A 72,089-nucleotide genomic window follows, 5' to 3' on the forward strand; every position below is an offset into this window, starting at 1 on the left:
TTATGCAGCAGGGGATCGGGTGTGGTTATCCACCAAGAACATCCGCTTCCGCTACCGTAGCGTCTTTCATCCCAGGTTCATTGGGCCTTTTGAGGTCATACGTCCGGTAGGAACTGTGGCTTACAAATAAGTTGCCGGCTTCCCTGCGTATTCATCCGGTGTTTCACTGCAGTTTGTTGAAGCCTGCGGGCCGGGCCAGGAGAGTGGCAGTGCCACCGGTGGATCGCGACGGTCAGCTGGAGTATGAGGTGCGGAAGGTGTTGGACTCCAGGTTCCGTCGTGGGAGGTTGTGGTATCTCATCGCCTGGAAGGGCTACTCGGCGGAGGACGATTCCTGGGAGCCCTCGGCGAACGTTCATGCTCCCAAGGCTGTACGGGAATTCCACGCCCGTCACCCGGAGAAGCCTGGTTCTAGGAGGCGCTTGGGGGGTGGGCGTACTGTCAGGAGTTGAACTAATACGCCTACACAATATTCGTTATATGAGGACTACATCTCCCAGCAGGCTTAGGAACTTAGGGGAGGAGCTGAACTTACTTAGGTCAGCGAGTGTGCACAGGAAGTGCGAGTAATCCTGTCTCTTCTTGCTGTCATGCTGTTTGGCGGTTCATAGCCTGCACCATCCGGGATCTTTTGGTCCCTGGGATTTTCCGTTTTGGATTCGGTGCCTTGCTGGGAGAGGCGCTGCTCTTCCTCGTAGCTGCCCGGCTGGGCAGTCTGTTCTGCAGCGCCATTCGTGTTGGATCAGGTGTAATCTTCCCGCGTTGACGTAAACGCAGGGAAGCACTTTGGACATAACTGCGCCTTGTAGAGCGCAAGGAAAACTTAATCCTCCCGCGCTGACGTAAGCGCTGGGGAGCACCCGAACTTTAATTATCGTTCGCGCTGGATAGCGCAAGGGGAACTTATTGGCTATCAACGCTGATGTAAGCGCTGGAGAGCCCCAGTACTTTTTTGTATATTGATCGCGCTGAAAAGCGCAAGGGGAACATTTTCGCTTTTAGCGCTGACGTAAGCGCTTGGGAGATCCTGCTTCTGTTTGGATACCGCGCTGAGGTAAGCGCTGGCATTGTGGAAGTCAGTTGACTTGTATGTACTCCAAGGAAGCCGCCTTCCTATTGACTTTGGGTTTATTATTTTTTTGTGCTCTCATTTGACTTCCAGTACTCATTCCTGTTTGGCCAATAGGAGGGTTGGTTCCTTCCTTCCATGGATCTGATTTGACTGCTGTCATATCCTGCTGGGTGGTGTGGCTTCCTAAGTAGTGTGGAATTACGGGTGGCCAGAGGGTACCCGGTTGTGGGTACGTATGAATGCCTTTCATGAGATTGTTGCTGTTGGTGTGTAGGGAAGAGTGGTTAATCTTTCATGTTCTTTGATTGTAGAGACATCGTGTAATTGGAGAGAAGTATCTCTGTAGATGACCACAAGTTGAATTCCTGGGGAGCCAATTGTCCAGCAGCTAGATTCCAGGTATTAGTTCCGCTCTAGTGAGACCTTACGAGAGTAGAAGGATTAGTGTGTTGTATTTACACTGTGTTCTTTTTTGTTACAGGTCTCCCTCTCCCCGCGGACCCCTCCCTACACCTTTTTTTCCTCACCTGATTGCCTCATTACTCTGTGTTACGTCCAGAGTTGGGGACGTCGGGAGGTGGACCCCTTTAAGTGCATCATACCGAATCGAGGAAGCAAATGTGGATCTGACATTACCAGCCAGGGCAGAAAGTGTGGGTGTTGGAGCCAGTGGCCCCAGCAGCTCTCCAAGACAAGTGGAGTGGACCCCATACTATTGTTGAACAGAAGGGAGAGGTAACCTATTTGGTTGATCTTGGAACTCCCAGGAGCCCCCACAGGGTGCTTCATGTCAACAGACTGAAACCATATGTTGACAGGGCTGACATGGGCTTGCTCATAGCTACTGATGAAGGACAGGAGGAAGAGAGTGACCCTCTCCCAGACCTGCTCTCTCAGAACCCTGATGATGGATCAGTTGAGGGTGTAGCCTTGGCAGGCAGCCTCACTGATCAGCAGCAGAGGGACTGCAGATAAGTTCTGCAGGCCTACAGAGATATGTTTTCACTGCCTCCAAGTCAGACTACCTGGGGCACTCATGAAGTGGACACTGGGGACAGCCTGCCTGTTAAAAGTAAGATTTACAGGCAACCTGATCATGTCAGGGACTGTATCAGGACAGAGGTCCAAACGATGTTGGAAGTGTGAGTCATTGAACCCTCAGAGAGCCCTTGGGCCAGTCGAGTAGTCCTGGTGCCTAAACCTCATACCCAAGATGGTAAGAGAGAGATGAGGTTTTGCGTGGTTTACAGAGGTCTCAATGCTGTCACTAGGACAGATGCCCACCCAATACCCAGGGCAGATGAACTCATAGACAGATTGGCATCTGCCAAGTTTCTGAGTACATTTGACCTGACAGCTGGCTACTGGCAGATTAGACTAGCTGAATCTGCAAAGCCAAAGACAGCATTTTCAACCCTGGTGGACATTATCAATTTGTGGTAATGCCCTTTGGTCTGAAAAATGCACCTGCCACATTTCAAAGGTTGGTGAACCAAGTCCTCACAGGCCTGGGTGATTACTGTGCAGCTTATCTTGATGACATTGCTGTCTTTAGCTCCACCTGGGAAGATCACCTGATCCACCTGAAAAATGTTTTGGAGGCCCTGCAAAAGGCAGGCCTAACTATCAAAGCTACCAAGTGCCAGATAGGGCAGAGTCAGGTTGTATACCTGGGCCACCTTGTAGGTGGAGGCCAGGTTCAACCATTGGAGAGCAAGATCCAGACCATAAAGGACTGGACTGCTCCCACCACCCAGACACAGGTCAGAGCTTTCTTGGGCCTGACTGGGTATTACAAGAAATTTGTCAAGGGGTATGGGTCCATAGTGACAGCCCTTAATGACTTAACTTCCAAGAAAATGCCAAAGAAAGTTCAGTGGACAGTAAGCTGTCAAAAGGCATTAGATGACCTGAAGCAGGCCATGTGTTCTGCACCTATTCTGCAAAGTCCAGGCTACTCCAAAGAATTCATTGTTCAAACAGATGCTTCTGAGTTGGGAGTGGGGGCTGTGCTTTCACAAATGAATAAAGATGGCCAAGACCAGCCAGTAGCTTTTATTAGCAGAAGGCTGGCCCCTAGAGAGAAACGTTGGTCAGCTATTGAGAGGGAGGCCTTTGCTGTGGTTTGGGCACTGAAGAAGCTGAGGCTATACTTATTTGGTACTCACTTCAAGATTCAGACAGACCATAAGCCCCTCTTGTGGCTAAATCAGATGAAGGGTGAACATCCCAAATACTCAGGAGGTCCATTTCCTTTCCCTACAGGGGATGGACTTTACAGTGGAACATAGACCTGGGACTGACCATGCCAATGAAGATGGACTCTCCAGATCTTTCCACTTAGAACATGAAGACTCAACTGGTCAAGGTTAGTTTAATGTCCCTGCGTTTGAGGGGGGGGGGGGGTGTAGGAGAGTAGGGCCTGCTTCCTATGGTCACCCCCCCCTTTTTGATGTGATTCTCTGGTTTTTCGACTTTAGACTGGCTGTGGCCCTGCTAATCAGGACCACAGCTTAGCTGTTCTCTCTCTAAATTTATACCATGTACTTTAGGTACATACCAGATTGCGTATTAAGTCACCTTTGTGAGTTCCTGTACAGTGTGTCTGGAAAATATTGAATAGTTTGATATCCCTGTGCAAAATCCTCATATGACATTGATATAGCAGTACTTTTATATATTGAGCGTATCAACATTGTTTCTAACATTGAATTCACAAAACCTTATTTATTTTGACTAGGGAATCCTGTATACATACACATCACAAGATAATCATGGTGATCTTAATCTACCATTATTACATTCAAGTAAATAGGATATGAACTGTATTCCATACATGTCTTTTCATTTAACATTTTATTGCATCCATTTCCTATACTCGATCGTTAGATTCATTTTCCATCGGGCACACACATCACGTGACCCGGATTGAAGCCGAGCTCTCACATCCCCTGATCTCTCAAGGCTTCCCATAAACCGTACGTCACAGACTCTAGTATTTCCCACAATTCCACACCAGGAAGTGTAGAATGGTACGACGCATGAGAACGCTTTAATCGTAAGTAGAACGAACACCCGTTAGATTATAATACGCAGCATAACCTCGTAGCGTTTCTAACTTTAAGCAACAGTATGAGTCATGTATAGAAGCTAATATAACAACCCGAGTCTTTTTTAGAAGTTAAGATATTCGCTCCACATTGACACCCATTCGGCTAACGCGATAAACAATAATTCTTAGAGCATGTAACACCGAGATAGGATACCGGTCAGCCACGATGCGTTCACCATAATAACAGGAGCCTTTCACGTTAAAATGCACGCATTCACGCCCATACAGTCATTAACCTGGTCAACCGTATAATCGTTAAAATAAATTGAAGTCCATTTGAATCAGATAAGAGTACGCTACATACTCACAATGTCATCAATATGATGCCATATCGACACAGCATGCATTTGCATATGATATTAACAGAAGTAACTTTGTGTTATTGGTTCTTGTAAACAGAAAAGTATGTTTTGGTTTTTCTAATGAAATAAGACTGAATTGGTCCTGTATTTTTCCTTTATAGACCACTGAAGAAGGGTCACTCCTTTGACCCGAAATGCATTGGGTGTTACAAAAAGCATTTGTTGATCTGAATAATGAAGTGAAAACTTTCAAATTAAATAAATCATGAAGCAATGAAAAAAGATGAATACATGAATAAAGACAATTTGATGGAAATTCAATCATGTGAAGAATTTATTACAATACGCGGATAAAAGTGTGAAGAAACAATTGTGTTTCAAGTAAATAGTGCGCAAGTCTTTGAGGCTGGTGAGTCCAGTCACACACAGTTTCTCCCTGTACAGTGTCCCAGAGGTACCCAGGGCATAGGTGCATCCAAGGCCTACCAGGGGCTGTAGCATGTATTATGCCACCCCTGGCTGGCCCTCCAAACTGACACCACAGGTCTGTTTACACAGCCTGGGTAAAGTGGTGTAATCACCCCTTACTTATATATAGTATACCTATATCTACCTTATATATAGACACATGATAAACTATACGTCACTCCTATGGCAGGCCTTAACAATCCTGGAGGCAGAGTGCTTGGTTTTATGTGAGAGGGGGCCCTAGCATGAGCTGAGCCCCTCTGCAGCTTTTGGAACCATCTTCTTATAGCTGTTCTATGATATAGCCATACCATATACTCTTAAGTGCATTATAATCGTCGTGGTTAATGCTAACTTTGGTTTGGCTTTATCAAAACATGTTGTGTAAGGTGTCAAACACTTTGGAATACTACCCTCCCTCCCCGCCAGTCCTGGCAGCGGGGATAGCATTCCACCCTTCTAGAGGGAGAAGAAATGTAGTTACTGGTAAACCCGGTTAAAGTTAAACAGAGCCTCAGAATCACAAAATGCATGTTGCTGTTACTGACATGAGTCTGATCTCCTGCTGCTGGACAAAACTCCAGCAGGGGAGGCCTGGACAATAGGTTTCCTGTCAAGGGAGGTGCTAGCACCTCCCCAGACAGGCTGTAGTGTATTGGGGCAGGGAGGGCTGCATTCAGCAAATGCTTTTCCAGACTCTGCCTGGGGCACACAAGGTGCTCCATGCATAGCCCGGTTCAAACCAGTTGCTGGGCACTCCAGCCCAGCTCTGGCACGAAACTGGACAAAGGGAAAGAGGTGTAACCACCCCCTTCTCAGGTCCAACCATAGGAGGGACCTTCCAGGTAGTCCAACCCCTAAACTTAGTATAAGTATAGGAGCTGTGTCCCTAGGACTTTAGATTACCCTGGACGAATCTTTGAAAGACATATCCTGGACCTTCGACGTTCCATTTCGACTGGAAGATGGAAGACATCTCCCTTGTGGTCAAGGAGTGACCACCCTGTGCAAACAGGCACCACCAGTAACTTGCTGGTCTGCATTGTCTAGGCTCCCGCCGGAACTCGAAGACTCTGCGACACAGGACACAGACTTCCAGATACCTCTGACCCTGCTCGATGATCCCAGCTAAGCTGAGACCCGTGGCGGACACGAGAGACGTTGGACCGGAACTCCTGGACATCCTGCATTTGTTAACTGCATCGACTCCCGAGGTACCTCACAGTTGTGCATTGGGGTACGAGAAGCCCCTGACCCGTGCACCATTTGCACTGAAGCTCAGCCCTCCACACTCTACGAGTGTCCCGTGGGGCCCGCTCCTGCATTTCAGCTTGACACATCTTCCCGGCTCCTAGTCCGTTGGCTAGTGAGCCCCCTGAAAACTTCCTTTTCAATCTAACTCACTTTCCTGGTTGCTCCAGACTTGCTCCAGCTTCCCTAGAAAGGAGAAGCCCCCAGACCTTGCTGGTCTGCACAGAAGCCTATTTTCATCTCCTGCGTGGATTGCGTTTGCCAAGGTTTGTTGGGTCCCATCCGGATACTGACACCGCAGTCAATTAGATCCTTTGTGGAACAGCTCGAATCCAGCTCCTAGTTGTCATCAACACCTCCTGGACCTTGTGGCTGCAGAGACAAGTGTCACCTCTTCACCTGAGATCAACGCGACATCGCCTGGTTCCTTCCTGGTCACTGGCTAGTGACCCATACTCTGTCCCTTCTGCTTTCAGGTTTTTCAGATCTTCGATCCACCCTTGGACCCACCCGGACACTTTTCCTCTGGTCGCCTGCAGCACTTCTTTGCAGATCTCCATTGAAAACGATGACGAAACCCGACACCAAAAGGCATCTATGCACCCGGCTTCCTTGGGTAAGGTAACACAAGTACTCCGGTGCTCCCGTGGGTCTTGACTCTCGAAGCGTCCTAGTCTAAAGGGGATTTGTCGTAGTCCATCCGGAAGTGCCTTTAAACAGTAACTTTGTAACTTCTTCGTTTCCCATAGAAAGTGAATGGTAACTCGCGGCTGTGTCTAGACACTGCACGCGTCTCCCGTGGGCCTCCTACTTCCTAACCTTTGGTTGTTTAGTGTAGCCCCAGCGATTCCCTATGCCCTAGGCCTACTTTCTATTCCAGACGTGGTTCTTATACCACTATTTTAGTATATGGTTTGTGAGGCCCCTAGGGCAAAACGTATACTGTGCAACTTATCGTATGCTAATTGAGTAACTTGTAGTGTGCTTTTACCTCTGACCTCATAAATAGTGCAGAGGGGTTATGTGTAGAATAAATACATATATATTGATATATACCTTGTGTGTTGTCCTTTCATTTGGTATTCAAGGGATCATAATTGGTAAAACAACTTGCTTAACATCGCCTTTGAAGTCTTAGCCTGATTACTGTTGGTCCATGATACCACTAGGATAGCTTTCTATAAGGTTGAATTTACAACCACCACCAATAAGGGTCGATTAGACTGGTGCAAGGTGCCCACTAGAACTAGTGGACATCATATGCCAGGCTAACGTCTCACATGCCTCAGTGAGGTGACACCCATTGGACCCCACAACTGAGTGGAGACATGCTTTGGTCCCCACAGCTTGGTGCGGGGGTGGCCTTCACAGTACCTGCCTCAGTCAACGTAGTCTCACATTATCATCTTTCAGTGAGTAAACAGCATTTGGATTCCATACCTTCTTGAGGAGATAGACTTACCACAGCACGTTTTATTGAGAAGGTCTTAATTGTCGTGCCACACCCAGATGATAGGATTAGTAAGCCACGCCCTAGACAGGAGAGGGTCTTTGAGATCCACACTTCCATGAGGAAGCAACCATGAGACCCATGGCTCATTGAGGTCATCGCCAGAGGACCCACACCTCAGTGTCTTTAGGGCATCACACAATTGAGGGCACATCTTTAGGACCAGCTGAATCAGTGACAAGAGTATTACCCGACTACATGCCTCTGTGAAGGAATGCTGTTGGGACCCCTTATTTCAGAAATGAGATTATACTGGAACTTCTAGCTCTATGAGGTAACTAGGCCTCAGTGAATGAATGGCTACATAAACCAATGAGTGAGCGGATGGCTTAGATTCCTAATCCATAGAATTAACCCATTTGTCTAAACTCCAGTAAGGAACGACATTTGGACTCCACACGGCAGTGAAGAGATTGGCATAAAATGCCATGTGTGTGTACCTCCCGCCTTTGTGAGAAGGTGCCTCACAATGTATTGATGCACTGGTAATCTCATGCCTCTGTGAGAAGATGACCGCTGGATCTCACGGTTCAGTGAGGCAATGGACCGTACTGTCATGAAGAGGCTTCCTAAGACCCCTTACTACAGTACATAGATTGCCATGGGACTCTTTACCTCATTGCAGAAATGCATTGGGGCATCTCATGATTCAGTGAGGATATAGATTCCCGAAGCAGAGTGGTGGCAGATTATAGATTCAATATTTCAGTGAAAGACAGCCTGTGAACCCAATACTCCAGTCATCAGACATCTTGGGTACCTCACTCCTCAATGAGATGACATACTTAATATTTCATGCTTTAGGAAGCCCGTGTCTTAAAAATGAGGTGCAGCTAAAACCACACACCTCGCCCCTCAGTGAGTTGACATACTTAATACTTCATGCCTCAGGAAGCCCATGTCTCAACTAAAACCACATACCTCAGACAGGAGAAGCAAGTGGCATGTGATTGTTAGAGACAGAGTAGCAGAGTCTTAGGAGTCTTACATCACCTAGAAGACAACCTGGTTACCTGGGATTTATCAAGGAGAAAATATTTGGACCTGGACTCCACCTTATCTAAAACAGAGCTCAGTAATCCATGCCTCAGCGAGGAGACAGGTTTTAGACCCCATACCTTAGCGAGGAGCAGGTCTCACATCTCAGTGATAAGATGACCATCTAATAGCAAAGCTCAGCAAAAAGGCAGATTTTTTTAACCAGTCTACATTACATGCCACAGGTCCCTGCACTTAAATGAACAGAAACCATCTAAACCCCTTGTCACAGTGAGGAGATGCCCTTGCAGCTATCTTTGCATCAGTGATTAGATGGCATTCATTCCAAGATCTCAGTGAAATATACCTTGAGTGTCTTGGCATCAAAAGGAGACACTCTTGGCTCCACTCTTCACAGAGACCTATCCGTATTGGATCAGTGGAACACAGTATTTCTCGTTCTTTCATGAGTGCTGGAAGTGGGTTCCGGCTTGGCGCCACTCAGCTTCAGAGTGTCTTGTAGTGTAGTTCCTATATTCCCAATAGGCTCTGCGCATTGGAATAACATAAACGATAGTTTAGACGTAGGACTGAGGTCGACTAGGTCTCTATTGAATATGTTAGACTTAATTATGAATGCCAGCTAGCTCAGAGGTCATTAGAAACTTTCTCGAATGAACAGAAAGGGGTTAACTTTCCTGATTAGACAAGAAGGGATTCGTTTCTGACAACCGTGTAAACATGACAACTTTGCTCCCCCAGAATAAGGAGTATATCTCCAGAGTCGTGTGAAAACAATAGACAGCTATTCCACTCAGTCAATCGTGCATGCTTAGTCTCATCAGAGTGCAGAGAAATAGAGAGATGGGCGTTTTCAATAAAAGTTGTTATTTATTGAGCAGTCCTCTTTCTCATGCAAGAGAAGTGAATTGCCACAATTGCAATACTTGTCATAAAGCCAAGTACGTACAGTAAAAGGAGTATTATAAAATAATACTGCGATAGCATTGATATGGTTTCTGAGCCATATGATACTTAAAATGGATAAAATATATACATACATAAAATCATTGACTAAACGTGCTCAACTGGTGTTTCTAAAATACGCCTACCCCGGTGTACCTGACCTAAGCCTAATACGTGGGAAGGAGTAAGTAAGTTAAGATAGTTTTGCCAAGAATCTGCATCAAGAATTCTCTAAGGATCTATTCAGCTCCGTACCTTGTTTATAGAATGAAGGAGGTCTTGTATCTCTCTCTCAGGACTCGATCTCCCAGCAACCCGCAAGGGTGACTGGAAATACTGGGGCTGGATTTCTCGGCAGGAGAAAAGACAGCGTCTCTCTCAGTGCGTCAAATGGAAGGGTCGCTTCCTTCAGCACTCGCATCAGCTGGGCGTCGGGCAAGTAGATAGCCGCTCTGCTCCAAACCACCGTGTGTTTGCTTAAGGCAAATGCTGGTATATTTATACCTGAAAGGTGCCGAGTTAGACGTAAGGCGTCACTAAGAACTTACAGTTCTTTCTGGACTCCAGGAGTTCTTGTGCAAATCAAAACAAAAGCAGGGGGAATTCCCGGGCTGCTGGAGGCTTGGTTTGTTTAAAGAACGCGTTGTACTTTCTAGGAGTCTATGGGAGTAGCCTTGCCGTATTTGGACTGCATTGGCTATGACTAAATATGTATATGATTCTTATGCCTTTATAAGGATATTATTTGTTATAACCACATAAGGGCATGAATCGGGAATATTTAAATAGGGTCCTAGATACATTCACAACACCCACTCCACGTATAATGTCCATCATTACTAAATACTAAGCAATACTAAACATATTAACGATGCATGTGTTTTCCATCCCACCCCAAAATACATAAATTGCATTTGAAATGGTATATGGTATATACACGAAAATGAGTATTATACTGTATGTTTTTCAAGCAGTGGTATCATTCAGATAATGCATATATAAATATCGGCTGAATGAATTGCGAAAATTACATTTATGAAATGGCTCTTAATACAGAAGAGAAGGTCGAGACCATTTCATCACATATTTATACAATACTGTACATGTGCTAGAGGCTAAGTCAAAATATTGTCTCTAGAGTCTCTAAAAATAGAAGTTCCGTTCTCTAAGAATAGTTCTAGTTTAAGCAGAGTACCATGTGCCAGAAAAAAGGTAAATATTTTGGAAATGGAAAAAAGAATTTCTCTTTCAGGGGAAAAAAAATAGTTCCAAATGTTTCCAGTAGTGTTGTTTACCAAAAACTGAAGGCCGAATTCAGAGTTCAGGGAACGCTGTGTGCTTGTTGTTTTAAAAGTTATTCTCGTTGTTAGGGGAGAACATCAAATCAGACAGGCTTGCGAAAAATTGGTACAACAGTAGGTGAAAGTTCGACCAAGTTCGAAAAAGCTGAAATAGTGCATATGTGAGAATCATTGCCATCATCGATGTCTGGATCAGCAATGCTCACAGAAGGTTGTACCTGTGTGGTGCTGCTTTCATCTCGTACTTCACCGCCACCTAATCGTAATGGTGAAGTCTCAACGAATGCCGTCATCAGAATAGGTAGCCACTGGGGACAACACGTTGCATGAGCCGTTACCGAACCAAGCAAAGTATCGATATCCATAGGTACTGCTGATGGTAGTGTAAGACAGACGTCCAACACGCATTCTTCTCCGCATAGCAGACATCGAAGCACAGGTAAGATGCAATCTTGCCAGATTGGTCTGAATGAAAGAAACCAGGTAGTACTCAGATCTCTTAGCCGGGCAAAGCCGAGGACTTTAGTGATCCGTTCTCGGTAACGTATAGCTAGGATCGTTTCTTCCATTGTAGCCTGAGTTCTGTCTGTGGCTTGGCTTGCCATATCGGAGCAGAAGAATCAAAAATGAAATTCCTGCTACGAGTCCCAAAAGAAGGGGCAGGCTGCCGAATACAGAATGCACAAAATTCGGGAAGATGCCCAGAACTGTTTTAAAGGGTGCTAACAGTCCCGAAAAAATTGTCTTAAATACATGTGCGATGCCACTGGTATCAGAAATGTTTAAGATTTGGCTTAACATTTCTACGAAATGCACGGGGCAATTTGTCAATAATATGGTATGTATCTCTGCCGCTGTCCTTGCAACTTGCAGATCATACGTCTCTTTGGACGACGTTAAAGGCACAGTTGTCTGTAAAAGAATAGACTTCATTCTGCTTAAAGTATCAATTCGAATAGGAGAGATATTCAGAGAAGGCCATGTTGCTGCCTCCTTGTCTGGTTTGCTGTTTGGATACAATACTTGCAAACAGCAAATGACCCTGGAAGTAACACTCATGAGATAGGCAATTCCTGGCACCATGCCACAACAGCTGTGGTCACTTATTATAACATAGCTGCCGTTGGAAAGCTGTCTGAAAAAAGGCTCTATCTGTGTTGCAGGGGTGCCGTGCAGGTGACATGAAAGGCTATTTGATGACCCTTCGCAGGCTCCATGCAAGTTAATACCTTGACACAGAAGTGTACCGCTTAGTGAATTTTTACAATTGTTGCCACTAAGAAATACTTCTTTTTTCCCTTCACTATAACATTTATGTGTATAAGGTAAATTCCAGGTTGACTTGATGTATCCTTTACCCAACCTTTCATACAGGCCTGCTGGTATATACTTTTGGGAAATTTGAAACTGAAAGGTTGTTATCAGAATTGTAATTGTTCCATGTATTATCCATTCAATGGCAGGTCTCTCTGACATTGTCAATGGTAATCTCTCAAGTTTTTCAATGTTCAGAATCGTATAGTCTGCTCCTTTTTGTGCCAAACTGATTTGTTTATCAGTAAGGTTAAAGATAGAAAATAATGACGCTATGTTGATTAGACCAGACAAGTCAACGCCGTCTCCTCATCGTGCTTCAACACCCTGCGTATGCTTCGCAAGATCTTCCGCTGGATCCCGACCGAGACCAGGAAGACTGTCACCCAGGCACTCGTCACCAGCCGACTGGACTACGGAAACGCCCTCTACGCCGGAACCACAGCCAAGCTACAGAAAAGACTCCAGCGCATCCAGAACGCCTCTGCCCGACTCATCCTGGATGTCCCCCGACGCAGCCACATCTCCAGCCACCTGAGGAACCTGCACTGGCTCCCCGTCGACAAGAGGATCACGTTCCGGCTCCTCACCCACGCACACAAGTCTCTCCACGACCTGGGCCCCAAGTACCTCAACGACCTCCTGACCTTCTACATGCCCACCCGCCAGCTACAGTCCACCAGCCTCGCCCTCGCAGCCGTACCACGCATCCGAAGAGCCACCGCCGGAGGAAGATCCTTCTCTTACCTGGCTGCCAAGACTTGGAACTCCCTCCCCATCCACCTTCGGCTGACCCAGGACCATCTCGCCTTCAGGAAACAACTCAAGACCTGGCTGTTCGAGCAGTAGCATACCCCTCCCCCCAAGCGCCTTGAGACCCTCCTGGGTGAGTAGTGCGCTATACAAATGGCATGATTGATTGATTGATTGATAGACGCCATGGCACATAGCCTGAACGCAGATTTTGTAACGTCCAGCCTAGCTGTACAATAGAACGCAATTGGGACTGGCCATGTTGTAACAATAGCAAGTCCTGCTCTATTATATCAATAGCAGATGATACAATACTGTCCAGTGAATAAATTCTGGAGGACAGAGTCGTTAACCCATTGTCCACTACAAAAAGTGATTTTTCCAAATTTATACGATCAATTTCTCGTATTTTTTCTGCAGTTTCAATTTGCATCACTTTCCAAGCTTTGTTTTAAGCAGCATATATGCTGGCGTATATGAAACGTTTTTGACACTGTTTACGAGGTCCCAGTATGAAATCTCGCAAGTCAGCACCTTCTTTAAGTAAAGTCAAGTGTTGCTTAATTTCTGGCAGTGTGGATTTCTGTAGCCATTCGAGGCATAGTTTCCCTACACTGTATGTTGTAATTATCCCTGGATGTTGTCTCTGGGAATATCTTGGGTCTGGCCTGTTTTGTTTGAACCCCTGTATTTTGTTCAGGAATCTATCTTGACAGTTATTAGTGTCTGATGGCCAGATCAACCATTTTTTCCAATCAGGATTTGTTCTGTTTTGGTGTAAAATATGGGATACGTCTATCTCCACATCCGTAGTGCTATTACTATCAGGTATGGGCTTTGGAATAGACGGTTTGTTTAAGTCTTTTATCTTGGCTAGTCCGAGACAGGTTGTCTGTTGAATGGTGTCATTCAGGAATATTATCTGTTCTGGGATCATGCAGGCTCTAAATAATGATTCTAAACCTTGTACCTGCCAGGCTTTTGTACCCCAGATGGTTTTTGTCTCAATGTTGTTTTTCCAAAATTCAAAACCAAATGTAGACATTTTTTCATAACATTTTTCAGAATAAATCAATTTAGTATTTGTCAACATTGTTTTCTTTCCTGTCTTATTTAACATTTTAAAATAAAACGTTTCTGGATCACTGTTGTTAAACCCTGAGAAGTATTGGAATTTCTCTTAAAATGTTTTCGAACTGCCTTTTGGCGGTGTTGGACAATGTTCCCATTGGTTATAAGTAAAAACATTTCTAGGATTAGCAGATTTATGCAACTAGTGATGTCCATAACGATTATAGCAATACATTTCTTCATAATTTGATGAACCCTGCAAATAATCATGTTCTGTGAATTTTGCTGACATTTGTAAATCTGACATCATATTATTAATATTTTCAAAGTCCCAATCATCAGAGAAAGTACTTGGTGTCACAAAGTCACTTAAGGAAACCTTGAATTGATGTAGATATTTCAAGAGCTCAATCGGGCCATAGATTTCGTAATCAGTTTTGTCCCATGCTACACCCCCAGGTATAGGATTGGCTGTGATTTTCACTGATGACAGTTCTCTTTTGTCGATGTGAGAGGATCTGTGAGGCTTTAGGACCAAGTTGATGTTCTGACTTGCTGTGTCCATTGTACTATATTTTCCATCAATAAATCTACCCAAACTCAAAATTAAGATGAGCCACAGAAGGAGGAAAAGTACACCTAACACAATCCATCATTCAATCCATTGTGAAATCAGATATGTTTCTTTGAGTTGATGAAAAAGTTCACTCATTTTTTGTTTAAAAGTTTTTGTTGCTGGCGTTTCTTCATGTTCACTTGGATCATCAGAAAAGTCATCGAAATTGATGAAGTAGCCAGATGCAGTTCTGTCAATTGTTGGAATTGCTTCCGGATTTTCATTTGTCTTTGGATCTTTCTTTGTTACATTAGTATAGTCTGATGCTACCTCGTTGTAGACTGGTGTTTCTTGACGAACTGTTGCAATTTGGGTTTCAAGAGGCACAAGTTCCATGGCTTTGTTGCATAGTCCTTTTTTATTCACTGCAGGTTTATCAAATGTGATTAGTCTTTCAGTTTGAACCTCTTGGATTGTAGCAAGATTTGGTCTTCTGCTATTTCTTGGGAGTCCACTGGGTCTACTACTTAATATTGGCCACATGATTGTGGATTTGCCAGGTCGATGGATACAACTCTGTTCTCCTTTTTACCAGCAAGGGGCGGTAGTACTACTGATCTTGTTCCGCTGACAGCTAAGACAGGTACTGCTTTTTTGTAAGAAGGCCATAATTCCTTCTTCATCGCGATCTTTTCTCTGACTAGATCCCCAATCTTTGGAATCCAGACAGGTCATGCTGGGACAGATGGTTTTTCTTCAGTAGTTGTTGGCTTTAGCTTTATGTTACTTAGACTTCTTCTTGTTTCATTTAAGTCCTGTAAAACAGCCAAACGATCTTTGATATCAAAGGTTTTTTGTTTCACCACTGAAGTGTGACAATCTAGGTCCTGGATTATCATTCTAGTACCAAATAAAAGTTTGTATGGAGTGATACCTCCTAGAGAATTTCTTGGCAGGTTATTAAGACTACGTTGGACACTTGTTAGATGTTTGACCCACCCGTCACCCGAACCTAATACCCTCGCTGTTATAGATTGCTTTATGTCACGTTTTTTCTCTCCACTACCGCATTTCCCTCGGGACATGGACTAGAGTACTGCAATGCAATGCCCATGCTGGTCATGGCCTCTTTGTAAGCCCGAGAGCTAAACGCAGGACCCTGGTCAGAATGTAGCATGCCAATTGCGTATGTGCCGATAAAGACTCGCAAATCTTTTTTTTTTTTTTTTTGTTGTTTTTATTGTTTGCAGGCGTACAAGGGATGAGTGAATTAATTCATAAGCAATTCATTTTGACATTCATAAATTTTTTCCATATAAAATAAATACAACTAAATCATGAAATATTGTTTTGACAATAGATAATCAGCAAAAAGAGAAGAAAAAAAAAAAAGAAAGAAAAAAAAAAATATATATATATATAATATCAGTTTCTTTTCAACGTTGATGCGAATAATGTAGTTCAAACTATTTTCTAAACCCCCCCCTGAATCACAAGAAAAGAGAAAATATAATATATACAAAATAAAGCATCATAAATCTATAAAAGTACCCCAAATTTTTTGGTGCTTTTTCAATGACTGTAAGCCCCTGATCTTAGCTAGAGCTAGCTCCATTGAGTATATCTCGACTACCAGGGCCCACCAATCCCAGACCTTAGGTATTTCTGGACTAATCCATGCTCTGGCCAAAGTTAGCTTAGCACAGGACATTAATATCGTCGCCAAAGCAGCTTGTGGAAAAGATGCCGAGTAAGTGTCTAACAAAACAGAAGTGGCCGTAAATGTAGGCAGCTGAATATGTTTCAGTTTAAGAACTTTTTCTACATCATGCCAAAAAGTTTTGAGATTCGGGCATGAGAATAAAACATGTGCTAAGTCAGCTGCTTCGGCAGAGCATTTAGGGCATTTTGTACGATCACTATGAATGTTATTATTAGATGGCCATTTTGAGATTCTTTCCGGGGTATAGTACAACATACAGGTTGTTCTAAATTGTTGTAGTCTAAGGTTTGAAGATCGCACTCGTTTATTGATATTTGTTAAAGAGCTCTCAATCTGTTTAGATGTTATATTTGACCCCAGCATTCTGCTCCATTTGTCAGCCAGTTTAATACAATCATTTGATTTAAATCCAACAAAGAGCTTGTAAGCTTCGCTTATTGTGGATTTATTTTTGGAGGAGTATAAACATGTCCAGATATCGCTTTCAGTGACCTCCAATAATTGTTTTTTATTAATTAGGTAGTTGTGTATCTGTAAGTGTTTATATCTCATATTTTCAGATAGATTATATAATAGTTTGAGAGTATTGAAATCTAAAAAACCTTGTATTCCATAAAAATCCCCTAAAACCGTGATGCCCGATCTTAGCCAGCAGCGAGTATTAGTGTCAGAAAAAATGTTTGGTAGGCCTGGATTGCCCCAAAGTGGAAGCTTTGGGTGAAAAAAGCTAGTGTTACAAAAAGAAAGTATGTTACCCCAGATCTTTATTAAGTCTCTTATAGTCTTAAATCTAACCCTTTTGTAGTAATTGGGGTCGTTAATTCGGAACAGAAACATATTCGAGTCGGATTTTAGTGTAAACAGATGGAAAAATAAAGTCCTACCTTCATTTAATAAGGATCGGAGACGGATTATAAAAGCAGACCAAAAGTATAGTTTGAAATCGGGGAAGTTGAGTCCGCCAAAGTTCGTATTATTTTTCATAAGGGCCAGTGATCTTCTTGCTTTTTTATACCCCCAAATAAAACTGCTAAGTATACCGTCAAGTTTTTTAAAAAATTGATTGTTTAATGCTAGTGGTATAGACCGAAATAAGTATATAAATTTGGGCAAAACTTTCATCTTGATTAAGTTAATTCTGCCAGTTAGGTTCAAAGGTAATCTGTGCCATTTTTTTAGCAGTAGACTGGTTGATTTAATTAATTCGTCATAGTTTAGATTGTTAATTTCTCGTACTTTAGCCGTGATTTTAACCCCGAGATATGTGGCGGAGTGGCAGATCTCAGGCACAACCACTGCAGGTGTGTAATTAGCTATTACTTGTGTTTTTAGTAGATTTAATTTATAGCCCGCCACCTTACCATATTTTTCGGCTTCTAATGCTATTCCCTTTAGTGCTTTCACGACATCTTCAGTGTAGATCGCGATGTCATCTGCGTATGCTGTTATTTTTAGTTCTTGTATTCCTGATCTAAAGGGTACGATCTGATTCTGAAGTTGGAGTGCGAACAGAAAAGGCTCCAGTGAAATGGCAAATAGAAGAGGGGATAGGGGGCATCCCTGACGGGTACCTCGTAAGATAGAGAAGTCTGACGATCTCAGTCCCCCATAGCTGATATATGCTGAGGGTTTATCATACAGTGCTTGAATACTCCGTAAAAATTGTCCTTTAAACCCAGTCCTAAGAAGTATGTGCCAGAGAAAGTCCCACCCCACTCGATCAAAAGCTTTTTCAGCATCTAATAGAATTATGCCAAGTGGGGTGGATTCTGTCTCTGCCACATCTAATGCAGTTATTGCCGTATTAGTATGTATAGTAGTGTCCCTACCAGTTATGAAACCATGCTGTTGTGGGTTGATGATTTGAGGCATAATAGGAGCTAATCGTAAAGCTAAAATTTTAGCGAAGATTTTTGCATCTGTGTTTATTAAGGAGATGGGGCGATAAGACCCCCTCTCTTCCTTCGGTTTGCCTTTTTTCAAAAAAAATATTATTTTTGCCCTATTCCATGATCTAGGTGTCTTTCCTTCTAGGCCTACAGATTGCATGACTTTCAACAATAGTTGTTCAAGCTCTTCTAGGCAGAATTTATATATTTCTAGAGGTATGGTGTCCTCACCCGCCGCTTTCCCTACGGGTAACAAAGCTATCGCTAGATGTAATTCAGCCAATGTTATGTCCGCAGACAGTGAGTCTATCTCTGAGCAATTCTGCATGTCGCCCATGTGCTCCTCCACATATGTATATATGTCGTCTAGGTTGGAGTCCACTTCTGGGGTATATAAATTTCTATAGAAATCGGCGAATTGTTCTACAATATCTTGAGGTTTTGTATAAATGTTATTGCTAGCCCCCCGTATGCTTGTAATAGTAGAGTTAGCTCTATCCTCAGCAACTTTGTAGGCCAGGATTTTCCCGATTTTGTCGCCCCCCTCATATTGTGTTATTTTAAATTTATGTAAACAATTTGTGCTTTTCTGGATAAATTTAGCCTTCATTTTATTTTTGATTGAACAAAGTTCAAGGCCGATTTCTATGCTTTTTGCTACATTATTTTGAAGAGCTAATGATAGTTGTTCTTCCAAAGCTATTATTTTAATCAATAGTTGGTCATTATTTTTTTTGTTTTCAAAATTTTGTCTAATTATATAAGCCTGAGTAAAACCCCTAATACTTGCCTTACAGGCATCCCAAACCATATCAGGTGATGTTGAGTTGATATTTATGCCTATAAATTCGGTAAGGTGTGATTTTAGTTGCGTCATAAAAGATATATCTGAGATCAAATGTCTCGGGAAAGAGAATGGTCTGGGTGTAGTTCTAGTATTTATTGTTTTGATTGTCAATAATATTGCATTATGGTCCGATGATATACGAGGGCATATAACCATAGAACTATTCACCAATAAATTTTCGCTTGCTAATGCCATGTCAAGCCTGGAGCATGTTTTATGAGGGGCAGAATAATATGTATATCCAGGATTGTTAACGTTTAAGCGTCGCCAAGCGTCTTTGATGTTATGTACACGGCATAAGTCCAGGATAGCTGATCTTGTTTTATGCATCCTTTGATATCGCCCAGAGCTAGTTGTATCAATTCTGTAATCCATGACGCATTTAAAATCCCCCATAATGATAAGTTCTCCCTCCAAGCCCAAAAGTTTAACGTTCAGATGGTCAAAAAAGCTAGGGTCATCTACATTGCAGCCATAGACCACACATAAAACATATTTAATATTCTCGTAGCTTATCTGCGCTATTGCCCATCTGCCATCTTTACCCAAAAAAGTCTGTGTTGTCTCAGCCCGAAATCGAGTATCTTTAAGTATGGCAACCCCTCTTGTAGATTGTCCAAAAGCAGAACAAACTATGATGTCGTATCCCAGATGTTTAAGGAGTTTCTTATCCTTACCCGCAATGTGTGTTTCGGATAATAAAATTATATGGGGGTTATGCATTTTCAATTCCTCTTTAACCAAGCACCTTTTGTTCTTACTATTAAGCCCGGCTACGTTCCAGGCTAAATATTTTATTTCATACATCTAAAAAATGCAGAAGATCAATCCCTTAAATTTTAAGCATGTCTTAATTTTCCCAAGGTAGGTTTCATGACATCCGCATGGCCTCATATATCGCATATTGTTAGTATTATATGTGCACAAAAAAATTCTGGCTTCATGATATGCGACCAACCCCTCATTCCTCTCAGCCTGCAAACAAATTTTCATAGTTTTTCCCCTCCCACCCTCAACCCCCCATATTGCGGAGACTCCCACCCTCCAGCCCCCCACCCCCCTAGTTCTTACCCCGGCCGGGGAAGAACCAACCCTCTGCATCTGCTGCCGCTGAAAGGGGCAGCTTTCGTGGCAAGTCGCCCGGAGAAGTCTCTCCCATCCCCCACTTGCGCTGTAAAAGATTTGTCAGCGAATATATATTGAAAATGACCTGGGCATTTGATATTTAGCTGCTTAAGAGTTACTAAAGTTGCAATAATAAGAAATATTAAATAAGAATAGCCAGTTTTAACAAATGTTTCATCCCCCCTGCAGCCAAAATATTAAATATTGGCAGTTTCCAATACTTGTTAAGTCACAGAGGAAGAGAAGATAAATGAAATAAGTAAATGGACTAGACTAATTCTTAGTCTTATTCTTGTTCTTATTCTTGCTCGTATCAGCGTTGGCTAAATAAGCCTCTGCTTCTTTGACTTCAAGAAAAAAGTGTGTATGGCCATCTTTGATAACTTTGAGCCTTGCTGGTTCTTGAAGAAATGCCTGGCCTCCGATTGATTTTATAGGATCTATTAGCTTTCGAAACATCCATCGTCTGTCCATTGTTTCTTTGCTGAGGTCAGAACGGGCAAAAATTGAGAATTCACCAATAACTACCGGGGTGTTAGGGCGTGCCCTCTGCCATATGGCCTGACGTAATAAAAAATTTCCAAAGAAAATTAGAAAAGGACGTGGGAATCGATTCTCCCTATTTCTCTGTATCAGAGGGAGACGATGGGCTCGTTGGATTTGTGAATCCCAGTCCCAATCTGCTAAATCAGGGAAGGCTTTCTGAAATAAGCCTACTAAGTACGCCCTTGGGTCAGAGCCTTCTGCGCCCTCCGGCACGCCAAAAATTTTTAGGTTAGAACGTCTCTGGCGATTCTCCAAGTCTTCAACTTTTTGTTGAAGCGAAGCAAGTTGAGTTTCATGTCGGTCTGTTGCAGATGTAGTCTCTAAGTTGTTCTCTTCTAGCGAAACCACCCGTTGTTGCAGCTCCTCAATATCTTGCGAGAATCCCCTGAGCTTAGTGGTGATTTCTTGTAGAGTAGATTGAGTTTTGCTATTGTCCTCCCTCAATTGTAAATAGTATTCCTGTGCTTCTGCCCGTTGGTTGCTCAGTAGTTGCAGTATCATATCTAAAGAAGCGGGATCGGCTGATTCTTGACTTGAGCTTGAGCTTTGTTTAGAGATAATTGTATGTTCATTGACTCGCAAATCTTTTATAACAGTTCTGGCGTCAGCCGAGCGCTGGGGCCACATCTAAATGAATCTCGTCTTAATAATTATGGGATCGCATTTCTCCATCTGGATTTCTGCGTATAGATAGCCTAATGCTTTCTAATAAAGGTGTCCTGGCAATTGTCTGGTCCGGTTCACAACTGCGATTCCTAGTGCAGTTTTGACAATCCATTGCAAAGTTATAAGTTTGCACGCTCATCCCCGGCCACCAGTATTGTGATTGTAATTCTATTAGAGATTTCAAGATCTCTTGGTGCCTCAGACCCATTCCAATGTGTGCTTCTTGAATCAAGCAAGCCCTCCGGTTCGTGTTTGGAATTACTCTATCCCCCACTCCAGGGATTTGAGCAAAAGGAACGGAGTTCGCATCAATTATGTATTTATTTCCGAGTGGATAATTTAGAGGTAACGCCGCATAGTTGCCTTTCATTGAGGCTTTTACTGCTAGTAGCGTTTCACCGTCTATTTGTTGTTTAGTACGCTTTTTTGTAGCTACGGAAGCCGGTTTGACCGCTGCCGCTGTGGCTCTGTTAGCCAATGAATTTCCTGCAACGTGAACGCCATCACGTTGATGAATCAGTGTATGTATCACGTGAGTCTTTCGTAGCGCTTTCTGCAAAAGAACTACCTGTTCCCAAAGTTTTTTATGCTTTATTGTGGCACCTGTCTCATCTTTGTAACCGTTATGAATCCATGTCTGCATGTTTTTATTGTAAGACTGGACGCAGTAATGCGAATCGCACACTATTAGTGTCGGGAATTCGCGATCGGCATTTTCAAGCGCCATCTTTAAAGATCTTATTTGAGCTCAATGAGCTGTACAGTTTCTGAGTGATTCAGTTTTTGTTATTATCGGTCTGAATTTACCTGAGCGCCAGCGACCTTTAACAATCGTGCACGCTGCATTGTAAGTTTGTTTTCCCACAAGGTAGTGTTGTGCAAATCTGTCCGTGTAGATTACACAGGCGAACTGTTCTAGAGGCAGAATTTCGATTGGCGATTGGCGGAGGATATTCATGTTCGTATTCTAGATCTTCTAGTTTTTTCATTTTCGGATCAAAAGCGTGTTTCACGTCTTCTGCAGCAAGAGAATTTTCCCATTGTATCCATTTCGGATCTAATGCCACAGCATTTGGAATGCGTGGTCTTGTTATTGCCTCAAGGGCGGATACTGCTGTTAAAACAGATATGCTCTTGCCTTGGGCTAGGGCTCTTTCTTTTGCTACAGCAGTTTGAACCGCAGTTAGAATTTTTTCAGTTGAACTGAATTTCATTTCAGCTTGTGTGTACAAGTTTGATTTGTAAGCTATTGGTACCGTTTCTCCCTCATTAGAGGTCAGGTACGTGAATCTGCATCTTCCTGGGATGACTCGGATTACAAGGTTGCGTACGTTTAAGCGTGTTTGCAGTTTTGTTTTAGTTAACATGTCTGTTTGTAATGATCTTAAAATTTCTGTGTGTTTCTGAGTCCAATTAATTGGTTTGAAATCAGGTTTTATTAATTCGTATAGAGGTTTAACCCTCTCCGCATAATTTAGAATGTATGTTCTTCCGAAATTCAGGAAACCTAGTATTGATTGTAAGTTCTTCAGCGTTTTTGGAGCTTGGAGTACAGCACACTTCTCTAAGAAGTTGTCTGCTAGGCTTTTGCCTTCACTTGATAATTCATATCCTAAAAACAGGACAGTTAGATGGGCAATTCGTGACTTTTTAAAGTTGAATTTGTACCTTTCAGCTGCGAACCCAAGTATTATGGTGTTCACTCTTTTTAAGTGAGTCTCCAGGTCATCGTCTGTGAGATAGATGTCGTCGACATAAGATAATGCCTCATCATCATATATTTGTAGTAACTCTGTTACCCTTGCTGAGAATAATCCTGGGCTATTCTTGAATCCCTGTGGGAGACGGCAACATTGTTTTTGCGCCCCCATTGTTGAGAAAGCGGTCAAATACCTGCTTTCAGGTGCTATGTTTTGACAAAAGAAACCATTTGAGATATCTAATGTCGTTTTATATTTTTTGCGCACAATGTTATTCATTAGTGCTGCACTGTGTGAGTTTTGTACTGCAAATGTTTTGCAACAGGAGTTTAGGTGTCTATAGTCCAAAACTAGACGATATGAATCGTCTGGCTTGGGGACAGGAAACAAAGGATTGTTCATTTGTGAGGTGCATGTTTCAATCACCCCCTGATATTCAAGTTGATCTAAGATCTCCCTGACTTGCTTTTTAGCTTGTTGCTTAACTGGATACTGCCTCTGTGCAGTGGGTTGATTTTTTAACTGGATTTTATGTTGTGGAGAATCCTCATCCCATCCTACATGATTTTTATATAATGCAGGAGCTTGGGCTACTGCCCATTTTCTTGCAAATGTGTATTTTTTATGAATTGGAATGTGATTTGAGAAGGCAGGCATAATAATTTCTTCGCCATGTGGGCACTCCCTGACAAACTCTGGTGGCCAGTCTTTTTCTGCTAGAAGGATATCATAGCCTTTCGAAAGGTTATCCCAAAAGAGACCCCTTATTTTCCTAGTCTTGTCCCCCTCTATACGCAATGTTATTTCATATAGTTTATGGGGCACGCTAACTCTGGTATCTGCAGTTTCCACCTGAATGTATTCATTCGTGTCCACTGTCTCCAGAAGATTCATTAGGATCTTGCGAGCTATGGTTACTTCTGCTGCGCTGTCTAGCATTGTCTGGGCCAATTCTCCGTTTTTCAGTTGTGTCCTCAGAATCCTCGGCATGTTTTATTTTAATACTAGCTACCTTCTTCTTTGGATATTGTAATTTTTTACTTTGATGAGCAGGTTCCTTGTCTTTGGACTTGACGTGCTCTTCTTTGTGTTCTGACCGTCCTCTCTTTCCGATTTCTGTGAGGAAGTCTGAAAAGATCGAGAGGGACGTGTATCAATATCTTGATACCTGTCAGGTTTTCTCAAATTGTCCCTATTTCTAAGGTTATATCTTTTTTCAGAGTGTTCCCTGTGGGGAGACTTGCCTCCTCGTTCTGGAGATCTATCTCTCTGTTGAGGAGACCTTCCTCTGGACTGAAGCAGTTTTTCTCTGTGAGTGGTTTGTTTATTACCCTCCCACCTCTTTTTTGGAGTATTGAGATTATTTTTAATAAAGGTTTTTTCAGGATTTTCAGTTAGTTGGGGTTTTAGTGGTTTCCCACCCAAACTATCTCTACCTAGTTCTTCATAGGATTTTTCTATGATTCTGGCAAGTTCAAAAGGTTGTTCTGCTATATCTGTTTCTTTCAATTTCTGCAGATATGTTGTCAATTGAACTAATTCTCTATATGCCTTTGTTAATTCTTTAAGTTTAACAAAAAGTTCTTCGCTTGACATTTTTCCAATGTCGGGATGTGGTGTGTAGCTGGCTAGAACTGGCCACGTGGCTCCTGGTCTAACTAGTGGACCGAGCCTGGTGATGTGATTTTGATGTTTTAGGGCGCCATTAAACCAGAGCAGGTGCTCTTGGTATGTTAGTGGAATTTCAACGTCCTCGAAAGGAGCTTATTCGTCTGGAGATTCCTCTATTTTGTAATAGTGGAAATGTTGTGTCACAGCGTGTGCTGCTGGAAAATGTATCCATGAATAGAATACCTCTGTCTGCCGAAATTCATGGGTCTCTACCACAAATATGACTGTACCACCTCTTGATGATAGTCCATTTTCTATAAGTTTAAGAGTTATTGTTCTTCTTACATTTACCGGAATGATTATAGCATTCGGGTCTTCAGGTTGGAGACTTGTGTCATCCGCTAGAAGTTGAGCTGCTATTCTAGCTCTCTCCCTTTCATCTTCACTTTCCCCCATTTTACTGACAGAAAGTTTTTTTGTTGCAGAGCAAGTTTCAAGGAAACAAAGATTAGGTGCACAATATTTTGGAACACTGTATCCTTCAACATTGACTAAACCAAACACTAATACATAGGAATCTCTTCCTACTAAGTTCCGGCGGATATTAACCCTTTACCCACTCCAGACGTCTATTGGAGTTTTTACGGGAAAGGGGTCTGTGTGAAAAGCACCTCTGAGTTACTCTAGTATCTTGCGTTAGATTATCGCCTTACCAAACGTTGGGCGACATGTAGTGTAGTTCCTATATTCCCAATAGGCTCTGCGCATTGGAATAACATAAACGATAGTTTAGATGTAGGACTGAGGTCGACTAGGTCTCTATTGAATATGTTAGACTTAATTATGAATGCCAGCTAGCTCAGAGGTCAATAGAAACTTTCTCGAATGAACAGTAAGGGGTTAACTTTCCTGATTAGACAAGAAGGGATTCGTTTCTGACAACCGCATAAATATGACAACTTTGCTCCCCCAGAATAAGGAGTATATCTCCAGAGTCGTGTGAAAACAATAGACAGCTATTTCACTCAGTCACTTGTGCATGCTTAGTCTCACCAGAGTGCAGAGAAATAGAGAGACGGGCGTTTTCAATAAAAGTTGTTATTTATTGAGCAGTCCTCTTTCTCATGCAAGAGAAGTGAATTGCCACAATTGCAATACTTGTCATAAAGTAAAGTGCGTACAGTAAAAGGAGTATTATAAAATAATACTGTAAAAGCATTGATATGGTTTCTGAGCCATATGATACTTAAAATGGATAAAATATATACATACATAAAATCATTGACTAAACGTGCTCAACTGGTGTTTCTAAAATACGCCTACCCCGGTGTACCTGACTTAAGCCTAATACGTGGGAAGGAGTAAGTAAGGTAAGATAGTTTTGCCAAGAATCTGCATCAAGAATTCTCTAAGGATCTATTCAGCTCCGTACCTTGTTTATAGAATGAAGGAGGTCTTGTATCTCTCTCTCAGGACTCGATCTCCCAGCAACCCGCAAGGGTGACTGGAAACACTGGGGCTGGATTTCTCGGCAGCAGAAAAGACAGCGTCTCTCTCAGTGCGTCAAATGGGAGGGTCGGCTTCCTTCAGCACTCGCATCAGCTGGGCGTCAGGCAAGTAGATAGCCGCTCTGCTCCAAACCACCGTGTGTTTGCTTAAGGCAAATGCTGGTATATTTATACCTGCAAGGTGCCGAGTTTGACGTAAGGTTGGACATAAGACGTCACTAAGAACTTACAGTTCTTTCTGGACTCCAGGAGTTCTTGTGCAAATCAAAACAAAAGCAGGGGGAATTCCCGGGCTGCTGGAGGCTTGGTTTGTTTAAAGAACGCGTTGTACTTTCTAGGAGTCTATGGGAGTAGCATTGCCGTATTTAGACTGCATTGGCTATGACTAAATATGTATATGATTCTTATGCCTTTATAAGGATATTCTTTGTTATAACCACATAAGGGCATGAATCGGGAATATTTAAATAGGGTCCTAGATACAATCAAGGAGACAGCTATGAGGGTTATTTAGGTGCAGATGGAAGGCGCTCTGCCTATAGTAAACGTTATAGTGTGTTGAGAGAATAGTACTTGTAGTGTGGTGCGTGAAGAGCGAACGGGATAACCCTAACCGTTCAAAGAACTCAAAGAGTTTCAAAATGAGAAAAAGGCAAAGCTCTCGCAACCACAAGGCAGTAAAATGACATATAAAACAGTATTGGCAATAAAGTTGAGAACAACAGCAGATCTTGTATTTTCAAATTCCCAAGCGTTTCAACGCTTTTGCCTTAACGAATAGATGCCTGGATCTTTACCAGCCCTGAAGAGTCGTGTTGACTCTACTTTTGAACACGACGAAACACGTGTCGGCTGAATGTGGATCCAAATAAACGCTTGGGAATTTGAAAATACAAGATCTGCTGTTGTTCTCAACTTTATTGCCAATACTGTTTTATATGTCATTTTACTGCCTTGTGGTTGCGAGGGTCCTAGATACATTCACAACAGTCTGAAATGCCTGTGATTTAGTAAGTTCAACACTAATCGCAAGCAGCGTGGCTTGAGAGAGTCGCGCACTGTCCACCTGGTGCAAGAACACCTCTTACTTGTATTAAAAAATAAACACAATATTTGTGTTCATACAATTGTATTTTCTTCATTTGTTTTGACAATCAAAATCAAAATTATTCATAACTCTGCACATGGCAATCAAATCAATTGGAATGAAAACTTTGTCAATATTACAAATATACATTGGTCATTATAGAATTTACATTGATGAGTTAAAAAGTTTCATAGATGATGCCCAATGCATTTCGGAACCTAACTGGTTCCTTCTTCAGGGGCGGATCTGTAAACAAGATGTATGATATAAGAAATGTTAATGCCCATGGTGTAAGTGAACCAAAATGTTTGATGAATAATGTAACTGTAATGTGTGCCTACCTTCTTAACTTTATGTGTGGTACAGCAAAAATCTTAAGGGAACCATATCTGCAAAGACCAAAAACGCCAATGATAACTATCATCTACTTGAGACTCATTTAATCCAGAAAGCAAATATACAAACTGCTATGTTTAAGGTAGCTTACCACTTTGGGCGTAACAAAAAGACTCCATTGAGCTGCAAACACAAAGATCAATGTGGTTGTCAGGGCTAAATGGTATAAAATAGTCTTCCGACAAACTTAACGATTCTATTTGCCATACCTCAAGTCCTCTGTCAGCACAATATTCTGTGAACACAAATGTAACCGTTAGGGTCCATACTATTTTATCTCATTTAACGTGAGGTTACAAGTGCCAGTATTGTCATACCTGATTTTCACTAGTTCGAGCACTCACCTAAAGAAACAAACGGAATAGAATTAAAGATCTAACGCCTACAACTACTCGCTGCCATGATATACTTGAATATATGCCAGTGTCATGTTATTCGCGAAGGTTCGTACCTGATATTCCGACCAATGTCTCGTTGTAAACAATCTTTTCCTCTGCCACACGAAACGCTGTGACAACATTAAATAAACACCGGGATTGAAACTAAATGACGGACTACTGTACTCTAGTACGACTCGCTAGGTGAAGTTACAGCGGCCATCTTAGAAAAGGATTCCACTCAAACTAGAAAGTAACAATGAATTCCATCATGGGAACTGACACCTCGGCCCTTGCTCTCTATAATGCTATTTCCAAAGCCATTGATACTCTGGCCCAGTTGAAACAGCACTATATTGCTAGGAAACGTCCCACAGCACCATGGTTCTCAGATGCTCTCAGAGTGCTTAGGCATGGCTGCAGAAAGCAGGAGAGGCTCTGGAGACTCCACCTTGATCCCCTTGAAAAAGACATCCACAAGAGATTGCTTAAGGAGTATAAAGCTGCGGTGCTGGCAGAAAAGAAACTCCACTTCACCAGGATCACCTCCTCCCTTAATTCCCCTCGGGAGCTATTTAAGATTGTGGACTCTCTGTGCGCCCTTCAATCACCCGACCTTATTGAGACCTCACAGAATCTTTGTGATCAAATCTCTACCTATTTCCACGAGAAGATCTCCAACATTTATTCAGGCCTAGAAACTCCTAACCATGACCTAGGGCCCCCCTCTGACTTGGAGACTCCTCTATCAGCTGCAACCTCTATTTCACCACCGGGTGGTTATCTCTCTGACTTCCCTTTACTTACCCTAGAACAAAGGAATCTGCTTCTGGACAACCTGAAGTCGGGATCCCCTCTTGACCCCTGCCCTCTTAAAATTCTTAAACAATGCAGGGATGTTCTACTCCCTCCTTTCCTAGAGGTGATTAATCAGGCTATCCTTGAGGGAGTATACCCGAAGCCCTGGAAATTGGCCATTGTTAAGCCCCTCCTTAAGAAACCTACCCTAGACCCTGGGATTCTCAAACATTTTCGCCCTATCTCCCTGCTTCCTGCCCCAGCGAAAATATTGGAGACACATTTAAATTTTCATCTTAGCGCTTTTTTAGATCACTCTAGCCTTCTTGACCCGTCCCAAAACGGTTTTCGTGAGGCTCACAGCACTGAGTCCGCCCTGACATACGTGCAAAGGTCGACAGTGTCCAGACTACCTTGCTGGTCCTGCTCGACCTGACCGCCGCCTTCGACACTCTGTCTCCTGCCATTCTGGCTGGGGGTTTGCAGGAAATTGGAGTGGACGGACCAGCGCTTAGTCTCTTAACATCTTTTTTGACTCAGCGCGAACAAAGGGTCAAGTTGGGTGACCATCTCTCCCCCGTTAAGCCTGTGCAGTGTGGGGTTCCCCAGGGCTCGTCCCTGAGCCCCACCCTCTTCAATATATATGTTACACCGCTTGCCAGGCTTATCAGATCCTTTGGTCTGGAAGTCGTATCCTATGCTGACGACACTCAGATCATGGTCTCCATCTCACATGCCGCTGACATCACTGCCCTTAATTTTAAAGCCTGCATGAAGGCAGTAGGGGAGTGGATGGTAAGAAACTATCTCAAACTTAATGGGGAGAAAACGGAGGTGATCATCTTTGGAGGAAAGCAGGAGATTTGGTCGGATGACTGGTGGCCTCCCGCCCTTGGCACTTGCCCCACACCCACTCAGTCAGCTCGGAATCTGGGCATTATCTTTGACTCCTCGCTTTCCTTCGATAAACAAGTCAGCAGGACGGCCTCAACTTGTTGCGGGGTATTGCGAGTCCTGAGGAAAATTGTACGTTACCTGTCAATTGAAGCCAGCAAACAGGTTACAGTAGCCCTCATAGCCTCTCACCTGGACTATTGTAATGTACTTTATCAGGGAATCTCCAAACATCTTGTCCAGCGTCTCCAGATCCTGCAAAATGCGGCTGCAAGGTTTGTTGTGGATGCTCCTAGGCGCTCATCAGGCTCAGCCATTAGGAAAGATCTGCAAAGGCTTCCTATACAAGCCAGGATTGACTTCAAGACCTTGTGCCTTACCCATCGTGCTCTTCATGGGCTTGGGGCAGGAGACATTAGCCCTCTTGTGTCTCACTATGTCCCTAGTAGGGTCCTCCGCTCAGCAAATAAAAACTTGCTCGCAGTTCCCAGAATTCTTAAGGCAAGATGGGGCGGGCGAGCCTTCTCCTCCCTTGCTCCAAGGATGTGGAACACCCTTCCTGCGGAGCTTAGGGATCAGCCCTCTCATTCTCTATTCCGGAAGGCCTTGAAGACCTGGCTTTTCAGGGAAGCCTATTTTTAATTGGCACCTTTCTTTTTCCTCACATTCAGCTTTCCTCCATCACTAGCGCCTTGACGCCTTCGGGTAAAGTTGCGTTATACAAGGCTATAATCATCATCATCATCAAATATGGATTCTTCATCAGTTACCGGCTTATAATCGTTAAAACACTGGAACTCCATTCTATGTACCCGTGAACATTATCATCAATAACAACGACAACGAGAACAAGTTATTATAGCCAAAATCTACGATCGAAATAACGGCGGCCATATTGAGACTGGATGTTGGACAGTTGAAATTCCTGTTTAAGTACTGAATGCTCGATGAATAGAACGATATCATTACTCAGATCTCCGATCAACATAACGGCGACCATATTGGAACTGGGTATTCAAGAGAAGAATAACTGATTGAGACCTAAAGGAATTGTATCACATTAAATGACATAATGCCAATAATAAATAGCCGAAATCCACATGAAGGTGTCAATAATTCAAAATGGCTACTATAAAAGATTACTTGGTGCAATAACAAAAAAGTAATAATGAAATAATAGTAGAAGAAATACTAGTAATGATCGTATGTATATGTGTGAGTGAGAGGTAATGACACAAGTCTGCTGTAATGGTGAAAAGAGTGTATTCAAGTTGTCTGTGGAATATTTGTAAGGTACAGCATGCTCAGAATTGTTGCCTGATTTCCAGCAAAAGATTTCAGATTTAAATGTAGCATGAGAAATCTAACCTATCATTTAAACCTACTGGAATCATAGTATTCAAAGATTAAGGCAATTTGTATGCCCGTTGTTGGATGGGTGAAGGTATCTCCTGCTGTGATATTATTGCAGTGGGTACAGTTATAACATTTCAAGGTCCCTTTGAACTTTTGCTTGGTTGATTGAGAAGAATTTGGCAATAATTGTCTTAAATTGTGTCCTCTGGTGTAAGCATGAATGGGAGGATCCTTAAAGATGTCATTGAAATCCGGTTCATTGGAAAGCAGTTCCCATCTTGTGTTAATTATTTGTCGTATGGCTGTCGATTGGGTAGTGAATTTAGAGACAAAGACAATTTTGTCCAACGTTTGCTGTGGTTTGGGTGTCAATAAATCTGGTCGAGTAACTTGTGCTGCTCTGAGTTTACTTGCTTGTAATGTAGTTTGAGGATACCCTCTATCAACATATCTCTGGAGATGTTCATCCATTTTTGTTGCGCTAGTTAGAGGATCTGAGCAAATTCTTTTAATACGTATCAGCTGGAAATATGATAGGTTGTTGATTAAACTTCTCGGATGGAAACTGGTGTATAACAATGCATTATTACAGTCCGCAGGCTTGGTGTATAGTTCAGTTTGCAGGCCTCTCCCATCAAATGTTTTTATGACTCTCACATCCAAGAATTCCATTGATCTGGTGTCAATTTAGTGTGTAAATTGTATCTTGGGGTTCATCATATTGAGTTGTATCATATCTTCCAGCGTTTCCCTAGTGTCCATCCATATAAAAAATATATCATTGATGAAGCGACAATATAATCTAATGTTTGTCCACCATGCTGCTTTAGTCATTAAATGTTCATACTCAAATTGTGCCATAAAAATATTGGCGTACGAGGGCGCCCTGAAAAGCCCATAGATGTACCTGTAAGCTGGGCATAACATTTCTCATTCCACAAAAAGTAGCTATTTTGAATACAGAATTTAAGGAGTTGAATCAGCAGTATTTTATTGGTGGTGCATTCTTCAAGTTGCAATAATGCCCATTCAACTGATTCAAGACCAGCATTATGTGGTATGGAGGTGTAAAGGGCCACCACATCTATGGTACATAGAAGCCAAGAATCCTGCATGTGGTGATCAATTTCTTCAATTTTTTAAATAAAATCTGTGGTGTCTCTGATGTATGATCGCCACTGCTGGACAAATTGTTGGAAAAAATAATCCAAATACCGCCCAAGGGGGTCAAAAATTGACCCACACCCTAAGACAATTGGCCTAAATGGGGGATCTAAAATGTTCTTATGTATCTTTGGCATCATATATAGCCGCGGACGACGTGGGTAAGCTGTGGTCAAGTACAACTTAGTTGAAATGTCTATCCATTCAAGATCACTGCGTTCTGTAGAATCTGAGCTAATAGTTTCTGTGATTCGTCCGTGGGATCCGAATCTAGTTGTAGATAAGTGTCTACATCCATAACATGTTGGTCAACTTTCTGGTTATAAAAGGACGTGTCCATGAGAACCATGGCACCTCCTTTATCAGCTGGTTGTATTTTTAATGCATTGTTGTCTGTTGACTTGTGCTGGATGGCGCTGTGGGATAAGGAATGTTGTACTTTTATATTCCAACACCTTCCCTACTGTTACGGGGATTGGTGTTGGAATATAAAATTATAAAATTCCTAAATCCGCGCCCTCCAACGCAAGTCGTTGTAACAACTTGCGTTGTAAAATCGGTGATGTCAAGTACCGCGATCTAAAAGATCGCGTTGTACTGACTTACATCCCTTATCATGCCTGTGAGGCAAACAGTACTCTGGGCCCAGTGTCTCTATGACATACATTGGCACTGCAGACTGCAACATACACACCTGCTCTTTAGCAACATCCAGACATTACTGGAGTACTGAACCTGCGGCAATCAATACTTCTCTACCTGCTAAGCCTGCTGTAAAGAGGTACTGCCTAGCCACTGTGCCTGTCACACACAGACAATGCTAACTCAAAGTGCCTGCTGTGCATCCGGCCTCCATTGACCAAGTGTCTATGACATACACAGTTAGCACCTACGTACTATGCCATTCACATTAAAAGGACTGCTAAGCCACTGTGACTGTGGCCCCTGACACTCGGTCACAGCTAGTCCCATCCATAGAAACACAAGCACCATCACTCCTCTATTACTGTGACATCCACAGCCACTGGCATCCCAAAACACACATGAATCCATCATGCCTGTGAAACAAACAGGCATGCCTGACCCCCTACCCCTGCGATAGACCTATGACATGCCGAATGCACAGGCACTGTAAATGCACTGTCATCAGCCTTTACAACACGGCCGTTATCATGCATTACCTTTACCATGCGTCCGTTACAACTCATATGCCTTTACCACACTGGAGGCAGGGAGCCAGCAAGGACTACAGGGGCATTGAGGCTCCCACAATGCACTGCTTATGACCTCACATGTTACATCAGTGATGTCATCAGTAATGCCACTAACCATGTCATGAGTGATGAAATATGTGAGGCCATAAGCAATGCATTGCGGGGACGTAAGTTATAGTTAGCTCAGGTAACTATACTGCTAAATTTCTGTGGTTTTGTGTATGTGAAATCTGAGCCTAACCATAACGTCCCTGTAATCTTTGTTTTTTTCAGTGAATTTCTACGTTTAAAAAAAATTCTATTTCATAACTATAACGTCCCTGGAACCTTTGTTTTTTTTCTGTGAATGTCTACATTTGTTTAATGTTATTTTGGAACTATAACATTCCTGTAGGTAAGTGAGTGGGTGAGTTAGTGGCTGTATGTGTCTGTGAGTGAATGTGGGAATGGTTTTGTGAGTGGATGTGTGAGTGGCTGTATCCGTCAGTGAGTGGGTGTGTGAATGGTTGTATGGGTCTGTGAATGGGTGTGTGAATGGCTGTATGGGTCTTTGAGTGGGTGTTTGAGTAGCTGTATGGATAAGTGACTGGGTGAGTGAGTGACTGTATGAGTGGGTGTGTGAATAGTTTTCAGGTTTTGTGTGTGTGTGTGTGCTTGACTGTATGGGTATGTGAGTAACTGTGTGGGTCTGTGAGTGGGTGTATAAGTGGCTGAATGGGTATGTGAGTGGGTGTGTGAGTGGTTTTGTGGGTGTGTGAGTGGGTGTGAGAGTGACTGTATGGGTCTGTGAGTGGTTGTGTGAGTGATTTATTTGAAAATGTATTTATTTGAAAAGTTTTATATAGAGCTGGCTAGACCCTCAATGTAACAGAGCGCTTTACATGAGGAAGAACATAGTTTCAGAACATAGTTACAAAGTTACATCAGTTGTTGGAGCATAGTTACATGAGTTACAAAAGCATAGCTTAAACATAGGAGGGAGGGGTATGAAATACAATGGGGAGACGAGGAAAAACAGTGTCTGACGTCCGGCTGGGTAGGTGACGGCTGAGGGGTGAACCAGAGCCAAACTCCTCTATGGCTGCACAGGATAGCTCCACCGGTCATTGGCCAAAGATTGCTCGGGCACTGCAGTACATCCAGAAGGTTCTAGATTCCACCTAGGGAGGCATCGTCAAAAAGTTCCATCGTGCGCGCCGGTCACGGTGTGCGGAGCTGGGCTCTGAGCGGTAGTAGGATCATTCCCAATCCTCTGCTGTGTGTGACTCCCTAGTTGCTGTGGTCTCTCTCAGAGGGATCTCTGAAACTCCAGAGCAAAGATTCCTCTCCAACAAGGGGAGAAGGTGAATTTTGGTGAAGGTCACACTCATGGCGACCATCTTAGGGACAGTTGGGCTGGTAGAGAAAGACCCTTACTGCAGTAGAAGGGAATTGTAAGTTGGGTCGCTGGTACAGAAGCCTGAGAGACTGCTGCCCCAATGCAGCAAATGTTGAAGGTAGCAGGTAGAGACCAGTACATTAACATGTGTTGGGAACCATTTTGATTGTAGCTTATTCAAAAGCAGTTACACTCGCGGACTGAAATGGGCGAGAGAGCAGATTAAAGTGGGTCATGGGGCCACAAAGTTAAGAGAACGCTGTCAAACTTTGGGGTCCGCAATAACACAGAATTTTTTTTTACTGAGAGAAAAAAGTAGATGCGGATCGAGGGAAATCTTGGCTGCAATTTAAAAGTCAGGCAGTTACCAGCAGTATCTCCGGAGCGGTTGCTGCGAGTGGCGAAAACCAGCGCAGAGAAGGTAAAGCCAAAAAGGGTACCTTGATCAGAGGGTCCCACATTGCTTTCTTTAGCAAGAATCAGCCGTACAGTGAAGAGAAGAAGCTTACGGTGCTGTGATCGGGAGTGTCGGCCATATTGGAGCCGAAGCCGAAGCGATGATCAAAAACTGTACATTTCGGCTTGAAATTATGCCTTTCTAAGAGTGATTTATTGGCTTAAGCCTCCTACAGGGCTTAATGGAGTTTTCAAAATCTGCTCCTTGCTAGACCAGGTAGCTCAAATACAACCCCCGTCGTGGCTCCGGAGAAAGAGAGCAGTTGGAGGAGGATCTTCCGTGGATAGGGACCATGGCTCGGACGACAGTGGAAGGGTCAGTCGTTGCTCAAGTGCGCAACTGAAGCAACCGATGAGGTGAGCAGGGTCTTCAGATTCAGTATGGTGTCGGTGGCATCGGTGGGGGCAGGTCAGGGAGGGATGCCGCAGCCCGAGAGCTCCGGTTCAGGGCTCAGTTCCGCCGGCCATTTTGGAAGTTGCTGAGTATGTAGATGTGAAAGTGAGTGTGTGAGTGACTCTATGGGTGTGTGAATGGGCATGTGAGTGGCTGTGTGGGTCTATGAGTGATGTGAGAGTGGCTGAATGGGTATGTGAGAGGTTGTCTGAGTGCCTGTGTGGACGTGTCAGTAGCTGTGTGAGTGAGAGCCAGAACAGAGCCTCACCTCCCCCTTTATCCAGCAAGAGTACACAGTATTGCACAAAATGTCTACCCAACTTGAATACTTTCTACTGCTGGGTAATGGACCAGTGGAAATGTCTCCAGTGACCTGTGCATTTAATTTCGTCAACGTGATTGTTCCTCTTCTGTCTTCTTCCAGAAATCTGTGATAACATGAATTCTCCTATAGAGAAATGATGAGACTACAAAGAGGTGAATCTCCACCAAGCAAGGGTACGTCCTCTTGCCTATATAAAGTAAGTGCTTCTTTGTTTGGTGAAGATATCCTCATATTCACTGCATCAAGAACAGACCTGGGCGTAGTTTGCGGAGTTTCACTACGCGGAACTCTGCAAAGTGACAAAAACTCTCAGCAGAGTTCCGCAAGTGGTGGAGTGCTGTGCGAACTGCCATTTGCGCTGATCTTCCTGCCGATTGGGTAGGAATGCAACCCGTGCGGCAGCTCGTGTTTGCCAACTTACTGTTCGTGAACTTGAGCGCACTACACGGAGCATAGTTTTCTGCACTCCACGAGATCTGCGGAGCATGGAACGCAGAAAACTCTGTGAACGGAGCGAAGTTCACCACCCAGGCCTAATCAAGAAGGCATCACCAAAATCATCAGGAAGCACGCAGGGGAACTTTTGGTAAGCTGTCCATCATACTGTCAAAAGATGGGAAGATATTTGCATACTACTAAGGTGGACGCGGTGGGGCCAAACATGAGAGGCTTCCAGGTGATTTTGTACATTCGCATACTCGTAGTAATTTAAAGGGAGAAACAAGGACTCTGCTCCCACCAGGAGAGAACAAGAAATATCCCACTTGTCACTTTACAGAAGGGGATGGGGACTGCGTGGCCCCCTCCTTGGGACGGTTTTGGCCCCTGTGGACCCTGCTACTTTATGCTGGGTGCCCTGGAGCACAAACTGGGCATCCAGTGTGCACTGCTAGGGAAGGAGGGGGGAACCTTAATGACCTCGAGGTCACTGCCGGCTCCCCGCCTCCAGCATGGTAAAGACATGCGTGGTAAAGGCATATGCAGTGTAATGGATGCGTGGTAAATTAATGCGTGGCAACAGCCACGTTGTAAAGGCTGTTTCACATCAACAGCACATGTGCTTTAAGCACAGTGCATTTTCAGTGCCTGTGCATTCAGCATGTCATAGGTCTTTTGCGGGTCTAGGGGGTCAGGCATACCTGTTTGTTTCACAGGCATGAGGGATTCATGTGTGTGTTGGGATGCCAGTGGCTGTAGATATCACAGTAAGAGAGGGGTGATGGTGCTTATGTATGTATGGATGGTACTAGCTGTGCATGTGTGTCAGTGGCTACAGTCACAGTGGCTCATTCCAAAAATGCTGCTCCCTAATTGCAGGAGATATTCTTTCATCTGTTTTCCTGCCCGCTTCACAGTGGACAGGTAAACAGATGAAAAGTCTACTCCCAGTGAGCGGGAGCAGTTTTCCTGCTACCGTCCGCTGCAAGCGGACTTACTGTGTGCTTTCGCTAGGAGGGACCTCTCACAGCTCCCGCCAAGTGACAGAAATCTACTATGCCCCTCGGGACATAGGGAGACAGCCCTGGGGGTGGCGGTGCCTAGGTCCATTAAAGGCTCCAAGAGGAGGGACCCTCTTCCTTTCTTATTGCAGGGCCTGCCCCGGAGAGGCAGAGGTTCCCGGGGCCAAAAACAGCCTGGGAGGGGGGCCCTCCTCCCATTCCAAAATTGGCCGCGCCCCAGGGAGTGTGGAGGTGGTCCCTGGGGCCGTAGATGGCAAAGGAGGGGGGGGACGCAGCTCTCTACCCCCTTTTTTTTTTTATTCTTTTTTTTATATTAACAGAAGGTTATGCACTCCCTGATGAATGCTTGTTGTAACACAGATAATAAGAATGCACGAATTATAACAGTTGGTGTCACATTTCTGACTTAATACAGTGTTCATCAATTGATATAAGGCAGCTCTCTCTAAATGATCCCCGTTTGAAATTCACTTCCGATATAAACGCCGTGGAGATACTTTTTCTAATTTCGTCTATAGTCCGTACAATTTCTCACTCCACACGACGCGGATTGTCCCTTGTGATTGATCCACTTTACTAATTATCGCACATTGGAACCAATATACAGCGAGAACTCTGGATCAACCGCCATATTATTTAATAGTCCAGAGCCCTGTCGGGTCGGAATTATCACCGACGTAGCGACTCACCCAACAACACTTCATTCTTTCTTAGACCTGAGCAGTCGCGGGAAGACTGTCCCTTACGCGACGAAACACGTGTCAGCTGGTTCGCATGAATATTAAAGACACCTTTTCCTACGACTGATTCCAAGAAAAACATTGTTTTATTTCTTTTGATATTAATAGGCTTCGTCTCCACTGTCGCAAATGTCTACATTGACACCACTGTTTAACATTTAGAGTGTGCATAGGTTTTGTATTGTGAAACATTCAGCACCCACAACCCGGCCATGTTGCTTGTTCCTGAGTTATGGAATCTGAAGCCCTTGGCCTTTGGGCGCTACACAGGCTCCCTCTATATGTATATTATCAGCCCCATATCCCCCAATTCTTGGAATAACCCCTGCTTTCATATACAGATCTCTCCGCTACCATGCACCAATCGAAGTCTCTCTTCAATTCGTTAAGGGATGGAGTTGTCACCACCCTCCACATCTTTGCAATATTATGTTTAGCTACCATCATGCCCAGTGTAACCTAGATTTGGTCTACCCGTGATAGATCTGTGGCCTCCCAGACGTTAAGGAGGCATATTTTGGCCGATAACCTCGTGGTCATACCTCTGCATTAATTCATGCATGCTAGCACCGCACTCCAGTAGGTTTGGACATTTGGGCATTCCCATAATATATGGAAAAATGTACCTACTTGATCACATTTCCTGAGATACATCATGTCCATCTGTCTGCCTATTTTTACCTGTGTAGTGCAGGAAACGTAGACTCTCTAAAGAATTTGTAGTTGCACTAATCAAAAGCATAGTCGCACAGCAATCTCTTGCTGTGAAGCCAGGGCTTCTGCATACTCTTCGTCCTGCAAATCTTCCAAGTCTGTTTCCCAGCTTTTCTGGAGCTGGGTGAGAGTGTCAGGCGCGTTATTTATGTGTTTTCGGTATGTGAGGGAAATCGCCTTGGTGGAGAGGTGTTCCTCCAACAGTCTGTCCTCCAGAGGAGACTATTCCAGCAGAGCTTCATCAGGGGGAAGTACTGCCCGAAGGGCACGTCAGAATTGTAGATATCGGAAGGCCTCCGTGGGCTAATTTGTATGTTTTTTGTAAGTCAGCAAATGGAATCACCCCTCCTGTTGTAAATATGTCCCCCACCGTAGAGGTCCCTATCAGGTCTCACTTATCGAATCCCTGCCTCTTTGCCATTGTGCCCAGAAGTTCTGCATCCCATAAAGGCATGGCCCATGTACTCTTCTTTTCCCACCCCAATTTTTCGTGGAGTTGTGTGCCAAAGGGTGACCATTAGATCTGTCAGGCCCTCTAGAGGGAGATGACATGGATTGGTGTAAAGAGCTCGGCGGTATCCTCCCGGTTAAAAAACCAGGTGGTCCATTCGGTAGGCTGTTTTTTCTCTATTGGCTGGTGAGTCCAAGAGTTGACAGTCGTTAGTTGGGCTGCTGTATAGTATAATTGAAGGTCGTGTAGAGCTATCCCTCTGTCATACCACGTCGGGTCAGTTTTACCAAGGCAATGCGTGAGGATCCTCCATCCCACAGCAGGGTCCTAATTTAACTATTTATTGCTTTGAAGTATGTTTCAGGCACCAGGAAGGGGGAACTCTAAAACATGTAGAGAAAACGGGGCAATGCCATCATTTTGAATAGTGCTGCTTTTCTTAATAAAGAGTGGAAGATATCTCTAATGTCTCACATCACTTTTAAGGCGAGTCAAGAGACCAGTCAAATTTTTGGCTATAAATATCTTGGGATCAGTAGTAACGTGGATGCCTATGTATCGAAAACTCTCCGTGATGGCACGGGCTTCACATTCTTGTGGGAGGGGGGGCGCCGGGCCATGGAGGATGAATATCACTGACTTGGACCCGTTATTTAGATATCGGGAGTATACCCCAAAGATCGATCGGATTCTCATTGGTCTGGGGATGGAAGACCTGGGGTAGGCGATATAAAGGAGAATGTCATCGGCATAAAGTAATACTCTGTCCTCCCAGTTATCCATCCAGCGCAAGCCCCGAATCAGGGGGTCCTCTCTGGCCCACTCCGTCAGGGTTTCGAGGATCAGTGCAAAAATTAAGGGAGATAGCGGGCAGCCCTATTGTGTTCCTCAACGGAGGGGAAAACCTCTGACACTCTACCATTTCCACTACACGCACCAAGGGCTGTGAGTATAGTAGTCGCAACCAGGATAAAAACATAGGGCCAAAGCCCATGTGGTGGAGCACAGCAAAAAGATTTGGCCATTCCACGGTATCAAAGGCTATGCGGGCATCGAGTGATAGAATTACTGCGTCCTCTTTGATTTTGTTTGCCCGACCCAAGACTCCTTGGAGTCAGCGTAGATATAACATCGTATTGCGGCCATGGATAAACCCTGATTGATCAGGATGGACCAATCTCGTCATAAGTGGAGTCAAACGGAGGGCAAGGAATTTGGTTAGTATCTTCAGTTCTGCATTCAGTGAGGAGATGGGCCTGTAGGAGGCACATTGTTCTGGTTGTCTACTAAGCCTCTGTTTCTCTGGGAGTGTGCCCACTTGTATTTATTTATTTATACAGCGCAGCTAATACCCTGGGGCGTCTAGGCGCTTGTCAACCAACATCAGGCCATCACTGAGATTAAATTAAAGGCTAGAGCTTGAAAATTTAAGACATTGAGCAGTAAATAACCAGGTCTTCAGGCCCTTCCTAAAAGACATCAAGTCAGACGATTTTTTAAGTTTGTAAGGCAGACGATTCCAAAGTCTGGTTGTGATATTTAAGAAGCTTTTACCACCCCAGCTTGATATACGAGGTTTTGGGAACCTCCACTAAGATGTGTGAGGAGGTTCTCAAATCTCTGGTCGGGGTATACCAATCAGGTAAGCGTGTCCCTGATTATGCAGTGCCTTAAAGGCGATGCAGAGGGCCTTCAAATTAATCCGCTTTTCCACTGGAAGCCAATTTAAAGCTTTGAGGGCCAGCTTGGCCGAGGAAAATTTTGGGATACCAAAGAGCAAACAGGCAGCAGAATTCTGTAAAACCTGGATTTCACGAGAAGTGCTTTATTTATACCAATCAGAAGGCTGTTACAGAAGTCAAGCCTTGACAAGACTAGTGCAGAAACCACCGTTTTCTGAAGGCCTGGCGGTATGTATGGAAAAATCTTCCTCAGAATCTTCAATGTATAGCAAATGGATGAAGTGATCGCTTTCACATGATGAAAGAAGAACATTGTGGTGTCAAAAATGACTCTCAGATTCTTTGCCTTAGTGGCAGGGGTAGGGAGGGTGCCCAGCTTTTCTGCTTTCTTCAAACATTTTCAAAAGATAGGACACGATGGTGGGTGCCGTGAGTTTGTATAGTTCTATTGGCATACCAATGGGCCCGTAGCTTTTACCCATTGTAGTGCTCGGATGGCTTGCTTCACTTCCTCCTCGGTGAGGTCACTGTCTAAGAGTAATACTTCATCAGGAGCAAGGGTCAGGAGTGGTCTGTCCGCTAAGAAGGTTAGAGAGCCCTGTTCCGAGGTCACTACGTCGGATGAGTATAATTGTGAATAATAGACTGCGAAAGCTTCTGCGATAGCTGTGGGTCTCTCAGGCGTTCTCCGTTTGGGGACTCCACTTTCGCCACCCATCTGTTAGCTCGTTCTCGCCTATCTTACCAGGCAAGTAATTTTCCCGATCGCTTCCCAAGTTCATAAACCCAGTGTTGTGTAGGTTTGTGTTTGATCCTAACCGCCTCTGCTACTACATCTCTATACTCTTGTTGTTTTAATCGTAAGAGGTATTGTGTGTCTATTTGTAAACCCTGTTGGTGTGTTAATGTGCACTAATGTTCATATCCTTAAAAGGCCCATGCCAAAACCAATCAACTATAAGGTGCCTACTATCAAAATAAAGGACACAAAGCATTAAAAGGTGTATTTTTTTATTGACAAATTACCAAAGGCTCTTTCTAACTGCACTATCCAAACAGAAGAAAACAGTCTGGAAAGCAAGCACAATTTACTCTACAGGAGGTCTGCAAATGAGCCGCTGTTTACCAGGCGATTCTACAACATAGCCTAAACAAATTGGCAAAGCCAATAGGTCTGGCAAAACAATTATAAGGTGCCAAAGGCGAGACTTATTGGCCATGCCAATGCTTTTTTTTGCCTCTGGAGGTGGGGAAGAGCTACCTCTACCTCCAAAGGCATTTTTTAAAATTTTCAATGTAATGACGATCATGTGCATGGCGCGCTGATGTCAAAACATTGAAAATGAAACTGAAACTTAGTTACAGTTTCACTGTTTCGGTGCTCCTGGGGCTATCTCAGGCCCCGAGCACCGAAACACAAAGGAGAGTTATCATTGGAAAGGGGAGAATCTCCCCTTTCCAATGGTACCCCTCTCTTGTGGATCCCTGCTTGGGGATCGCTGTAGGAGGTGCAGGTGGTATGGTGCTAACAGCCGATATCACCGGTTAACCTGCGATAGCAGTCACAAAAAACATCACCACAGATGACCCTGGCAACTACGCTAATGAGATGCAGAGTAGGCGTTCCCGTACAAAAAACAGTGAACACACCACTTTGCAACATTATCAACGACCAGAAAGATCGGCGATAAGAACAAAAAACAGGCGATAAGGCGCTTTAGCAGTAGGAATATAACACCTGCTCTGACCTGGTGTAAAGTCGGACGACAACCTGCACCACAAAAGGGAGCCCAGCCCAGAGGCACACCAGATGAACAAAAGATGCCATGGAGCCAACAAACATGCAGCTTGGACACCCAAGAGGGACACAACACCCACCACCACCACACCCATGAACGCCCCCCCGCACCTCCCACCCTAGGCTACCACATAGGCAGCGCAGACAGAGACAGCGGACCTTCAGAAAATGCACCAGCCTCACAGACCTACAACCAGGGATGTCACTGCCCACTAAGGGCTCAAAAGGACAACGATCCTCCGCATCCTGGAAATCATTGCCCCCAGGCTGAAGGTAACAACAGAGCGGACATACAACATCACACCTCAGACAAAGCTGCTGGCTTTGCTGCACCTGTTGGCCACTGGTACCTTCCAACCAACAACTGCCTGAGTCGGAGGAGTCTCACAGCCAGCCCATCTTCACAACTGTCTTGGATGCCATCATCATCTTGGTACCCCAGCACCTTCACTTCCCCCACACTGTGCAGGAACAGCTGGAGACCAAGCAAGGCTTCTACGCCATAGCTCGCTTCCCGCACGTGTTGGGGCAATTGACTGCACACATGTCCTACTTGTGCCCCCTGCCGAAACTGCACACAATTACCGCCACAGAAAGCACACGCATTCCATCAATTTGCAGGCAATAGTGGACCACCGGGGACTCTCCACCAATATTGTCGCCAACTACCCAGACTGTGTGCATGATTCCAACATCTACCGACAGTCTATTATCAACCGGCGCTTCCAGAATGGCACCTACGGAAATGCTCTGCTTGTTGGCAAGAACCAAATGAACACACCACACACCCCAACTCCACAATCATGCAATTCACAACTCTGGGAATGCACACGTTACAAAATCACATACAACATGCTAAACAACATGCCCACCCACCAGACATGACAGCACAACTTACTGTGGTAACCTGGTCTGGCCATGTACATGAGCCATCAACGGCATAGCACCGCAGCCACACAATAGCAGATTGTGGGGAGAGGTTGGAACCAGGCATGTGTGAAGGAGGCAAGTGACCCGTGAATGAGAATGTACACAATGCCAAATGTGGTGTGGATGTGCTGGACAGACTGCAGTATGCAGACCACAGACATATCCATGTCGACATACACTGCTGGTGTTTGGAGTGTACCGGACAGTGGACATAACATGCCACCCCAGCCAGTGGAGAAGATCACAGAAATGTAGCTTGTTACGTCCCCCTCTGTAAGCGTGAGCGGAGTGGACTGGCCCGGCATAAGCCAGGCTAGCGTAGGGGTGTGAATAAAAAGCACGTTGCTCTGGGCGTGGTTCTCTTCCGGAATGCCCAATGTGTCTGCCAGGGCGGCGTCTTTCATCCCGCCACAAGGCCGTCCCCATGTGCAGTGGTGCCTGCGATCCAGTGCGCCTGCTGCACCCTGGGCCGCTGATCCCCGGACCAGTCTTGCACATCCAGGCGTCACTGCTCACCTACCGACACAGGCGTGTTTCAAAGTGGGCCCACCACGTGCCTGTGCAAGCTCCAAGCCTGAGGCCTGCGATCTTGGGAGTCTCCTCAGACCATCACGGCCTCCGCGACACAGGCCGACACAGCGGACAAGTAGGTAACACATTTGGAACTGAGTCTTGATTACACAATGGCCGAGGACATATTTCATGGCAGATTTTAAATCACTATACTCCCGTCGATGTGGTGCCACCAAGTCTGTGCATAGCATTCCAGCCACACGTGTCTGTGGGCCCTTGCTGACTCCTGCCTTCGGCCTTCACTGCGGGTCAGCAGGCCCCACACCAATCCAATACAGTCCGTACCAGGTAGGACACGGCATCTTCGCTGCCTGCACACCCGCTCACCTCTTGTGCCTCTACCTCCGTCAACCACAAATCATCTTCACATGCCATTCCAACATCATGTGTTAGAGTACCAGGAGGAGCTGGCTGAACAGCGGTTGACCAACGGTCAACACTGCGGTCAAGTAAGTCACACAATTTGAACTGAGTCTTGATAACATGGTGGCCGAGTTCATATGTTCATGGTACGTTTGATGTCACTGTACTCCCTTAGATCAGGTGCCACCAACGCTGTGTATAGCATTTCAAACACACGTGTCTGTAGTCCCTTGCTGAACACTGGCTTCGGCCTATTCTGTGGTCCAGTAGGTCACACGTTTGGAACTGAGTCTTGATTTCCCAATGCAGAGGTCATATCATTGCACGCTAGTAGAGGCGTAAGAGGAAGACGCGTTTCAGTCCGACGTAAAAAAAGGATCATCGTTACGGAGGTGATCGAACACTACCAACAACTGCTCCGGTGTCACTAATTCTGTGCATCGCAAGCCAACGACACGTGGCTGGTGGCCCCTGCTGGCCGCTGCCTCCTTCCCACACTGCGGTCGAGTAGGTCACACATTAGGAACTGAGTCTTGATTTCTTCATGGCAGAGTTCATATCATTGTACCGGCATCATCGCAGACTGCATCCCCTCTCAGCCCCGGTGCCACTAAGCCTGTTTCCTGACATCCATGGACACTCTCTGGTTGAACTTTGGTGGTGTCTGAGTCTATGGATTGGGGGTTGTCTTCATCCTCATGTAGCTGATACCGACTTGGTGGCAATAATGAGGCAGTTGCATTTCACTCCTCCATTTGCTGCTTCTGGATGGCTTCTGACCTCTGCATCATGCCCTGGAGGGCACCTTCCACTGTCCCCCACAACCCTCCGCCACATTTACCTTCGACATCGACGAGGACCTGCTCAGTCCACGTGGCCCTACCTCGGTGCACCGCATGTCACCATCACATGGCGGTGTGCCTGTGCCGGCCACAGTGCATCCTGGGCCATTAACTCTGTGCAGGGCAAGTCAGGGACCCTGTCTGATGAGATATTGGATGGCCTCTGGGTCGGTGGCCTTGGGGTCATCAAGGCCATGTGTCTGTGGTCCTGCGATGTCCGCTGCCTCCAGCTTCAACTGCAGTCCACCAGGGCTCACACATCAAATCGAGTCCTGACCGGCCCGGACGTCGCATCACAGCAGGAGGCACACACCACCACTGCCAGGACCACCTCCAAACGCCAACTGCCAGAGTCAAAACAGTGGTACTGGTATACTAACGGAGTTGTTCACACCTTTTGTGGATGCCATCATCTGCCTGATACCCTGCTCAGCACTCCAGGTGCCACTAACTCAGTGCACCGCAACCCATTGACCGTTACTGATTGAGTTTTGTGTTGTGGAGAAGTTACACAGCAATGTCACCTCAGGCAGTGTGGGAGACCTAGGACAATGATGAGGAAGATGATGCAGGTGTAACACACCCCACTGCAGCTGCATCAGGAATATCCCGAAAGGACACAATCCCAGACCATTTCTTCACATGAGCACGCTCAACTCTAGTGCCCCAACCTCAGTGCACTGCAACTCACGGACACTTCTGTTTGCATATTGGGTGACCTCTGTACTTGCTCCGGCTACCACTATGGTGCTCCGCAGTTGTCTCTGTAATGCTGGTGTTTTCTGTTTCCATTTTAATAGTGTTCACTGTTCAAGTTGTTGCCAGCACCAACCACTCCGTGAGGGCTGACTTACACTCACCCCACACACATCCAGCACAGGTGTCAGTGTACATGTGGCCCTGCCAATAAAGGGGCCAGGCGTACGTACCCATAGCCAGTTCCACAAACTATCTGAGTGTGTCTATGTGGTCAAAATGTATGCATGAGGGCCCGGGGCCCGGGGGTGTGGCTTGGCCGGGAATGAAGTCAGAAGTGTAGCTGTGGAGCTCCGTCGATGGCTCCCTTCCCTGGTCGCAATACTCCATCTATATCTGAGCTGAAGGGGCCGCTGCCATCCGCGGCTTTTCCTGCGAAGATCCTGATGCCCTGGTGAGCAACTAGGTGGACGGAAGCAGTAAAACACCGAAACGGACCTCCTTGCCTACATTACTGTTGAGAGTGGCTCCAGGACATTGAGCGCGACGAGGTACGTGGAGCCGGGGATTGGCCTCGCCCCTAGGCCCTGATAGGCGCTGTGGCTCAGTTTTGCCTCCCAGATCTCCCACTTACACTTTAACCACGGAATCACCCTGAATGACACCGAGAGGGGACGCGGTGAAGGTCCCGCTTAGCCCCGGACTAAACCCCACCGCCTTCTGAGCAACCCAGCGTGGAGCGCTGCTGCCGGCCATGACTCCCCACTTGAGGCCGGGGTCTAACTCCACCCACTGGGCCTAATCAAGTGAAGTGAAGCTGGGTCGGCGTGGAGGCCGCGTCCTGCTGCGTGGACTCTGCGATCGCCGGTGAGGCGCTGATGTGGGAACTAGAGGTGGAGGGGCTGCCACACGGGGATTGATCTACCCCCCACCATGTTTGCCACGTGGGGCACAACAGAGGCATCGGACTCGCAGCGTGACTGTGATTAGTGACTGTTCCACCCCTGAGCCTGGATAGATGCATCGGATCTCCCCTCGTCACGGCAATCCATCGAGGCTGAGGAGCAATGCTCTTATATATCTGCGCAGCGCTAGCGCGCAATCTACCCGCATTAACACCTGTGGTCTGTGCTGCTTGGGCGGCGTGATTGGGGCCTTCCGGAGCGAACTGAGTCACCATCCCCATTGAACTAAACAGGACGTGTGAAGTCATCTCAGGAGTCCTGGGGGGTCCCAAGTGGGGGATAACTCACTCTTGAACGCCCGCTTTCACAAACTTGCCGCACTGGGTGCCTTGCTCTCAGGTACCTCGCTGAGCTGGATTGATATGGATGATGCTGTAGCTATAGACTAGTGCATGGTGGCATACCACAACTCTCCACATCTGCCACATCCTGCTTTCCAAGATAATACTACCGGGCCGGGGGGCGGCGAGACCCGTCTAGCTGCCTTCATATCAACGACTAGCAGCATAGCCACGAGCACCACAGACGAGGCACGCCTGCCCTTTTGAATTGACCCTGGGCTTTGCTAGTGGTGGATGGTAGATGGGGATTTCGGGCACTGCTCCAGAGGCAGCTGATGAGTGATACGTCCAGCATAACGGTCGTTATCTGCCACTTCATGTCGCAAGGGGGCTGAAGGAAGATTGGCAACGGGGGTGCGACGGGCCTTCACCCACAGACCTGGGCGCAGGCGGACTAGATGGCGGAGGTGGAGACGGTAGATCCCATGTTGCATAAGCTGGATTCGGTGCTGGCAGCAGTTGAGAAACTCGGAGAGACGATGAATCAAATCTGCACCTCTCTAGAAGGTAAAATCGACAAAGTGGCACTTGATCTAATGCTGCTACATGCAGACCATTGGAAACTCGCAGACCGTACTGATGCCACCGAAGAGGAAATTGTGGAGGTTTCATCACGAGTGTCTACGGTCGAGAAGAACATCCGCGATTTGCTCAACCAAGTAGAATTCCTGGAAGATAGAGCGGAGGATGCCGAAGGCAGGGCCCGCTGCAACAAGGTACGCATCGTGGGCCTTCCGGAGGGAGTGGAAGGGAAGATCACAGTAAACTATGCGGAAGATTGGATCCGTTCGCTGCTGCCAGGAGAGGCCCTGTCCCCACACTTTGTTGTTGAAAGAGCGCACAGGGTACTTGCCAAACCCCCACCTCCGGGCTGGAACCCAAGACCATTTTGAATCCGTCATTTAACTACAGGGACAGAGACGCTGTTCTTCAAGAGACAAGAAAATTGCAGGACATACAAGTGGACAATCACAAAGTAATGATCTTCCCGGACTACTCTTTTCAAGTACAGAAACAGCGCCACTCCTACTTAGTGGTGAAAAGACACCTGCGACAATGTGATCTTAAGTATTCGTTGTTGTTTCATGCAAAGTTTAGGGTCGTGGCAAATGGAAAGACACATTTTTGTCACTACACCGGAAGGCGCAGATGAATGGCTGGACTCTTTCAACTTATCACATACTGGATGCAAAGAGCAACCACCAGAGACTACTCTACGGCGCCGCAGAAGGAGGCGGAGAAGGTCGCAGTCTTCCACCCAGCTTGCCAGAACTGATACTGAGCGGACAATTCAAGGCGGTGCAGACAGTGGCGCCGCGGCCAGGGCGACTGACGCTGGAATCTGGGGATCAGGGTCCGATCCACGGATCCGGCGGCAGATTAGCCCAGCACCATGTGACTCTGGGCGATAGCTTGCTTAATCTTCCCGACGGCCCCCAGCGCCTAGAGACCCTTGCGGGTGATTGTGCGCTTTACAAATGTGGATTATTATTATTATTAGTGGTGAACATCAGCGGATCCCCGGATGGGGAATCCGACTCAGACCCTGATCACTGAAGGCTGCACAGTGATGAGGAACTCTCGGATGCTTTCCCTGTTTCCCAAAGCTCCTGTGTACTGCCAAATGACACTCCGCAGACCTCCGATAACATTACTTGAATGTGTGAATATTTATTGCTCACCTTTTCTCTCCTCCATACTCTGAGTGACGCACAGACCTTTTAGTGACCATCCCTGACTTCGTCGGAGACGGTCGCTCCCCTTCCGCCCTCACATCTGGTATCGTAGCAACCGGCTGAGCGTGCCTTGCAGATATTTGATATAGCGCTTTGTATCCTAGCAGCGTTTTCTGGTGCCTGAAGGAATTTGAACTGTATTTGTAACTTAGCGCTTTTAATGAGAAGCAGCGCTTTGGTGCCTGAAGTAATTTGAACTGTATTTGTAACTTAGCGCTTTTTAATGAGAAGCAGCGCTTTGGTGCCTGAAGTAATTTGCTGACTCTGAACTGCAGTACTTGTTCCAGCGCTCTGCTGCCAGCATTGTTTGACACAGCGCTTTGTGGCTAGTCAATCAGGGCGTCCTGTTTACCTTTTGGCCCACGGCCATTTTGTTGTTGTGTATCCCAGCCCGTCCCCCCACCACGCTCCCGCCTCCCAGCTGACCCCCCCTCCCACTGGATGATAGGAGCTGACCCGACCGCCCCTACGCTGTGACCATCCCTGACTTCGTCGGAGACGGTCGCTCCCCTTCCGCCCTCACATCTGGTATCGTAGCAACCGGCTGAGCGTGCCTTGCAGATATTTGATATAGCGCTTTGTATCCTAGCAGCGTTTTCTGGTGCCTGAAGGAATTTGAACTGTATTTGTAACTTAGCGCTTTTAATGAGAAGCAGCGCTTTGGTGCCTGAAGTAATTTGCTGACTCTGAACTGCAGTACTTGTTCCAGCGCTCTGCTGCCAGCATTGTTTGACACAGCGCTTTGTGGCTAGTCAATCAGGGCGTCCTGTTTACCTTTTGGCCCACGGCCATTTTGTTGTTGTGTATCCCAGCCCGTCCCCCCACCACGCTCCCGCCTCCCAGCTGACCCCCCCTCGCCCCTCCCCCTCCACTATCCATATTTGTCAAACTCCTCAGCGCGCAGCGTCCACGCGCAGCGTTCGCGCCCCAATGCGCGCCGAAGGTGCGCCAAAGGTAAGCCCGTCTACGCCCGTCCGCGCCTGGACCGCACCCAGCGCCCGTCCCCCTGCCCTATGCCGCTCCCAACCCCCCAGAGTAACTTATGATGCCGCTACTCTCCTCGCCCTCAACGCAGGACGCACCCCACTATGCTGCGTAGCTACCCCAGGACGTACCCACGGCCCATTCTCCTGCCTCTCCTGTAAGTTCAACTGCTTCAGGACCCTCACCAAACACACTTCCTCCACACTCAGCTCCGAACCCAACGACTTGAAATGCATCCTACTGAACACCCGCTCGGTCCACAGACACGCAACCGAATTATGGGACCTAATCGACACCGTGTCACCTGACATCGCCTTCCTCACTGAAACTTGGATGAACGCATCTTCTGCCCCCGACATCGCCATAGCCATACCGGACACTTACAAGATCATTCGAAAAGACCGCACCATTAAAAAAACTGGAGGAGGCATCGCCATCGTCCATAGAAACACCATCAAAATTACTACCAGCTCTGACGACAATCTTGCAACCGCCGAACACCTCCACTTTCAGATCCACACCGACCCCAGGACCACCCTCAGAGGAACCCTCATCTACAGGCCCCCAGGCACCCGATCTCAATTCAGTGACGACATCACAGACTTCGTCAGCCCGCACGCTCTCGCCTCCGAGAACTACATTCTTCTAGGTGACCTCAACTACCACCTTGACAACATTCTCGACAACAACACCACCACCCTCCTGGACAACCTGTCCAATCTCGGACTCAAACAACTTGTCGACACCCCCACTCACACAGCCGGACACACGCTCGACCCTATCTTCACCTCCAGCAAGCACATCTCCTTCGATCACACTACAGCTCTCCACTGGACGGATCACAGCTGTGTTCACTTCAGCTACAAAACAACCCTGAGCCACAACCGTCCACAACCCATTCCCCGAAGAAATTGGAACAAAATCACCACCGACCAACTCCTCGCATCCCTCAGCCAAAACACTCCCACCCTAACAACGGACCCAGACCAAGCAGCCACAAACCTCAGGCAATGGATTACACACAGTGCGGACGAACTAGCACCCCTGAAAAAACACCAGTTGAAATCATTCAGCAAAAAGGCTCCCTGGTTCAATGATGACCTTAAAAAATCCAAGAAGACTTGCCGCACCCTGGAGAAGAATTGGAGAAAAGAACCAACCTCAGACAACATGACCTCCCTCAAGACAGCCACCCGCAAACACCACCAACTGATTCGTTCCGCCAAGAAATCAGCATTTAAGGACCGTCTCGACAACAACTCTCATAACAGCAAGGAACTCTTCAATATCGTCAAAGAATTCACCAACCCTCCCGCAGCATCCAACGACATCACTAACTCCCAAGACCTCTGCAATGCGCTATCCTCCTTCTTCTACAACAAAATTGCCGACATCCACAACAGCTTCAAGAACACTCCCAATGACCAACTCACCCCACCCCCTTCTGATCCCACCCCTCCAACTAACTACCTCAATTCCTGGAACCCAATCACCATTGATGATACCATTCGCCTCATGAACTCAATCCACTCTGGCTCACCTTCTGACCCCTGCCCCCACTACATCTTCAACAAAGCTGACTCCATCATCGCTCCCCAACTCCGCGATGTCATCAACTGCTCCTTCAACTCAGCCACCTTTCCAGAAATATGGAAACACGCCGAACTCAGCGCCCTTCTGAAAAAAACAACAGCAGACCCCTCAGAACTGAAAAACTACCGACCCATCTCCCTCCTCCCTTTCCCGGCCAAAGTCATCGAGAAAGCCGTCAACAGCCAACTCGCAGCCTTCCTTGAATCCAACAACTCCCTGGATCCCTCACAGAACGGCTTTCGAGCCAAACACAGCACCGAGACCGCCCTCATTGCGGCGACCGACGACATCCGAGCACTCCTGGACAACGGTGAAACAGTGGCCCTCATTCTTCTCGACCTCTCCGCCGCCTTCGACACTGTCTGTCACAGCACCCTCATACAACGCCTCAACAACATCGGCATACAAGGAAAAGCCTTGGACTGGATCATCTCGTTCCTAGCCGGGAGAACACAGAGAGTCCGACTTCCCCCTTTCTACTCAGAGCCCACCGAAGTCATCTGTGGCGTACCTCAAGGCTCCTCACTCAGCCCCACCCTCTTCAACGTCTACATGAGTCCCCTCGCCCCCATCGCACGTCGACACAACCTCAACATCATCTCCTACGCCGACGACACCCAGCTGATACTCTCCCTCACCAAAGACCCCAACACCGCCAAGGACAACCTTCACGAAGGTATGAAAGAAGTAGCCGAATGGATGAAACAGAGCCGCCTAAAACTCAACTCAGACAAAACTGAGGTGCTCATCCTTGGATCCTCCCCCTCAACGTGGGACGACTCTTGGTGGCCTTCCGCTTTGGGATCAGCGCCCACACCCACTGACCATGCACGTAACCTTGGCTTCATTCTAGACTCCTCTCTCTCAATGTCCAGACAAGTCAACGCCGTATCGTCCTCCTGCTTCAATGTCCTTCGCATTCTCAAAAAGATCTTCCGCTGGATCCCCCTCGAAACAAGAAAGACTGTCACCCATGCACTGGTCACGAGTCGACTGGACTATGGGAACACTCTCTACGCCGGAATTACAACAAAATTGCAGAAAAAGCTCCAGCGCATCCAAAACGCATCAGCGAGACTCATATTAGACATCCCGCGCCAAGAGCACATCACCGGTCACTTAAAAAACCTCCACTGGCTTCCCGTCAACAAAAGAATTACTTTCCGCCTTCTTACCCACGCACACAAGGCCCTTTATAATCTAGGACCAGAATGCCTCAACTCCCGACTGTCCTTCTACTATCCCACCCGCCAACTAAGATCATCCATTCAAGCCCTCGCCGCAGTCCCGCGCATCCGAAAAACCACCATGGGCGGCAGATCCTTCTCCTTCCTGGCTGCCAAGACCTGGAACTCACTCCCCACCCACCTCCGCCTTACTCAGAATCACATCTCCTTCAGAAAAGAATTGAAAACTTGGCTATTCGATAAACAATGAACCCCTCCCTCTAGCGCCTTGAGACCCTCTGGGTGAGTAGTGCGCTTTATAAATGCCTTAACTTGAACTTAACTTAGTCATGCAAGGATTAAAAATCCTCAGTATGCTGTTTCCGCATTGTAATGATTACACCTAATATTTATGCACAGGCCAGCATTGCGGGTTGGGTCCTGGAATTGTTGACAAGCTCTTTCCATCAGCTTTGAAATATATGGGAATTTTATGTATAATAAGCAGGCAGCGGCCGCGTCCAGAAAAGGGTCTGGCCGAGGAGAGGCTCAGCTATGCATGACGGTCCCCTCCTCTATTTTCTTTGGCTCCTAAGTTAATGTGCACAATAGCCTCCCGCAGACGTTACCTGTGTGCTATTGCATTTCAAGTTTGGGCAATTGCTTGTTGCAAATTTGCTCTCATGGTATTTTTGGTTGTGAGATTTTTTTAATGTTTTTTTGCCATCATACTTAGACAAGGGTTTGATTGTTGCACAATCAAGCTCCGCAAAGAAGCACACACTAAAATGGTCTATATACACCCACTGCCACCCTCTCCCGTCACTCGCCTGGATGAGCCCAGATGCACCCCTGACACTCACTGGTTATGGCGCCCATTAAAATAGAGACATGGAATGTGCGAGACATCCACAGCCCGGAATGCCCCTATCTCATATACTCCTACGTGAAACGCCATCACATACAAATAGTGCTTCTTCAGGAGACACATTTAGTTCAAACAGAAGTCACACGACTCCACAGCCGATGGAGGGGTCAACTATATCCGACATTCTGAATACGCGCGGGGAGTCCTAGTGTGGGTGAGACCGGGTACTCCATTTAAAGTGGTGGACGCATTGGTGGACGGGGAGGGCAGATATGTTATAGTTAAAGGGGTGCTTGATGGGAAGCCAGTAGTATTGCATCACCCATCACTGAGCAAGCAGCCTTCTTAGATCTTTTATCGCAAAAAATGTCCACATGGCATGATCTCCCTATGATCCTTGGTGGAGACTATAATTGTGTACTGATGTCTCCTTGGACCGGTCCTTCCCTCCCTTGCCTGGCATCCCCACACACACAGCCGCAGAAGCGCTGGGCACTACAGTGGCGCTTCTCCGATGTATGGCGATACAGAAACCCACTAGACAGGGTATATTCCTACTACTCCGGGGCCTATAGACTACACATACCCATGGACCGCTTCATGGTGTCAAACGACCTCCTACCATGCATTCCAGACTCCACCTACGTGGGACGTACACACTCTGATCATAACCTGCACATCATGGAGCTACAGTGGGAGGATGAGTTGCCACCACTCCCAATCTGGCACCTTCAGCCAGATGTCCTCCTGGACGCGCCCCTTTGGGATTTACTAGCTACTACTGTGGCACAATATTTTGAAGAAAATGCAGGTAGGTGGAATGGGACGTCCTTAAGGTGGTTGTTAGGGTACATTGTTTGGGGACGCAAGCAGGTATGCGCATACAGCTGGAAAAGGAACTCACCGCTTTAGAGCGCAGACTAGTCGCCACAGAGCAGGCAGACATAGATGACACTCAGGAGCAGCTGGGCTGCCTCAAGGAGGAACATGCGCGACTGCTAGAGTGACTGAGATGCCTCAACTATGCTGCACATTCGGCTAGGACTCACCATATGGGCGACAAAGCAGGCAAATTGCTCTCAAGAATGAGTCATCGGCACCCATAGCGTCGGTGAGAAAGACGACCGAGGACATTGCGTATACATAATGGGACATTCACGGCGTGTTTGTAACACATTATCAGGATCTGTATAAATCGCGTGTACAAGTCACACTCCTGGAGATACAGACATACCTGGACGGTCTAGATCTGCTTCGGCCAACGCGCACACAAAGTAAAGAACTAAATGCCCCTCTCCACTCAGAGGAACTTCAAGACAGTATTTTTTCCCTGTCAAATAGAAAGTCGCCATGATCGGACGGCCTGCCGACTGAATCTTACAAGGAATACACACACATTTTAGTACCACAACTGTTAAAAGTGTACGAAACAGCGCTCCGCGACTTTACTCATTTATTGTACCAACGGCCCACTGTCTGGGTTCGTACAGGTAACTTAATATCAAATTGCATTAGAGTGATACGAGGGACATGTCAAGGATGCCCAGTATCTCCGTTATTGTTCTCCCTAGCTATGGAGCCTTTAGCAATGTTGCTCCGGAGAGATGGCGAAGAGTGGGGGATACGGTTGGGAGATGGGCTACATGCTGTTTCCTTGTATGCGGATGATCTGTTGTTGTATCTTCGAGATATCACTGCAATCCTGACGTCCATTGCAGATATACTTAAGTCCTTTGAGGAGAAGTCAGGGCTCTGTGTTAATTGGACCAAATCGGGGATCTTTTCATTCAGCGCTAACACACTAGAGGTAGATGTATCTCTAAATGGCACACCCCTCACATGGTATCCCACCACATTCAGATATCTTGGCGTTTTTATATATTGCTTACCCGAAGACTTAATGGAAGGTAATTTGACGAGAGCGATATCAGCCATACGTGCTCACACGCAATTCTGGAAGATGCTTCAGCTGAATGTAATGAGCCGCATCACCTTGCTGAAAATTATTGTACTCCCCAAACTGCTATATTAGTTTTCAAATCTCCCACTTTATATCCCACCTAAGATATTCCGAGACCTGGAGCAACTATCTCTGGACTTAATATGGAATAAAGAAAGACCGTGTATCGCTTTGTGGAAGTTGTATGCGCCCACTAGCAAGGGTGGGCTGTCGGTACCTAATATGGAACTGTACTATTTAGCTGCCCAGCTCCAATGGGCGACGAAGTGGTTGAATGACAAGTGTCTGGAAGACACAGCGAGCATGCCCAGCCCTGGATCCATTCCCAAGTTTGTCACTTCTTCCATCCCATCGCCAAACTCCCACGGCCACCACAGTTACACTTGGTATTAGCCCATAAATGCTATAAAAGAAGTTTATATCTCACTCGCAAGACACTTCTATACGCCCCAATTCTACCATTGATGGGGACACCAAGCGGTAGGCTTGGTACCTTGGAGGCAGCCCTAACGGCCTGGCATGCGGCAGAGCTCGACACATTGGGCGACTTATATAGGGATGGCGCATTATTAACATTTGAGACGCTAGTCGAAGACAATGAATTGTCAGCGGGCCAATTTCTGTTACACACTTCCCTCCTGAAGGCTCTGTTAACTGCCTGGGGAGACCTGGCAATTGAGCCACCGACACATCTATTAGTACAATATTTACACGTAATGGGAGCGGGGTCACATGTGGTGCTTGGCTGGTGGAGGCACTTCTCACACACATGCTGAGGCCGATGAAACGGCTTAAAGTCAGATGGGAGGCAGATAGAGGCCGGCCTTGGACAGACAAGGAATGGGACTCCATATTAGCGGGCGCTAGGAACATACCCAGGAACTCGAGGTTCAAGCTTATTCAAACATATATTATACAAAGGGCATATCTCTCGCCGGACATGATAAATAGATACTTCCACATCGCCACTTCTGCATGTCTACGCAGTCAGTATGCTGAAGCAGACCTGCTTCATATGCTGTGGGCTTGCGCATCCCTTCAGCATTATTGGCAAGAAGTAGTCCCAATCCTAGCTTCGTGCACAAATACCGCAATGCCATTGTCATGCCTTCTAGGGCTTTACACCAGATCCCAAAAAACTAAAGTCACCTCGAAGTTCCGAGATCAGGGTCTCATTACTGCAAAACGTCTCATAACTAAAAAATTGAAAAATACAGTCCCACCGGAGATACTTAGTTGGAAGCGCTCACTCATAATATGGGCACAGGCGGAAAGTACGGCACTACATAGAGAAGAGACAGCAGTGCTTTGTAAGTTTCTCATTGCACAGAGCTGGGACACATTGCTTTCTGCCTTACAGATCGGCAACCCGTTAGCAGTTGATATCGCCCCATTAGTCAATCAGTGATAAATTCACCAGCCCCCCATCTCTCAGCCAAGGAGGAGTTGACACGCCTCAGAGTCTGCAGAATGGATAAATGTCGTTCCCCCTGGTCTGTCATGGATAGCCACCTACACCTCATCCAACCTCAGGCACAAAGGGCCTCTTTGCTGGCAAATTATCAGGCCCTGTTATGTGCAATATTTAAACTATCCACCAGATATGTGGTTACGTAGAAATGTACCGATAATATATCTTCGTACTCAATCATGCACAATTGATATTGTTTGTATTTAATGGATGGCGCATGTACTTTTTATGTTCCAAGTTTCAGTTTATTTTGAACATTTAGGAAGATGAGATTTATTGGTACTCACTGGTGATCATTATCTGTGCTCTATCATCATTCAAGTCCTTTCTCCTACTAAACAGTGAATTGACGATAAGGCCCGATTTGTCTGTATATGGTATACACACTCAAGATCCTGTCATGACTGCTCAGATAAGATGTGTTAAGAGTAAGAAGGGATAGCAATGACACTAATTTACAAACTACGATGTAGCTAAACTGTGGGCAATGGCATGTGGCATGCAGAGGTACTAGTAAATATGCTCACGTACGATATAAATGTCTATAATGGTGAATGGCACATTCGTTATGATTATATATTGCTGTGATAGATAATGCTGTTCTGCACACGGGATTTGTATTTCTGATATCAACATCCAAATATTTTTGCATGGGTTTGTGATGATAGTCATGTTAAAAAGAAAAATACCAATAAAGATATTTAAACAAAAATGAGGGTCACGAGCCCTACAAAATTACATTGTGCCTTGTGCAGCGGACGCAACCATGTCACCGCAGGTAGCGGGTAAGACCTTGGACATGTAGCTTTGTCGTCACCCACTCAATACGTAAGAGGAGTGGTCTGGGCCGGCCTACGCAGGTCCAGCGTGGGTGTGTGAATGATAATTGTGGGGCTCTGGGTGTGGTTTAGTACAGGAAATGTGCAAATGCATGTGTCTCTGTCACAGTGTGGGTCTCCTTTGTGGGGTGTAGGTGGTCCCTGATGGGAATTAGACACCAACATATGTGATCTAGTTCAGCTTCCATGAGCTCTGACCCAACCCACACCTGTTCGGCCACTTCCTTTTAGCATTTTGACACCTGGCATTGGACTACCGTGTGTGCCTCGGTGAAGTGTTGGGAGCCAGCTGTGCTGGCGGGTGCTTCCTGCTGTGTGGTCTGTGCAGGGGCTGAGGTCTCCTCTATGTAGCTTGGCTGCCCTGCTCCTGGAAATGGGTTGCCTAGGATGTCCATGTGCTGTTGTAGGGCATCGGTGTCGAAGGTGTGGTGGTCCTCTCCAGCATCACTGATGAGTTGTCTGGTCTGCTCTGCTGGAAGTGTTGTGTGTCCCTCTGCAATGTGAAGGGGAGATGCATGTTGACATTGTGTTGACATGTATGTATGCATTGTTCTTGTTCAAATGCAGACTGTATGACAATGTACATTGTGACAGTTTGGGAGGTGCTGGATTTTGATGTGGGACAGTGGACATTTGGACAACATGACGGATGTGAGGTTGTACACGTACAATTCCATCTCACAGTTTCCTGCTATTTTAGGTGTAATTGGCCTGTTTTTGTGCATGAGGGGACCCAGGTGGGTCCTCTGTTCTGCAGTGTTAGGGTTACACATTGTGTCACATTGTCATCAATGTGGGTGTGCTGTTATTGCTATGTGTGTGTGCTGTAGTGTGCCACGGGGATCAGGGACATGATCCAGGGTCATTGTGGGTGTGCAGTGTGCTACACATCCTTGTGTGTTGGAAAGGCGACCCCAGGGGAGACAGAAGGTGTCTGACTGTCCGCCCCGAGACCCACCTCTCTGTATGGAATAGGCCGAGCGCCGTAGGGAGGCCTCCTTGGCGAGGCTCCTCACCTACAATCGTCACAGCTGAGCAATCACACTACCTACAGAGGGACACCACACAGGAGGAATATTCTCAAGAATCTTTATATAAGCAATTAAGGCAAGTCCTTTGCAGGTTAGCAGGCAAGGACCGAGGGATCCGTAACGTCTTGGTTTCGGGGATAGGGGGTAGCGGGACAGTCTTGGCACCAACTGGTGCGTGGATAGTTCAAGGGGTCAGGCCGCGACAGCGTCAGCAGGGCCTCGACGATGGTTCAGTTCGGTCAGGCCGCGACAGCGTCAGCAGGGCCTCGAAGATGGTTCAGCTTGGTCAGGCCGCGACAGCGTCAGCAGGGCCTCGGAGATGGTTCAGTTTGGTCAGGCCGCGACAGCGTCAGCAGGGCCTCGGAGATGGTTCAGTTCGGTCAGGCCGCGACAGCGTCAGCAGGGCCTCGGAGATGGTTCAGTTCGGTCAGGCCGCGACAGCGTCAGAAGGGCCTCGAAGGTTCCAGGTGCAAGAGTTCGGATCAGGATCAGCCGCGATAAGGTCAGCAGGGCTTCGACTCCAAGATACAACTGGAGTCCTAATCCAGGGCTGGCCCAGATATAGGACTGGAGTCCTTTGATGTCCGGACCCCCGCGCCTGGGGTTCAGAGGGGCCGGGATGAAGGTGTCCAGACACCCAGCAGGGGGGTGGAGCCAGCGCCCAGGGAGGCTGAAGGGCGATCGATACCAGGCGTCCGGGGACGGCTGGAGGCCCCTCGAAACTCCCCTCTTCCGGGCTCCACCAAGTGGCCACTCTACCACCTGGGAGGATCTTGGTGCCTTGATGTCGGGGCTTCGCTGAGGCTGGGGCCAGGGATGGCTGCGGCCACGTGCTCGGGACGTGATGGGCCCAAGATGGAGTTGGGCCGGAAATGGTGGCCGGGCATGGTCGTCAGACCGGCGGTGTTGGCGAGCAGGGTCAGCCGGGGTCCCAGGGGGCTGCTCTCGTCGAGGGTTCGTGTTCAGGGGGGTCGACAGCGGGTCGACGGAGGGCCGATGTCATCCCAGGCCCGCCATGCGGGAGGGGTAGGACCACGCCACGAGGCCGAGTCCAACATTGTGCATGTGTGCCATTGTGCCCATCTCCCCCGTCCCCTCAGTCCCTAGTCGTTACTCACCCTGTTGATGTTGTGTCAGGTCCTATCGAGCTGTGTCCGGACTCCCAACTCCTTGCACCATCTCCACACTGTTGACTGTGGCATCCGTTTCCACCAGCTCCTCCTGTGGTGCAGGACTCCCACCTCCTGTCGCCGTTGCTGCCTTCCTGTTGGCAGCGGGTTTGTGCTTGGCTTTTCACATCATGCCAGCGCCTCTTGACCTCCTCCATTGACCTCCTCAACACTCCGACTGCATTTACGTTTGTCTAACTGTAGTTCAGTTGATGTTAGTGTTCTGTCACCTCCATAACGCTGATCTGGTTTTCCTGTGGACTGCACCCCGTCTTCCTCTTCCTCTTCTCCCTGGCCTTCCCCGACCCCGTTGTTCCTTGCTGGTGGTCTGTGTGGCTTGTGGGGTTCGCGTTGACCTCTGCACTGGGTCCATGTGCATCCATGGTGCTAGGCCATTTCTTTTTGTTTCCCTTTGTTTTTGTTCTGTTTTTATGGTGCCTTTTCCCACGTGACGTGTGGGGATTGCAGGCCTGTCGCTGGTTTTTGGTGCTTTCTGCATCGCGACTGGCCTTATCGCAACTTTTTTTGCGTTCGTGTTTTGCATTTTTGCGGCGTCGCATTGAATTAATTGCAGACATTTGACACGTTATCGTGAGCCTATCGCATGGTACTGCCGGGTTGAGAATACGACATTAACACAGAGCTATTTTCCTGCGATAGTCTGCGATGTGAAGAGTTGCATTAAGCTAATTTTGTGGTAATTATCACATGTTCTTGACAATATCCCCCTGAGTCTTTCAACACCATGGATAATTTTTGTTATAGAACAGGGGTGGGGGCTGCCCAAAATTGGCAGGCGAATGTCCCCATCTTCCCCTCTAAAAATGCCAAAGTCTTTCTGCCCCCCTCCCCTGGAGGCAGATGGTGGTAATAGCCCCTCATCTGCCCCCCCGGGGAGCAAAAAGCCCACTAGGCACCAGGGCCTAGCATATTTTTATATGTAGGGGTGGGGACTGCCCACAATGGGCATGCCAATGCCCCCACCCCCCCCAAAAATTCTGTCTTTTTGCCGCCCCAGGAGGCCGCTGGGGACAACGGCCCCTGATCTGCTCTCCAGGGCAGAGAGCCCACTAAGCACCAGGGATTCTATATTTTTTTTTACACATACGAGTGTCCTAGTAAGGAATACCTGAGCAGCGATTATATTTGCACACATAAGCGAACAACCACAAGGGTTAATGGCGTTCTCATCCAAATGGAATGAAAGTATAAATGCATAGAAGCCATTGGGTAGTTTCACTGTTATGCAAGATATGGGACAACATTAGTACAACATTCCAATATATAGCATATTTCTCCTTTGTCTTTTGCCTCTTTTTAAGACAGGACAAAGAGTACCATATGAACAAAAGAAGAAAATAAAGTAAGCAATTGAAGGGAAAGTGTCCCATTTGAATTAATTTCATTTTATGAAGGGATCCTATGAAATAACCTTTAGGTCCTGACCAAAGCCATCGACCCACAAGGCGCAAAGCTGGCTGAAACATGTTGACTTGGCTCTTCCAGAGATAGAAGTGAGAGACACCTAATAATTCTCTTTCACATCTTCCATTATTTTAATCCTACCTTTGATTTTCCTAATAAAATGTATCCTTATCAATGGTGGGATGCATTTTTAACCATTTTTCTTCACATGGTGGATCCCACAGAGTCTCAGATTCTAGAGACAATCCCTCCTGGTTGAGGAAAAGACCCAATGATGTAATGATCAGTGTGAAAGTAGGTGATCGGAAAATATACCTTTGGCGGAACAGCACTTTTGAGGGTATCACAAAAATGTTGGTGTTGTCCCCTCCTGTTGCAAAATAACTCTTCCACTCTCTTTGATTGTTTATGGCCAACCAAAATACATCCTCTTTTTTAAATGTTTCTTGAAGGAATGGGAGCGGTCCAGGCAGCAAACTACTGCGGTCACCCCTTCTTTTTTATCTGCTACTTTTTTTCACATTTTTATTATTTATTGATCCATCTCGGATTGGTGAATATAAAAAATGGCGCCCACCTCATGTTATGGCTTGCATGCATAATAATGAGCATGCACAAAATGATGAAGCCTCTGGGAACATGTCAGCATGCCTTTTTAGGTCTCGGCATCAAGACCTATTGCAGTTGAGTTCGGTCTCAAGGGAGACAGATCTGGGCACGCGGGTAGATTTAACATCGTGGACACGCATGCCCAGCCTCCCGGCGCCGTGCACATCTCCTGTCTGTCCCACATTCACACAGGCCTCTCTCAATCATGCATGCAGCCCCCCCCTGAACGCACACACAGACACGCACATGCACATATACACACATACACATACATACATACATACATACACACACACACACACACACCCGCCACCCCTACAACTAAACCCCACTCACCGCATCGATGTCCTCAGTCGCCCCTCCTGACTTCTGCAGCCACCGCGAGACAGCCGTGACGCTCCCGAACTTCCGGTTGGGACGTGCACGCTCACAGCTTGTTTAAGATTGGGCTTTGGCTGCACGCTGGCCTGTTGAGGGCAGTGTGGTACCTTCCTTAAGAGACGGAATTTCGCCGCAAGTTCAACTATTAGTCGTCATTATACTCAAGGTCGGAGTTGTAGAACGGGGTCCTATCATAGCACGATAACTGGGTAGGTACTGTCAGGTGACGATTACCTGTCCTCCTTTAATTTGACTGGCAAGGCGCACACACTTCTGCGTAGGTGTTGGACCCGGCCTCATGGCGTGGTCCTACCCCTCCCGCATGGCGGACCCAGGACGACGTCAGCCCTCCACCGGACCTCGGGCGGACCCTTCGGCCCGACCCTGCACGCCCCAACACCACAGGTCCGGCTACCATCCCGGTCCCCAACCACTGGCCTGACCCCAGCGTAGGCCCATCCCGACCGAAGCACGAGGCCGTGCCCGATTCCATCTTGGGCCCACCACGTCACGACCGCGTGGCCTCGGCCCCGGCCCAGGCCCCAGCGAAGCCCCGACATCGAGGCACCAAGATCCACCCAGGTGGTCGAGTGGCCACTCGACAGATCCCGGAGGAAGAGGAGTTTCGATGGGCCTCCAGCCGTCCCCGGACGCCTGGTATGGATCGCCCTCCGGCCTCCCTGGGCGCTGGCTCCACCCCCCTGCTGGGTGTCTGGACACCATTATCCCGGCCCCTCTGACCCCCAGGCGAGAGGGTCCGGACATCAAAGGACCTCCGTCCTATATCTGGGGCGGCCCCGGAGTAGGACGCCAGTTGTATCCTGGACTGGAAGCCCTGCTGACGCTGTCACGGCCGACACCAGACGAACTCATGCTTCCTGTAACCCAACGACCATCTGGGAGCCTGCTGGCGCTGCCGCGGCCTATCCTCGCTGAACCATCTGAGAGCCTGCTGGCGCTGCCGCGGCCTATCCTCGCTGAACCATCTGAGAGCCTGCTGGCGCTGCCGCGGCCTATCCTCGCTGAACCATCTGAGAGCCTGCTGGCGCTGCCGCGGCCTATCCTCGCTGAACCATCTGAGAGCCTGCTGGCGCTGCCGCGGCCTATCCTCGCTGAACCATCTGAGAGCCTGCTGGCGCTGCCGCGGCCTACCTTGCTGAACCATCTTGAGAGCCTGCTGGCGCTGCCGCGGCCTATCCTCGCAGAACCCTCTTGAGAGCCTGCTGGCGCTGCCGCGGCCTGCCTCGCCGAACCACCTTGCAAGCCTGCTGGCGCTGCCGCGGCTCGAACCTCTCGGTACCCCCCAGCTCGAAGATTGAGAGCTGTGCGCAGGGTCTCCCTTCTGCTTCCCAGAAGCTAGACTGTCCCGCTACCTACCCCCCTTTTCGAGACTTTACGGATCCCTCGATCCGCCTGTATATACGGCCAAGAACCAGTAACCTTCATTACCTATAAAAGCTTGAGAACTTGACCTCCTGTGTGGTGTCCGTTTGTAGTGTTGTGATCACTCAGCTGTACGATCCTAGGAGAGGGCCCTCATTCAGGAGGCCTCTCGGTAACACTCGGCTACTTCTCGACGGAGAGGTGGACCTAGGGGTGGTCAGTCAGACATCTTCTGCCTCCCCCGGGGTCGCCTTTCTAACATTGGTGGCAAGCGCCGGGATCCGAACCCACGCAGATCGTACAGAGAGTGATTCACTCGCTACCAAGAAAAACCCACTGCGACCATGAGCACAGAATTCCAGAAAGAGAAAATGGAAGACTACAGTCACAAGGAGCTAAAGCAATTCTGCAAAGAACTAGGCATCGCTACCACTGGCTTAAGCACCAAAGAAGACTTTAAATCGGCCCTACAGGCCTGGGTGGACGCCGGAGAGACGCCACCCCCGAATAAAGATAACCCGGGCTCGAACGGAGGCCCGGAAACCGAGACAAACCCAGCGGGAGGGAGACCCGCAACCCCAAACACGGGCCTCTCCCACGAAGACGCCCGAGAACGAGAGAGGAACCGGCTCCACGAGTTGGATCTGGCTCGACTCCGACAAGAAGGAGAAATCCAACTGGCAGAGAGGAAGCTAGCCCTCGAGGAGAAAAAAATCATGCTCGAGCACGAGCGCGTCCTCAAAGAAATGGAACTTAAAGCCAAGGCAAACGAGACCGGCACCTCCGGGGCCAAGACCTCCACCCCCCCGGTGGACACGAAGGTGCACATACCCAAGGATGTCGTCAAAGAGTACTATAAGAACGACGACATCCAACAGTGGTTCAAAGCCTACGAGGTCGCCATGACCGCCCATCGAGTACCCCTCAAGGACTGGGGCGCCGGCCAGTGGGGGAAGTTTATCAACGAAGGGCGAGACGCCCTACTGGAGCTCCCTGATACCGAGATGACCTCGTACGAGCACATGAAGACCGCCCTCCTCACTCGCTACGGACTCACCCCCGAGATGTACCGGCAGCGGTTCCGCGACTGCAAAAAAAATCCCCGGTACCACGTGGGTGGAATACGTGAACTATTACAGCAGAGCCTTCGAGGGGTGGATTCGAGGCTGCCAGGTCACCTCCTACCAGCAGTTGGTCGACCTCATTCTATGGGAGCATCTGTCCAATAACTGTTTCGTCGAACTCCGGCAGCACCTCCACGACAGCAAATTGACTGAGCCACGAAAACTCGCTGTCGAGGCGGATAGATGGGTGAGCACCCGAGTTCCCCGGAGCACGATGGGCGACTACGGCCGGGGATCCCCGGGGAACCACCGACCACGAGGCGGCGGAGGAGGCCAGAGCCGGGGATGGGACGCCCCCCCAGGGGTCCTCCCCTACTTCTACGTCGCCATCCCTGGGCCGGAGAGGGGGCCCCCCAGCCAGACCGGGGCCCCGCCCAAACGTTACGTGTCACAGGTGCCAGCGACAAGGTCATTATGCGAATGACCCCCTCTGCCCGATGAATCAGCGACCCGGCACCACCGGGCCCCCAGCCCGCCAGATCGCGGCAGCTGCCCTGGGTGAAGAAAGAAGTGAGGAAGAGGACGACGACCACGAGCAGGCCGAGTGGGAGCCCGCCGCCATGACCTTAGCCTGCCTGGGGACTCACGACCTGATCCCCCGAGGCCCGATCCCCGGCAACACCCAGAAATACCGCCAGTGGGTCACCATCAATGGTCGCCGGACCGAAGCCCTCCGTGACACTGGAGCCAGCGTGACAGCGGTCCGCTGCCATCTGGTGACCCCAGAACAGATCCTTCCTAACGTCCTGTGCCCAGTCCGGTCCGCAGATAACTCAGAAACTTTGTGCCAGATGGCCCGCATCCCCTTCGAGTGGGGAGGAGTGTCGGGCATGCTGAAAGTGACTGTCCGCGATGATGCCCCCGTAGACTGCCTCCTTGGGAACGACCTGGAAAGTTCCCCATGGGCTGGCGTCGAACGAAGAGAGCACCTAGGGATGCTAGGCCTTCCCGAGTGGGTCTGTGCGACCACCCGCTCCATGTCCGCCCGAGCCTCCACCCCAGCGGGGGGAGCTCCGGCCGAGGAACCAGAGTGGCCCGCACCTCTGCCACCCGTCATCCCCGAGGACGCCGACCCCGAGCACGGCCCCCAAGGGCCTGACCAAGAAGATCTCACCGAGCTCGACCATCTTCCAGAACTCGCTCAATGGCGGCAAGAAGGTGGCCCCACCAGCGAACAGTTCCGGCAGGAACAGAAAACCTGCCCCTCCCTCGAGGGGATTCGACAGCAAGCCGCTACTCAAGCCGCTGGAGACCCCGCGGGGTTCCACTGGGTCTATTGGGACAACGACCTCCTCTACAGTGAGCAGAAGATTGCTGAGCTAGGGGCCGGCCGGGTACTGGTCGTACCCCTCTGATTCAGAGACTTCCTCCTGAACTTAGCACATGATGTGCCTGTTAGACGGAGACCCGGAGGGTCGGCCGAGGACTGGGGGAGAGGCCTCCGATGAGGGCCGTCTCCGACGATCGTACAGGTAGGTTACTTCCCTCCCCACAGATAGACACCACACAAGGATGAGATCAACACTCTTTATATATAGTTCTTGAGGCAAGGTTATCAGCGATACAGGGGAACCAGGACTCGAGGGTCCTCTCACTTCTAGTCTCTGTAGGGAAAGGGGGTAGCGGGACAGTCTTGGTACCGGATCGGTACAGTTGTGGCAGGAGGGCAGCTCACAATCCTCGAGCTTAGGGGTCGGCACGGTCGGCCCGCGGCAGCGCCGGCAGGCCAAGGCGATGGTTCACGTTGCAGAGGGCCGCGGCAGCGCCAGCAGGCCAAGGCGATGGTTCACGTTGCAGAGGGCCGCGGCAGCGCCAGCAGGCCAAGGCGATGGTTCACGTTGCAGAGGGCCGCGGCAGCGCCAGCAGGCCAAGGCGATGGTTCCCGTTGCAGAAGGCCGCGGCAGCGCCAGCAGGCTAAGATGATGGTTCACGTTGCAGAAGGCCGCCGCAGCGCCAGCAGGCCAAGATGATGGTTCACTTTGCAGAGGGCCGCGGCAGCGCCAGCAGGCCAAGACGAAGGGTTCACAGGGCAGGGCTGCGGCAGCGCCAGCAGTCCGTCAAGGATGAGTTCTTCTCGGTGTCTCTCGACTCCAGGATACAACTGTCTTCCTGTTCTGGAGCTGCCCCAGTTATAGGTCTGGTCCTCTTTGATGTCCGGACCCTCGCGCTTGGAGGTCGGGAGGTCCGGGATGAGGGAGTCCAGACACCCAGCAGGGGGGTGGAGCCAGCGCCCAGGGAGGCCGGGGGCGATCGACACCTGGCGGAGGGGAACCGTTGACGACTCCTTCGTCTATTGATCGGCCAAGTGGTCTCTCTACCTCCTGGGTGGAGGTTGGTGCCTCGATGTCGGGGCCTGGCCAGGCCCAGGGCTGGGGGTCGAGTCGAGGCCACGCGGCCTCGTGGTGTAGGGTCCAAAGATGGCGGCTGGGCTGGGGCCAGGGTGCTGATGGGGCCAGGGCCAGCCGATACTGACGGGTTTCAGGAGCGGGAGTCCCGTTGTGGACGGGGTGCGGGTTGCCTTGGGGGGTTGTCGGGGTGGCTTTTGCTGGGGATTCAGAGGGAGCCGGGGTCCGGGCCCCGTTGTGAGGGGGGCGACGGCCCGGCCATGCGGCCTGTCCAACATGCGTCCCCCCCAGCTGAAGGCAGGGAGAGTCAGCCATCCCCTTGGGTACTCTCCTCGCCGAGGCGGAAGAAGCGTGACAGGCCGTCTGCGTTGGCGTGGTCCTGGCCTGGACGATGCTCCACAGTGAAGTCCATCCCCTGCAGGGAGATGGACCAGCGCAACAGTTTCGGGTTTTCCCCCCGCATCTGCATCAGCCATTGCAGGGGTCGGTGGTCTGTCTGTACCCGAAAGTGGGTGCCGAAGAGGTAGGGCCAGAGCTTCTTGAGGGCCCATACTACGGCGAAGGCCTCCCTCTCGATGGTGCTCCAGCGCTGTTCCCGGGCCAGCAGGCGTCGGCTGATGAATGCCACTGGCTGGTCGACTCCCTCGGTGTTGAGTTGGGAGAGGACGGCCCCCACGCCCTGATCGGAGGCGTCCATCTGTACAATGAAGTCCCGGCCGTAGTCGGGAGCCTGGAGCACGGGGGCAGTGCACATGGCGGCCTTCAGTCTCTCGAAGGCCGACTGGCAGTCCGGAGTCCAGTTGACTGTCTTGGGGTTCTTTTTGGATGTGAACTCCGTGAGGGGCCCCACGATGCTGCCATAGTCCTTCACAAACCGTCGGTAGTAGCCGGTGAGCCCTAGGAAGGCCCGGACCTCGGTTTGGGTCGTAGGGGGCTGCCAGGCCTGGATGGCAGCAATCTTGAGCTGGAGGGGGGCCACCAGACCGCTTCCCACTTGGTGTCCCAGGTAGGTCACGGACCCTTGGCCAACCTGACATTTGCTGGCTTTGATGGTGAGCCCGGCCTGCCGGAGGGCGTGTAGAACTTCCCGCAGGTGGCGGAGGTGGTCGGTCCAGTGGTGACTGTACACGGCGATGTCGTCCAGGTAGGCGGCGCTGAATTCTTCGAGGCCCGCCAGTACCTGGTTCACGAGTCGTTGAAATGTTGCTGGAGCGTTTTTCATGCCGAACGGCATCACTCTGAAGGGGTAGTGACCATCCGGGGTAGAGAAGGCGAATCGTTCTTGGGCCCTGGGGGTGAGGCCGATTTGCCAGTAGCCCGCCGTTAAATCGAAGATGCTCAGGTAGCGGGCGGCCCCCATACGGTCAATTAGTTCATCTGCTCGGGGGATAGGGTGAGCGTCGGTTCTGGTAACGGCATTCAGTCCCCGGTAGTCCACACAGAACCGGAGCTCAGGGGCCACGCCCGGGGCGGCAGCTTTGGGGACCAGGACGACGGGGCTGGCCCAGGGGCTGTCAGAGGGTTCAATCACTCCCAGGGCCAGCATCTTGGATACCTCGGTCTGGATGCAGGCGCGCACCCGATCTGGTACGCGGTACGCCCTGTGTCGAATAGGGGGCCTGTCCCCGGTGTCCACATCGTGAAGGCACCAGGGGGTGACCCCGGGGGTGAGCGAGAACAAGGCTGCGAATTGGGACAGGAGAGCTTGACAGTCTTGGCGTTGCTCCGGGGACAAGGTTGCGGAGAGTCTGACCCCTTCCACTGAGCCATCCTGCTCGAGGGTCCGCAGCAAGTCAGGAAGGGGCTCGGAGTCTTCTTCCGTCCCCGCATCAGTAGCCATCAGGAGGCTGAGTTCTGAGCGTACAAAGTGGGGCTTGAGTCTGTTGGCGTGGAGGACCCGTAGGGGGTTCCGGGCGGATTCCATGTCGATTAAGTAGGTGACGGGCCCCTTGCGTTCGATCACCTTGAAGGGTCCGGACCATTTGTCCTGTAGGGCACAGGGTTCGACCGGGGACATCACCCAGACCTGCTGTCCCGGATCGAACTCGATGGAGGAGGCGTGCTTATCATACCATTTCTTCATGTCTTCCTGACTGGCTTCAAGGTTGGCTTTGGCGATCTCCCTGAATCGCCGGGTCTGGTTGCGGAGGGTTAAGAGGTACTTGTATACATCAGGGGGAGATTTCTGGGGGGCCATCTCCCAACCTTCTTTGACCAGGCTGAGGGGACCCCGGACGGGGTGTCCGTACAGGAGTTCAAATGGGCTGAAGCCTAGGGATTTTTGAGGGACCTCTCGGTAGGCGAACAGGAGGCACGGAAGCAGCACGTCCCACTGGCGACGGAGGGGTTCTTCTAGGCCCATGATCATCCCTTTGAGAGTGCGGTTAAACCGCTCGACCAATCCATTTCCTTGTGGGTGATAGGGGGTTGTGAATTTGTAGGTGACCCCGCACTGTTGCCAGAGAGACTTCATGTACTTCGAGATGAAGTTCGTGCCCCGGTCACTGACGACCTCCCGGGGAAAGCCCACCCGGGAGAAGATCCCCATCAGGGCTCGGCCTACCACGGGTGCCGTCACGGTTTGGAGAGGGACGGCCTCGGGATAGCGGGTGGCGTGGTCCACCAGGACCAGGATGAACCGGTGTCCTTGTGCTGTTCGGGGGTCCAGGGGCCCCACAATGTCTATTCCCACCCGTTCGAACGGGGTGGTGACGACGGGAAAGGGCTGTAAGGGTGCTTTGGTCTTTCGGCCACTTTTCCCGCTGGCCTGGCAGGTGGGGCAGGCCTTGCAGTGGTTGGTGACGTCCTTTCGCATTCGGGGCCAGTAAAAGTGGGTCACCAGGCGGCCGTACGTCTTATCTTGCCCCAGGTGTCCGGCAAGGGGGACATCGTGCGCTAAGTTCAGGAGGAAGTCTCGGAAGCGAAGGGGCACCACCAGTACCCGACTGGCCCCCAGTTCCGCAATCCTTTGCTCACTGTAGAGCAGGTCATTGTCCCAGTAGATCCAGTGTGCCCCCGCAGTGTCCCCTGCGCTCTGGGCCAGGGCTTGCTGTCGGAGTCCCTCTAGGGAGGGACAGGTCTTTGTTCTTGACGGAATTGTTCCTGGGTGGGACCCCCCTCTTGACGCCACTGGGCCAGGTCGGGTAGGTCCTGGAGCCGCCCGAGTCTTTCTTCGGCTTGGGCCGGGGGCCTTGCTTCTGGGGTGGCCTCCTCCGGGATAATCGCGGGAGGAGGCTCCGGCCACTCGGGTTCCTCTGGGCTGGGGACGGTACGGGCGGCCATGGACCGGGTCGTGACACAGACCCATTCGGGAAGGCCCAGCATCCCCAGGTGCTCTCTTCGCTCGACTGCTGCCCAAGGAGAACTTTCGAGGTCGTTCCCCAGGAGGCAATCCACGGGGGCATCATCGCGGACAGTTACTTTCAGCATTCCGGATACTCCTCCCCATTCGAAGGGGACGCAGGCCATTCGACATAGACTTTCTGAGTTGTCGGCCGACCGGACAGGGCAAAGAATGTTCGGCAAGATCTGGTCCGGGGCCACAAGGTGACAGCGGACTGCGGTCACACTGGCCCCGGTGTCGCGGAGGGCTTCCGCCCGGCGGCCATTAATGTTGACCCACTGGCTGTACTTCTGCGTGTTGGCGGGAAGGGGGGCCCGCGGGATCAGGTCTCGTTCCCCTAAGCAAACCAGGGACATGGCGGCCGGTTCCCACTCGGGTGGGTCGGTCTCGTACTCTTCTTGATCTTCCGGGGTTTGCTCTTCCCCCAGGGCGGCAGCCGCAACCTGGCGGGGTATCGTGTTCGGGTTTTTCGGGCAGTTGGGATCATTGGCGTAGTGGCCGGGTCGCTGGCATCGGTGGCAGGTAACGTTGGCTCGGAAGCCGGGTCACATCGGAGGGTTTCCCCTGCCGGCCGGGGGCGGGGGGTTGCTGGTGGGAGTCACCGGGCCGGTGTCTCTACCCCGACCCTGGCCTCCTCCCCCCCCCACGGGGGCGATGGGGCCCTTGGCCAGTTCTGTTCGGTTCGCTGGGCCCCGTGCGGCCAACTCGGGTGTTTTCCCATCGGTCAGCTTCGGCGGCGAGTTGCCGAGGTTCCGTTAGTTTACTGTCCAGGAGGTGCTGCCTGAGTTCGATGAAGCAGTTGTTAGAAAGGTGCTCCCATACAATAAGGTCGAAGAGTTGCTCGTAAGTGGTCACTTTGCTGCCCTTGATCCACCCCTCGAAGGCTCGACTAAAGTAGTTCACGTACTCCACCCAAGTTGTGCCCGGGATCCGTTTGCAGTCGCGGAACCGCTGACGGTACATCTCGGGGGTGAGTCCGTATCGAGTGAGGAGGGCGGC

This window comes from Lissotriton helveticus, chromosome 5_1 (assembly GCF_964261635.1).
Source record: "Lissotriton helveticus chromosome 5_1, aLisHel1.1, whole genome shotgun sequence".
NCBI lineage: Eukaryota > Metazoa > Chordata > Amphibia > Caudata > Salamandridae > Lissotriton > Lissotriton helveticus.